General features: G+C 48.4%; 3 protein-coding genes and 1 long non-coding RNA gene across 6 annotated transcripts; 3 read left to right on the forward strand and 1 right to left on the reverse strand.

The window, feature by feature from the left end:
* Window positions 1-4,903: 4,903 nt before the first annotated feature.
* On the reverse strand, window positions 4,904-48,045 carry ITGAL (integrin subunit alpha L). 3 transcript variants are annotated; one of them, XM_043560053.1, is made up of 31 exons: window positions 47,796-48,045; window positions 46,637-46,739; window positions 45,863-45,957; window positions 45,684-45,751; window positions 44,176-44,293; window positions 43,920-44,050; window positions 42,651-42,796; window positions 36,347-36,482; window positions 36,042-36,192; window positions 31,921-31,994; window positions 31,708-31,840; window positions 27,896-28,050; window positions 27,436-27,573; window positions 26,779-26,976; window positions 26,502-26,632; window positions 24,811-24,971; window positions 24,554-24,705; window positions 23,137-23,226; window positions 19,824-19,880; window positions 19,657-19,730; window positions 19,176-19,317; window positions 16,516-16,626; window positions 16,115-16,194; window positions 15,911-15,997; window positions 14,305-14,380; window positions 9,732-9,872; window positions 9,442-9,498; window positions 9,247-9,345; window positions 8,737-8,832; window positions 7,900-8,010; window positions 4,904-6,283 (listed from the first exon to the last, which is right to left on the reverse strand). In XM_043560053.1, exons 1-31 carry the CDS (start codon window positions 48,043-48,045, stop codon window positions 6,110-6,112), a joined length of 3,735 nt encoding a protein of 1,244 aa, XP_043415988.1. In that variant the 3' UTR covers window positions 4,904-6,109. The 3 variants fall into 3 exon arrangements, with proteins under 3 accessions (XP_043415988.1, XP_043415989.1, XP_043415990.1); XM_043560054.1 differs by having other exon boundaries at window positions 19,824-19,877; window positions 47,796-47,966; XM_043560055.1 differs by lacking the exon at window positions 4,904-6,283 and having other exon boundaries at window positions 8,737-8,782; window positions 47,796-47,967.
* LOC122471449 (40S ribosomal protein S27-like) lies at window positions 27,064-34,322 on the forward strand. The gene is made up of 2 exons (XM_043560057.1): window positions 27,064-27,075; window positions 33,927-34,322. Exon 2 carries the CDS (start codon window positions 33,948-33,950, stop codon window positions 34,200-34,202), a length of 255 nt encoding a protein of 84 aa, XP_043415992.1. The 5' UTR covers window positions 27,064-27,075; window positions 33,927-33,947; the 3' UTR covers window positions 34,203-34,322.
* LOC122471450 lies at window positions 46,771-53,236 on the forward strand. The gene is made up of 3 exons (XR_006294190.1): window positions 46,771-47,070; window positions 47,407-47,467; window positions 52,908-53,236. It is a non-coding gene; the product is annotated as an uncharacterized LOC122471450 (long non-coding RNA).
* A 12,125-nt stretch (window positions 53,237-65,361) lies between these two features.
* On the forward strand, window positions 65,362-67,625 carry SEPHS2 (selenophosphate synthetase 2). The gene has a single exon (XM_043560058.1). It carries the CDS (start codon window positions 65,528-65,530, stop codon window positions 66,872-66,874), a length of 1,347 nt encoding a protein of 448 aa, XP_043415993.1. The 5' UTR covers window positions 65,362-65,527; the 3' UTR covers window positions 66,875-67,625.
* Window positions 67,626-69,890: the final 2,265 nt, after the last annotated feature.

Below are 69,890 nucleotides of genomic sequence, written 5' to 3' on the forward strand. Positions count from 1 at the left end.
TGGGTTCCATCTCCATCGCTCTCTCCTCTCCCCAGCGGGAACCTCTAACCATCACTTTGGGCGGACCCTGAGTCACCAGAACTGCAGGGAGTGTGTGCAGTTCCGACCCCACCTGTAGGGGGCACGTGTGGGACCAAGCGTGAGGATTGGACAAGTCTAGCCTTTAAAACCCACCCACCTGGGGCACCTGGCTGGCTCAGTCAGTTAAGTGTGGGACTCTGGATTTGGCTCAGTTCGTGATCTCTCGGTTTGTGAGATAGAGTGTCGGGCTCTGAGCTGACAGTGTGGAGCCTGCTTGCGATTCTCTCCCTCTTTCTCACTCTGCCACTCCCCTGCCCTCTCTCTCTCAAAATAAATAAACTGAAAAAAAAAAAAAAAAGACCCACTCCCCAAGCTGTGCCTGATTTGCTACAGCTCTGCCTGTTTTGGGGAACCCCTAGACCTATGGGGGTCACCTTGCTCCCACCCCACCTTTAGCCTACTTTTCTTTCCTAAGCCTCAGCCCTCCTAACACTTGGCTCTTAGGAAAGGATGAGGAGTTGGTGCTGTGGGTGAGCCTGGGAGCTCCTGGGGCGTAGCCTGCCTTTACCTTAGTTGAGTAGGACAGGCTCTTTCATTCTTTTTTCACACATGAGGAAAATGAGTTTGCAGAGCTGCTCAAAGTCACTGCATGGATAAGAGGCAGTGAGACATTCGGACCACGTCTGCCTGGCTCCATCGGCCCCCGGTGGCTCGGCCACGTAGGCAGGTGAGGAATCCTCGCTCTATGAGGGCTCTCGGGCCTCAGAATCCTCACCTCACCCCCAGCCCCACGCCCGTCTATAGGGCCTTATAACTTGTCAGAAGCAAATACCTTCTCTAAGCACATTTCAGTTCAGCGTCTTATATTCTCCAAGGTTTAGAAGGAGACTTAGAGATTATGTGGTTCAATGCAGTTTGGTTGTGTTTAGTGTTTTTTTTTTAAGTTTTAGTTTTGGAAGTGGGACATTATTTTTCAAGTAACATCTCTTGGTCTTTTAAAGACCTTTGTAAACTTTATGCCCATTTTTGTACAGACATCCTACCACACAGAACTTCAAATATTAAATGAAATACTCCACCTCCCCCATTTGATAGACTTCATATATGTACCTATATGTGTTAAATAGAACTGCATTTGACCACCTGACGTATTACATTTATAGACATTTGTTTTAACATTTATTCCAGTTATACAATTTAATTTTCATATTTTGGAGTTGATTTTCTTTTTCAACTCCCAAACGTGTTTGTGGGCCACTGAAAGCTGGGAGGTCCCAGGCGCGGTTCATTGATAAAGTAGCCTATATGCTATTTCCAGAACTTTAATATATTAAAGCAGATCAAATGACAGGGGGAGACTCAGCTGCCCCGCCCCTACCCCTCTCTTCCCCATGAGAGCTCCTGAGGTACCTTCAGATCCCAGGTGAGGCAGGCCAAGCCCAGAAAGGGCACGCATCGTTCCCAAGGTCACGGTGGAGAACTAGGACCCCAATACTAGGTCGTTTGACCTGCAGTCCAGTGAGCCGCTTTTACCACATCATCCTGTACAACCAAACTATATTTTAATGTTTATTTATTTTGAGAGAGAGAGCGAGCATGCATGAGCAGGGGAGGAGCATAGAGAGAGGGAGAGAGAGAGAATCCCAAGCAGGCTCAGCACTGTCAGGGCAGAGCCCAAAGCGGGGCTTGATCCAATGAACTGAATGGTGAGATCGTGACCTGGAGCTGAAATCAAGAGTCGGATGCTTAACCGACTGAGCCAGCCAGGCGCCCCTAAACCATGTTTTAAAAAGTAATCTCGGGGCGCCTGGCTGGCTCAGTCGGTTAAGCGGCCGGCTTCGGCTCAGGTCACGATCTTGCGGTCTGTGAGTTCGAGCCCCGCGTCGGGCTCTGGGCTGACGGCTCAGAGCCTGGAGCCTGTTTTGGATTCTGTGTCTCCCTCTCTCTCTGCCCCTCTCCCGTTTATGCTCTGTCTCTCTCTGTCTCAAAAATAAATAAACGTTAAAAAAAATTTTTTTTTTAAAGTAATCTCTACGTCCAGTATGGAGCTTGAACTCACAACTCCAAGATCAAGAGCCGCGTGCCCCACCAACAGAGCCAGCCAGGCGCCCCGCAACGAAACCATTCGTATCTACCACCTTTATCAAGCACTTAGGTGCTAGCAACAGCTTGCCAGTATTATTTCGCATTCACAACAGCTCTGAGGTCTATGCAGCTATGATTCCCATTTTACAGATGAAGAAATGAGTCCCAGAGAGGTTAGGTACTTGCCCTGCGCGGCTTAGTTACAAAGCAGCAGCGCCCGGACTCCAACCTAGGTCTGACTAGGTTTTGACTCTTTTCCCAAGGAGACCAAGATGCTACTTTCTCACTTTGTGCCATGAGTACAGTGTTTTCTAGAGGCGGCATGACACGTGATAACATGTGTCATCATTCTGACAGCTTGTGGGGAACGTGGGCTGGGATGTCCTTATGTTTTTACATTTTTCTCCCTTTTAATTTCTTAAAAAATTTTTTTTTAACATTTATTTTTGGGGCACCTGGGTGGCGCAGTCGGTTAAGCGTCCGACTTCAGCCAGGTCACGATCTCGCGGTCCGTGAGTTCTAGCCCCGCGTCGGGCTCTGGGCTGATGGCTCAGAGCCTGGAGCCTGTTTCCGATTCTGTGTCTCCTTCTCTCTCTGCCCCTCCCCCGTTCATGCTCTGTCTCTCTCTGTCCCAAAAATAAATAAATGTTGAAAAAAAAAATTAAAAAAAAAAAACATTTATTTTTGAGAGAGAGAGAGAGAGAGAGAGAGCATGAGTGGGGGAGGGGCAGAGAGAGAGGGAGACACAGAGCCCGAAGCAGGCTCCAGGCTCTGAGCTGTCAGCACAGAGCCCGACGCGGGGCTCGAACTCACAGACTGTGAGATCATGACCTGAGGTCGGACGCTTAACCGACTAAGCCGCCCAGGCGCCCCTCTCCATTTTAATTTCTAATCGGATAAACACCGATAGATATAACCCATATAAACAAAAGCTCTTTGGGGATCTTTAATTTTTAAGAGTATAAAAGGGTTCTGAGACCAAAACACGTGAGGGCCACTGAATCAAACGCTTACTTGTGGCAGCCTTGGTGAGGGGTCAGTGTTGGTCACACATGTGAGTGAAGACTGAATCCTGCCTTTTAGAGCCTCCTAGTCTCGAGCGAGGAGCCCACACAATCAGCGTTATGTGTTCCAATGAGGTATGTAAAGCGGAGATTAAATGGGTCATCTTGTCCAGGAGCTGAGGGGATGACAAAAGCTGTGAAGTGCTTCAAAGTAGGAAGATTTTATTTGTTTTATTTTTTACTTTTTAAAAACATTTTATCTATTTTATTTTTAATTTTTTAAACATTTATTCATTTTTTTGATAGAGACAGAGCACGAGTGGGGGAGGGGAAGAGAGAGAGGGAGACACAGAGTCCGAAGCGGGCTCCAGGCTCCGAACGGACAGCACAGAGCCCAACGCGGGGCTCGAACCCACGGACCATGAGATCACGACGCGAGCTAAAGTCGGACGCTCAACTGACTGAGCCACCCAGGCGCTCCTAAAAATATTTTACTTTTAAGTAATCTCTACACCCAACATGGGGCTCGAACTCACAACACCAAAATCAAGAGTTGCATGCTGTACCGACTGAGCCAGTCAGGCTCAGTAGGATTTTAAAGAATAGAGAAGAGGTGGGACTGGGCAAGGGGAACAGCATGTGCAAAGGCACAGAGGCAGGGAAGGACACATAGGTATTTGAGGACAGGAGCTGTTAAGCAAGTTGGGATATAGATTCCTGGGCATGACAAGGGCAGGTCTGTTCCTGACGTGAACCTCCCAGATTTTCTTGTTTCCAACCTTAGTGAAAATATTTACTTGTCGTTTGTGTGTCAGAGTATCACTGAGGTGAGAGGATCCTCTCCATCACTCTCTAACCTGCTATCCTGCTTTTCTTCACAACACCCTCACCACCTGGAATCACATTTCTACTTTATTTTAATTTTTTACGTTTATTTATTTTTGATAGACACAGAGAGACAGAGCACAAGTGGGGGAGGGGCAGAGAGAGAGAGGGAGACACAGAATCCGAAGCAGGCCCCAGGCTCCAAGCTGTCAGCTGAGAGCCCGACACGGGGCTTGAACCCACAAACCGTGAGATCATGACCTGAGGTCGGATGGCCAACCGACTGAGCCACCCAGGCGCCCCACATTTCTACCTTATAACTGTTTTCCCAGTGGGGCGACGCTTCCTGAGGGCAGGGACTTCTCCCTGGTTTTCATCACCAGGCCCTCAGGGCACAGAACAGGGCCTGACACAAAGCTCTCAAGAATCAGTAGAAGCAGGTAGGCTTCTCGAGACCTAGAGATAATCTCATGTCTTTTTAGCAGTTTTGCCTTCCCTGGGACACGGGCCTCACTTCTTCCTTTCTCAGGTCTTCCCTATGAGGAACCATGGGGCTGGACCAGAAGGGTGCTGACGAAGCTGAAGAGGCAGGCAGGCTTTGAAAGACTGCTCTGGGCCTTGTGGGCTCAAGAATGTTCGCTTACTCTCCTGCAGGCAGAAGGGAGCCATCAAAGGTCACTGCTTGGAAGGCCAAATGTTGCTTCTCAGCTCCCATTGTTGGACCCAGAGCTGGCTTCAGAATTACTCCGTATGCCGCCCCACCCCACCCCCGCGCCCCCATCCTACTGACCACAAGAGGGCAGCAGTGATGAGCCCCCATCCCTCCAAATGCTGCGGGCCTCAGGGTCAGGCTCTACCAATTGTTGCTTAAAAAAAAACAAAACAAAACCAGGGAGGGCCTATTCTCACACCTAAATGAATTGTCAGGGCCAGAATGTGCACCGGCATGAAAACATCGCACAATTGGACAGATTTTCACATTTATTGGGTACACATATGCAGGCACCGTGAGCCAGGTGGACAGCCGTGGCCTGCTCCCTTGAGCTCACAGCCTCCCAGTGGGGGCCGCAGCGGGGTGGGATGGAGTCCTGGTGGGGGCTGGGAGCAAGGAGGCAGGAGCCTGGGGCAGACCTTGAAGGGTGGAGACGCCAGGGGCCCATCCGAAACGCTTTCTCGATCTTTTCACAGGCGCTAGGTTCAGTGAAATTGTGCAAGCGCCTACTGGGTCTGGCTCTGTGATGTCACCAAGGGATCCCAAGGTGAACATGACAGGTATGGTCCCTACCCTCTCGGAGTTCGATGTTTAATTTGAGAGACAAATATTAAGTAACAGTGTGATCTGTACTGTGAGGGGCAAATGTAACACGGGAACCCACCTGGGTAGGGGTTGGGGGCGGCCCTGAGGCAGTTGTACTCGAGCTGAGATCTGAAGGCTGAGAGAGTCAGCCAGGAAAAGGGCTGCGGAGGAATGTTCCAGGCAGAGGGAGCAGTCTGGGTGAAGGCGGTGAGACAGGAAGGAGCCTGGCTAGCGAGAAAGACTGGTGTAATCGGAGCTTAGAAAGGGAGGCGGGGAGTGTCTGGAGGAGGCCAGGAAGGCAACAGGGGCCCAATTCTGCACGGGCATGTTAAGGCTATTTCGCAGATTGTGGAAGGCGTATTAAGGAACTTGGTCTGTAGCCAAACAGGGGGTTTGCGGCGGCCATGTAGTGACACAGATCGGATTTACTCTCTGGCTTTGCTCTCTGGTGGCAGACTGGAAAGCTGACCGGACTCCAGACAGGGGAGAGTGAAGGACGAGGTTCTGGGAGTCTGGGGCCTCTGGGGACGTCCAAGGGCAGGTGGGTGTGAGGGCCGGGAGGGTCACTAGGTCCTGAGATGACAGTTTTTCCAAATTTAGATCAGTCTCTTCCAGCGGAGGATACTAAGAAGGGCTGGGGGAAGCCAGGACCAGCCGAGAATTACAAGGCCTCGCCTCCGCAGCCTTCCTGGCCCATCCCTCACCATGAACCTGCAAAGCAGGCCGGCAGGAGTGAGCTCCACGTGCAAGACAGCGAAACTGGGGCCTGGGTGGGGGCAGTGGCTTGCCCGAAGACACGCAGTGAAACACAGGTAGAGGCAGAGTGGTACCAGGCCTCCCGAGTCCAGTCCTGGGCCCTCTGCATCGGGCCTGGGCCTCAGTCTTTGTCATTTCCATCCTGGGTCTCCTCCTCCTGGAGGGGCTCCAGGCAGCCCGGATCCCCACCCTCTTCCTTGGGCTCTGGTTGTCCAGAGTCTTCTCTAGGGATTCCATTCAAAGCTTCTACGGTAGCCTCCATCTTCTCCTTCAGATTCCGTTTGAAGAAGCCGAGCTGTAGGAAGACAAAAATTGAGTGAGCCACAGTCCATGGAACACTCTGGACGAGTCAGCCTCGGCAAAACATGAAAGCACCCTTAATGTTAATGAGTCACACATGCCACGGACGCGTGGTATCTGCCCCAGGGACAGGACAGGGGTCTCTGCCACACCCAGCTCCTGGCAATATGTTAAAAAGCTGTACGTTTAATAGTGCGTTCTTTAGGCTCATCAAAATGTCATGGAGCAATATTTTAGGTGGGCGATTTGACCATATCCAGTGATACTATTAGCGAGAGCCTGCTCTCTGTTGAAAGGTCAAAACATATATGTTCTTTGGCTCAGCCATTCCAGCTCCAGGAATTAATTTTTTTTTTTAATGTTTGTTTATTTTGAGACAGAGAGAGAGAGAAAGCATGGGTGGGGTGGGGGAGGAGCAGAGAGAGGGGAGAGAGAGAGAATCCCAAGCAGGCTCTGTGCGATCAGTGCAAAGCCCGATGAGGGGCTCCATCATATGAATTATGAGATCATGACCTGAGCCAAAATCAAGAGTCAGACATTTGGGGCGCCCGGGTGGCTCAGTCGGTTAAGCGGCTGACTTCGGCTCAGGTCATGATCTCACGGCTTGTGAGTTCGAGCCCCGCGTCGGGCTCCGTGCTGACAGCTCGGAGTCTGGAGCCTGCTTCGGATTCTGTGTGTGTGTGTGTGTGTCTCTCTCTCTCTCTCTGCCCCTCCCCCGCTCATGCTCTGTCTCTCTCACTCTCAAAAATAAATAAACGTTTAAAAAAATTAAAAAAATAATAATAAACATTAAAAAAAAAAAAAAGGTGGGGCATCCAGACAGCAAACCAGCCAAGTGAAAAAGCAAGAGGCAGATCTGATTGTGCAACACACACAGAGACATCAGGATATAATATCCAGTGGGAAATATAAGCTCCCAAGCAGTATATATGGTATTATTCCATTTGTGTTTTCTACACATATACATAGACACTGACTTCTCTCTTTTTCTCTTTCATGCTCATACATATACGTATGTTTAAACAACAAAATTAGACCCTGGAAGAATAGAAACAAAATGGTTGCTAATGACACCCCTCTGCGGGGTGCAACAGGGAGAAATTGATTTTCTGTGTTGTTTTCTGGACTATTTGAGGTTTTCATGTGGAACAGCTGCCCTCCGGCACTATTCACCTGCCTGCTCCTTCTTCAAATCCCAACTCAAATGCCTCCTCTCCTGGGAGGGCTTCCCGGACTCCCCCAGCCTAAGTGAGGCTCCAGCACCCAGGCCCCTGAGTGGGGCCCTTAGCAGGTGTGTTCCTGTCTGCCTCCCCCGTTAGACTGTGAGCTCCCCGAAGGCAATGTCTGTGGTACGTGCCCCTGTGTCTCACTGCCTGGCCCATGGTACGTGGGAAAACCCTCCTTCCCTAGGTACCCAGTCCTGGCTCTGCCAGTGCCTAGTGGAGGCTGGGGGAAAGTCTCACTTGCTCTTTGGGCCTCAGGAGTCCTAACTACAGAAGAGGGAGTAGGCTGAGGACGCTTTTAGCTTTAACGCTCCCTGATCTTGGTATTTTCTGCCCTTTCCCTAGCCTGGCTGTCTCAGTCATGCCCATTACTCCTAGAAGCTCCCACCTTGTAGAGTACCCCGAGAATCACCAGGAACAACAATAGTCCCCCAGTGCTGCTCAGCACGTAGACGTAGAGCATGTCCTTCTCATATACGATGTCCACCTTCATGATGACCTGGAGGAGGGGGGGAAAGGGGACCGTAGGAAGAAGGCTTTTCCACCTTTAATATTCTTGTGAAGGGCTAGGCCTTAGCAACTTCTGGTCAGGGTTGCTTCCTGACACTACTAGGCTCTGGCCCAGACACTTCCCTCCAGCGTGCACCCCTGTGCGGCCACCGGAGTGAACTGGTGAACTTGCACATGACCCACCTTCAGTGCTTAAATGGCTTCCCTTCGTCCCAGGATAAAATGCCAGAATCTCAGCTCAGCGTGCAAAGCCTCCAGAATCTGGCTTACGCTCACCTTGTTAGCCGCAGCGTCCCTTCTGCTGCTCTGAGCTTCCTGCTCTTCAACCTGCCTCGCCCACCCGCTCAACTGGGTGGCCTGGGCCCCACGCTCGCGACCCACGCTGCTCGGAGCGCTTTCCCGTCATGCGCAGAGTGGGTATGGGGTGGGTACCCTGGCTGAGCTGCCCGCAAGTTGACCTCCACCCGACACATCTCAGACAGGTGACCTCGGGGGCTGCTTGGCCACCAGTGGTGGTGGGGAGCCCCGGGCATCCACCAAGGCCCACGCCAAGGCTGACGGCTCTGATGGCCGGGAAGCTCTTCCCTGTGCCGAGCCCGGACCTCCCACGTGGCTGTCCCCCTTCTGGCTCTAGCTCTTCTAGCTCGACCCTGGGGCTCCTCAGATGCCCCTGCTGACCTCTGCTGCCGGGGCTTCTGAGGAGGCAGAGACATACCTGGGCCAGGGAGGCACTGTCGTCATACAGGTGGAAGTGCTTGCTGCTGTTGAAGGAGATGGAGAGAGAGCTACAGAGGCTGAGCATGGAGGAGGCCTGTGGGAGGGTGGGGGAGGGGTCAGGCCAGGGAGAACAAGGGCCGGGACCCACCGACGTCCACACCCCACCTCGACTCAGCGTGGAGAAGCTGAGGAGCATGGGACCCAGTGGGGTGCGCCACGGCCGCCGTGCTCTCTACCGTAGCGTCCTCACGGACCGCTCCCCGTGGCTGGAAGGAAAGTTTTCCTACGGAGAACCCAGAAGAACCATCCGCAGGCCCGTGAACACAGCCCGGCGAGTTTCAAACAAATCATGGTTCTCTTTCATCCGCCACTATGTAAATATCAGGGCTTTTCATCAAGGTAGTAAAGAAAAAGGCAGGAAGACCAGGTGGTGAGGAAGCCCACCCTTGAGCCGTCGAGGTCCCCCCACACCCCCTGGACCATGGTGTCTGCGGCCAGCAGGTGCTACCTTGATCTCCTCCACCAGCTCCATTGTCCCGATCACTTGGACGAGGATCTCCTGCTTGAACGTAAGTGGGCAGCGGAACTTGGCTTTGGGCAAACAAGGCTGCCAGGAATAGAGAGAGCAGCGGTCAGAGAGGCCCGTCTTCCCACCTACACTCTGCCAGCCCCGGCCCCAACCTCTGAGCCCGTGCCCCTGTACCTCAGCCACAGTGGGCAGCGTCTCCAGATCCTCACGGTGGCAGGTCACAGAAGGATCCTAGGAATGGTCTTCAGTTAGTCCAGAGCAGAGAGAGGACGCCGGCCCCTTAAGAACCTGGCTTCCTCCCCGCCCCCCTGCCCCTGCCCTCCCCCAGCCTCCTGGGGTGTGGCATCTCCCACAGTTCAGTCCCACTGGCTCTTGGCGGATTCAGAACTCACTGAGCCCAACGGGATTCGTCCACCCTCACACCCTACACATCCGTCCCCCTTTAGGAGCTCCCCGCCACAGACCTGGGTGTGTTGCCCTCCTCTGGGCAGGATCTGCACAGTCCACTCGTGTTTGATGGGCCCCTTGCTGTGTGACTCTGGTACCCCGACCAAGGCCTCCAGGGGGGGCACGTTGTGGTCATAGGGAGAAGGCTGAATCCTCACCTAGGACAGAGGACGAGGGGCTGCAGAGCCCTAAATGCCAGCCGCCCCCCAACTGCCACTCCAGATGCCATTCTCACGGGCTGAGCCCTGAGAAGCCATGCTCTGTCGGGCTTCACCCGGCCCCTGTCCTCAAAGCCTTACAGCGTGGGCTACGGGTGCCTCCGTGCTTTCTCCCGCGGGGCAGGCCCTTGCACATCCAGCAACGTACTGCTCCAATATCATTTTTGAAGGTCTGGCTGATCCCCTCAGCGGCAGGGCGGCTCCCCCCCGTGTGTATCTCCACTAGACTGCGTGCTTCCTGAGGGCAGCAGCTGTGGCTTATTTCGCTTGCAATTCCCTGCTGCTTGACACCCTACCTAGCATAGCAGGCCTCCAAAAAAGTCATTTTTTGAATGAATGACATTTAACAAGGATAGATGCAAAAATTATTTGCACGATGCAGATTGGGAAAGCCTCCTTTTGGCAAGGGCCTTGGTTTAAGAAACATTTCTTGAGTACCTTTTATATGAAAGAGCCGGGGTGCCTGGGTGGCTCAGGCGGTTAAGCGTCTGACTCTTGGTTTTGGCTCAGGTCGTGATTCTGTGGCTCATGGGATTGAGCCCCACGTCAGGCTCCACTGCACAGTACAGAGTCTGCTTGGGATTCTCTCCCCTCTCTCTCTGCCCCTCCCCAACTCATGCGCTCTCTCTCTCTCTCTCAAAATCAATAGACAAACTTAAAAAAAAAAAGAAAGAGCTATCTGTGCTAAGGCTGGAAGACCCAGATATGGACAAGAAAGTGACACAGAAATAGCACCAGTGAACGTCCCAGGGAGGTCAAGCAGGGAATCAGATGTCCAGTTTGAGAGGTTCTATCATTTATTCACTCAACAAACATTTGTGGACACTTGAAAAATATCAGTCAAATTAAATTGAAAAGGCCTAATGTCAGAGGCAGCGTTTGAATTTAACTGTGAAAGGTAGAGAGGAGTCAACCGGATGAAGACAGAGAAGGGCATCCAAAGAGAGAAAATGTAGCAGTTAGGGCAGCACCAGGGGAGTATGATGCGGCTGGAGGTGCGGTGCCTGGGGACAGAGATAGGAGGTACGTCTGGAAAGGAGACTCGGGATGAGACAGTGTGCCCGGAAAGGCTAAGGGCGAGAGATCAGGGGACCCTCGGCTAGGCAATGGGGAGTCATGGCAGGCAGGGAGACTCACTCACTGCAGGCTCAGAATGGAAAGGAGTAGGAAAGGCAGGTTGAGGTCCACACTGGGAGCCTGTGCCAACAGTCCAGTTGCAAGAAGACGAGGATCTGAGCCCGAGCAGTAGCGGGGGCAAAATAGAGAAGAGAATACAGAACGGAAGCTGAAGAGGCAGGGGCCCCAGGCACAGAGGAGGGAGAAATTCCCCCAGGCTTGGAAGTTTTGCTTGAGGGAAAGGGTGCCTTCGAGGGATTCTCAGCAAACCGGAGGTGACGCTGGCTTAGGAGAAAATGATACATTTGGTTTAGAACATGTTAAGACAAAGCATCAAGAGGAACCACTGCTCTCCTAGGTGTATATCCAAGAGTTTATGAAACACGTCTGCATCAAAACTTGTACAGGAACGTTCAAGCAGCGTTGTCTGTAATAGCCAAAAAGTGGAAGCCACCCAGATATCCACCGGTTGATGCGTGGATAAATCAAACGCGGCCTACCTTGCCCTGGAATATTATCTGGCAATAAAAATGAATGAAATACTGACACACGCTCCAATGTGGATGAACCTCGAAAACACTCTGCTAACTGAAAGAAGCCAGTCACCAAAGACCACATAATGGGGGCGCCTGGGTGGCTCAGTCGGTTAAGCAACTGACTTCAGCTCAGGTCATGATCTCACGGTTCGTGGGTTCGAGCCCCGTGTCGGGCTCTGTGCTGACAGCTCAGAGCCTGGAGCGGGCTTCAGATTCTGTGTCTCCCTCTCTCTCTGTCCCTCCCCTGCTCGTGCTCTGTCTCTCAAAAATAAACAAACGTTAAGAAAAATTAAAAAAAAAAAAAGACCACATACTGTATGATTCCTCCTCCACATAATACCCAGAACAGGCCAATCTATGGACAGAGACTAAAGTTGTGGTTGCCGGGAGCTGGGGGAGCGTGGGGCGAAGAGTGACTGCAAAAGGGGACAGGGCATCTTTCTGGAAAAAGGAAAATCTTCTAAAATTATACAGTGGTGTTAATAGTAGAGCTGGCATTTTAGCCTAGGCTGGGACTCCAGAGGCTGGAACTGGCGCGCTCTATCGCCTTCCTTGGATGACGGTGATGACGACAATGCCGACAGCAACCACGGTTGACTGGTCCCTCGTGGGTCAAGGGCTACGCAGGACACTTAACAAGCCTTTTCTTATTTGCTCCTTATAACGACCCCATACAGTAGATGCTATTAGCGTCCCCATTTTACAGATTGAAAACCTGACACTCAGAGAGGTTAAGTAAACTGCCCAAGGCCACACAGCTTTACATGGCAGAGCTTCAGAAAGACTTCAGGTCTGGCTGAGGCCTATGCTCCTAACCAGCCAGGGGAGAGGGAGACCATGAGGAAGAAGACCCCGTGGCCCAGCTGTCAAGCTCTCACTGGATTGCCATACCTGTCCAGTTTACTATAAACCTGAGCTGACCTCCTGGTGGCAAAGAGGGCCTAATGGGACAGTTTCAGGCAAGAGAGAATGATCCCCGGGGTGCCTGGGTGGTTCAGACGATTAAGCCTCTGACTTTGGCTCAGGTCACGATCTCATAGTTTGTGAGTTTGAGCCCACATCGGGCTCTCTGCTGTCAGTGCAGTCTGCCTGGGATTCTCTCTCTCTCCGCCCCTCTCCCACACTCTCTCCTTCTCTCTCAAAAATAAACAAACAGTAAGAAAAAAAGAGGGAGTGATCACCAACGTCCCGTGTCATGTTGGGTTGTAGTTAAAACAGAGACCGTTAGGGGCTTTGGCAAGAGTGCCAAGAGGGGCTGCGTGGTGGGTCAGGCGTCAGGGAGCCAAATGCAGAGTTTAAGATGCTGAGGGTGGTGAGGTGGACAGAGGCATCTAGCCCCGACAGAGAGATAAATGGGGTGTGTGTATGTGTGAGGGGAGCTCAAAGGGTTTGAGATGGCTCCCTGTGGAATGGCACAAGAATGGAAGCAGGCTTCCACAGTAGCTTGGGAATGTCAAGGCCACAGCCCAACACCTGCCTCAGCTATTAACGACCTCCACTTCCTGGGCATCACGCCAAGCACTCCATGAGGAGTAAGCAACCCACTTAAACCTCACGACACCTGGAAGTTCTCGTTCCAAACGCCATTTGTCACAGCGGGGAACAGAGGCATGGATAGTCAAGCCCTTGGCCCAAGGTCACACAGAGCTCGAGTGGTAGAGTTGGGGTTTGGATCCAAGCCTGTCCAAGTCTTTCCCACTATTCTGGTGGTAAAAGGACTCGTCTGCCCACCTCCGTAGGGAACCCAGAGCCATCCTGCTGAGCAGCACTAGAAACCAACTCAACTGGCCATTCTCAATGCAAACGGGCATCTGACCTCCCTGAGGGCCACGCTCCTCCGTTGTCATATCCAGGTGACATGACTGCAGCCTCTGTTCTAAGGGGGCTACCTGCCTGGGGTCCCTTTCCTGCTGGGTTCCTGCTCCAGCCTGCCCTGATACCAGTGCGGCCTTGGGTGAGACAGTTTCTCTTTGGGGCCTCAGTTTCCTCCCCAGAAAAACAAGAATGTTCTTGGCTTGGTCAATGCCTACTCCTCCTTAGAGTCCTTGAGCTTTAGACTCAGCGGCTGGCCTCCCTCTTCTTTGTTACCACAACAAAGATGTTATCACGGCACCAAGCATATGGCGTGAGAAGCGACACATCGTTAACTTAGAGGTTAAACACATGGATTTGGGCATTCAAACATGTGCTCGAATCTGACCTTTCCTCCTTATGAGCTGTGTAACCTGGCAAGTTACTTGACCTCTCTGTGCTGTAGGATTTCTCATCCGTAAAATGCGAGTGGCAACGCCTCTTCCTCAAGGGTTGGTGGAAGATCACAGGGGGGTCGCATATATAAAGCACCAGGCCCAGAACTTGGGTTGGGTGAGCGGTCAGGGGCTCCGATTTACTTATGGCTGCCCCAGCACCTAGCAAAGTATCTAAACTAGAACAGTGGCTCATTAAACGGGGGAATGAAAAACTAGGTTCTCTCTCAGAGCGCTTCTCCCAAGTGCTGCGATCCCACAGACCATCCGTCCGGGTGGCGGTGGAAAGGAGCTGCTGAGTGTGTCGCTACTGGAAGCGTGTGAGGCTCTACCGGAAGGATCACGGGATGAGGTGGAGGGCGCTGGGTTTGCTGAGGATCGGGCCATGTCCCGCTGGTCTCTGCAGCCTCGGTCCCCAGGGTGGGGCTGACAAATGTGTGGCCCAGAAGGGCCTTTTCACACGGGGGCTCCTACCTCGTAGATGTGTTTGGCATGGCGGATCTTGGGACCCTTGGGGGTGAAGTTGACATACAGTGTGGAGTTTTCCTGGCTGTGGAGAGAGAAGAGCAGAAGTAGAAAGTGGAGATGTCGACAGCCCCGTTTCCAGAAAAGCAGGGGCCCCGGGCCAGGGGAAGCCTCTGCGCTACCAGGCCTTGGGCTAGCGCTCTCATAGGCATGACCCCCCGTGACCCTTCCAGCATTCTGCTGTTTCCCTTGGGAAAGTAAGGCTGGTGGGAGGGGTCAGTCTGTTGCCCCGCATCCTGAGGCAGCGGGACGGGGCCGGAACCCAGGTGGATGTGCCTTTGGAGCTGCATTCTCCCTGCTCCATGGGGTTCCCCGCCCCCCTTGAGGGTCTCCACTGTCCTCTGGGTTCTTCATCTCCTGCATAACAGCACAGCCTCTGGCTTCCTCTCCACCCGATCCTTCCAGGGACCTTCTAACGTCACTGTCTGATCCTGCCACCCACCTACTCAGAATCTGCCACTGGCTCCCTGCTGCCCACGAGGGTCGGGTCCAAAGCCTCCCATGTCCAGGCCTGCCCACTTCCCAGCCTGCCTGCTCACCAGGCCCCACGCATACCTGCCGTCCCCTGAGCCTGCACACTCCCTACTCCTCAAATCCACCCCACTGCTTGCTGCTTCCTTTGCCTGGGCTCTTCTTCCTGCTGGACCATCGTTCCTCCTCCTTGGCCCTTATCTGATCCCCTCATTCTCCAGACTCCAGTTCAAGCCCCTACCTCCTCCATGAACCCTTCCATCTCTCCTCAACCCACATCATCTTTCCTGGCTCTAATTTCACACGACACTTCAGACAGTATCATTGTGTTTGGCATTTATGTTCAAAGCACCAGAGACGTTGGCTCGGTCACTGTCCCTGTCCTTCTCACTGAGCCAACCTGAGAAAGTTCCTCTGCTTTTCTGGCTTCGTCCTCTTTTCTGTAAATGAGAAAATCCAACTAGTGATCCCCATGGGTCACTCCTGTTATATATAACCTCCTGAGACTCACTGACTCTGTGTGCATACGAGCTTGGCCTCTCCTACCGGACTAGGAGTTCTCTGTGGGCAAGAGCCACTGTGAACACCTTGTCCTAATCTCTTCCAGCATGTCTGACCCCCCAGGATGGGAGGGCATCCAGCACAGGGTTTTGGAGTTGGACAGACCCAAGTTCAGAGGGTTCATCAGTGCTTCCTAGCTGTACGCCTCTGGATGAGCTCCTCCCTTCTCTGATGATCCTGTTTGTTCATCAGTAAAGTGGAGAGAGGCGTGGCTGCCTCATGACACGTTGAAAGTGTTGAAAGCTTGGTGGGGGGGAGCCCCAGCTGCACAGCGCAGCCGGCACAGCATCTGACATAAGGTCAGCACTCGCTGTGCCTTTTCTCCCATCAGTAAACCGCTGATCTGACTCAGAACTCTTAAAGGGCCTCCACTCTTGTGGGTGTTGAAAACCGTCAGGGTTGTGGCTGGAATCAGTTCTAATTACTCCTGGCGGGGGGGCCCTAGAGAAGGAGGGGGCTTTGAGGGAGGGCCCTGGGAGGCTGAGGCGGGGAGGACAGTGCTGGCCGGCTGCTCAGGACTTACTCCTTGGTGAGGATGTTGATGGGGTACAGGACTGGGATGCTGGTGGTGGCAGAGTTGTCCTCCAAGAGGTCTGACTCCTCATTGTCACTGTGTTGGGGCGAGGCAGAGGGCAGTGTTAGGAAAAGGGCTTGGCCAGGGCCAGGCGGCAGTCTGAGAGCGAGCGGGGCAGGTACGCTGGCGGGGGTCCGGCGGGGGCCTGCTCACCAGTTCACACTGGCGTGCAGCTCGACAAAGTCCCCCCAGGAGCTGTTCAGCAGCTTGTGGAACATCACCTGGATGGCAACCTGGCAGGGGAGGAGAGGGGAATGAAGCACCTCACGGCCCCCACGCCCAACTGCTGTAATAATAGAGACCACTGTTACCCCTGAAAATGGTGCTTTATCCCCATTGCACAGATGAGGATACAAAGTTCCAAATGGTTAAGTCACGTGTGTAAGGTCATTCGTAACCCAACCCCAGGTTTGTCTGATTCCAAAGTCCAGGCTGTTATTCCATTGGGGTCGGACCTGGGGTGAGTCCGTCTTTACCATTACCTGCACCCTTCCCTCCCCACATGAGCTCACAGCCCCTTGGTGGCTTGGTTCTTGGGGGCCTGAAGCACTCACCAAGGTGCCCGCTTTAAAGATCGGAGAGCTCACGTTGCAAGAGAGGGTCCTGGTCAGAAGCTTGGATTCCTGAGGAAGCTCCTCGCAGCTCACAGGTATCTGGCTGTGGGGCTGCATGTGAGAAAAGAAAGAACAAACTGAGTGGGCCAGGCCACCAACCCTCTGGGCCCACGGTCCCCAGCGGTGTCCCTACCAGGGCACATTCTCAGAGAGGTGGGGCCAAAGTTTAGTTCAAAGATGTTCACTGCACCAGTATTTGTAATCATGAAAAACTAGAAGTGATCAAATAGTTCAAAGAGATAGGAATGGTTCCGCGTGTTGCACAATCACAGGAGAGGATACAGTGAGATTGTTAAAACGCTACTACATCCACACTGTCAGCAACCATTTTTATTTATTTATTTTTTAAATGTTTATTTATTTTGAGAGAGAGAGAGAGAGAGAGAGAGAGAGAGAGAGAGAGGAAGGGGCAGAGAGAGAGGCAGAGAGAATCTCCGCACCGGCAGCACAGAGTCCGACACGGGGCTCCAACTCACGAACCGTGGGATCACGACCCAAGCGGAAATCGAGAGTCAGACACTTAACCAGCTGAGCCCCCCAGGTGCCCCGTCGGCAACCTTTTTAAAAATGAGCTTGCTCCTGGGCTAAGCAGCGTAAAACCAGTCATCTTCATCATCTGTGAGGACAGATTTCAGCCTCAGATTGGGAATGGAATTAGACAGGGAAATAGAGACTTGGGGAAGTTCAGTGACTTCCCCAAGTCCCACCACAGGGCAGAAATCTAGAAGAAATCTGAACACAGGTCTGTCTGACTCCAGATCTCAAGTTCTTAATCACTCTACTAGATGACCCTTCCGGAAGCATTTAATGTGTCTGTATAAAGAATAATTCAAATGTCCAACAGATGACCGGATAAACAAAATATGGTCTATCCATACAATGGAATATTGTTCAGTCTTAAAAAGAAAGGAAATTCACCCATGTTTTCACATGGATGAAACTCACAAGCACTATGCTAAGCGAAGAAGACAGACACAAAAGGACAACACCATATGATTCCACTTCCGTGAAAAATGAGAACAGGCAAATTCATAGAGACGGAAAGTAGATTAAAGGTTACCAGGGACAGGGAGTGGGAAGGGGGAATTATTGCTTAACAGGTCTACAGCTTCTGTTTGAGATGATAGAAAAGTTCTGCAAACAGATGATGGTCGCACAACATTGTGAATGTACCTAATGCCACTGACTCGTATGCTTAAAAAGGCTTAAGATGGTACATTTTCTATTACATATATTTTACCACAGTAATTTTTTTTAAACATGGAGGAAAAATAACCATATGGAAAACAAAATGCCAATTAGTTAAAACAAATATAGAGTGAATAAATATACAATGTAATTTGTACCTACGTGTATAGATAGATACATAGAAGAATAAACATCGAAATATTAAAAGTAGTAAGTGCTGAGTTAGAATAGGTGATTGTTTTCTCTAAACTGCTGTGTGGTTTCCAACCTTCTGTGGTGATCATGTATTATTTCTTTTTAAAAATTTTTTTTTTCAACGTTTTTATTTATTTTTGGGACAGAGAGAGACAGAGCATGAACGGGGGAGGGGCAGAGAGAGAGGGAGACACAGAATCGGAAACAGGCTCCAGGCTCCAAGCCATCAGCCCAGAGCCCGACGCGGGGCTCGAACTCACGGACCGCGAGATCGTGACCTGGCTGAAGTCGGACGCCTAACCGACTGCGCCACCCAGGCGCCCCTCATGTATTATTTCTATGATAATAATTAAAAAAATAAAATTGTGCTTAAAACAAGTTAAAAAAATTTTTAAGTTTATTTATTTATTTTGAGAGAGACAGAGACAGTGCGAGTGGGGGAGGGGCAGAGAAAAGGGAGAGAGAGAATCCCAAGCAGGCTCCAAGCTGCCAGCACAGAGTGCGTCATGGGGTTTGAACTCACGAACCTGTGAGGTCATGCCCTGAGCCAAAACCAAGAGTCAGGTGCTTAACCACTGAGCCACCCAGATGCCCCTAAAACAACTTTTAAATACAGGCCAAGAGGTGCCTGGGTGGCTCAGTCGGTTAAGTTCCTGACTCTTGGTTTCAGCTGAGGTCATGACATCATGGTTCATAAGATCAAGCCCCGCGTCAGGCTCTGTGCTGACAGTGTGGAACCTGCTTGGGATTCCCTCTCTCCCTCTCTCTGCCGCTCCCCCGCTGTGTTCTCTCTCTTAAAATAAATAAATAAACATTAAAATAAAATAAAATAAAATAAAATAAAAATAAAACGATCCAGGCCATCCTGCAAAAACACTTTGGTCACCTTTAGGAGGCAAGGATTTTGAGTTTACTGTATCTATGCACACCTTCTTGGTCACCAGATCCATGAGCTTGTGTCACACTCTCCATTCCATGTGACCCCCTCACTAACCCTGCGGGTGTCCCCAGCCTCACTGATGGTGGAATCTGAGGCACACAGAGGGTGAACCTTGTGTCACAGGCACACAGCTGGAGGGTGGTCATCAGGCTGAAAAGTTGGATGTGCCCCTAAACATTCTGCAGGCCAGCTTTGGCCTCTCTTTAGGCTGTTTTGTCTGCCTGCCTGAGGCTCCTTGAGGGGAGCAGAAGCTGCAGGGACCAGTGCGGGTGCTCACCTCGAGTATCTCTACTTTGCGGAAGGAGAGTCCCTGGGGGAAGCTCAGGTTGAGCTGGACCCAGTAGGCATCTTCTCTCAAGTTACTCAGCATCAGCTCTACGGAGAGGCTGGCAGAGGGCGTCAGACGTAGGACTCTGGATCTGGGGGCAAGACCAGAGAAAAGTTACAGGGACCAAGGTGAAGGAAGCAGGGTCATAGGCAGGGGCTTTCAGAACGCAGCGATCTGCTAGGCTAGAAAAAACGAATACACAAAAACCAGCTCTTGTGCACAGGCTTTAAGTGGTGTGACCTTGTCTAATCCTGCCAGGAGTGCACCAGGCACGTGAATTTCTCAGAGAGGGGGCTAAGCCCCAGAGGACAGATCTAGTGAGTACAGATGGGGGTCTTCTGACTCGGAGCCCCCTATCCTTTCTGGCACATGAGCTGCCTCAGGAAAACACCAGGTGGAACAGGAGGGTCCGGGGGGCTGGAAGCCTCACCTTGCAGGGGAGAAGGACAGCTTCAGGTTCGCCTCACACTCCTTGTCCTCCCCGCAGTTCTTCTCAAAAGGGATCTGAAAGGCCAAGAAGAAAGACTAGGACGCTCAGGCCCCAGACCCATTGGGGAGGGACCCTGGCCTCTCCGGCTGCCCCTTGTCCCTGCTTACCTCCTTGGTCTCTGCATGCGGTAAGGGTCTCAGGATGGGCTGAATGTCCTGGCCCTGCTGAGCATGGAGTGGTGGGAAGGCCGGGAGATACGACAGGTTAGTTGAGGCAGCAGAACTCTTGGAGGAGTGCTGGAAGGAGGGCTCAGGGCTTGGGGCTCAGCTGGGTTGGCTTGGCTGGCCCCTCCTAGGAGCCAACGCCTGCCCCAGGGGGACCTCACCCTTCTGACTTGGCCCAAGGCCACCCTGTGCAGCCCTCGGGCAGCAGCTCCTTGAGGAAAGCCGAGGCTCAGGGTGTCCGTTCTCCTGAACAGGAGATCTTGGCCTTGACACAGCAGCTCCAAAGCTCCTCCCAGCCCATCTCCTTCCCTGGGCTCGCCTGCCTATGACTAGCTCTTACTGTGCTTCTCCTCTGCGAACCCCATCTCCCTGCTGAAAAGTTCCATCTCTTCTCAGATCAAGGCCAGTTTTCCCCAACATTTCCAGGGCTTCTGCTCTGGGCCAGGCCCTGTTATGGGTACCGGGTATACACCAGAGGACAAAACAGACACACTGCACTGCTGTGCCCCCAGTCTGGTGGGAGAAATGACGTGGCATCTTCAAGTGTTTGATGGGACAGATACAGGTATATTCAGAGCATGTAGAAGCGAATCCTACCCCCGACATGGGGATCGGGGAAGCTTCCTGAAGAAACAGATCTCAACTGAAATCTAAAGGATGGGCAGGAGAGAGCCAGACGAAGAGAATGGAGAGGGGCAAGAATGGACAGCCCCACACAAAGGCACAAGGCAGGAGGTTGAGCCTGCGCACGTGACAAGAAGATGCTCAGACGAGCCGCTGTGCTGTGTGTCGGGGGCAGGAGATGGAAGCAGGGTCTAGGTTCCCCTGGGCCTTGCAAGCCACGATCGAAAGTTGGGACTTTGTCCTGAGGGTAATGGGGTCATAGAAGTGTTTATGAGTTATAAGCTGAATGCTCTAGAAAGACTCCAGCCTCCACTTGCAGGCCCCCCGCCAAATAACCACCAGACTCCTGAGTCCCGGCAGCTTCTGCTGACTGCTCCCACCCACGCTCAACACAGATTCCTGCTACCCACTAGACTGCAGCCAGTCCCCAAATGGGCATTCTGGGTCTCTGTCTTGCTCAGTTGTCCTTCTACCAGAAGCTAAGCCCACCTCCGCATTTCCCTTGAACGTACCACTGTACCTTTCCTTATGCTGTTCCCTTTGCCTCTCCTCAATCCACCTACCCAAAAGGCTACTCATTCTGAAAGACCCAGAAACAATGACGCTCCCCCCAGGAAGCCTTTCTTGTCAACTCTGGGCTCAGGTCTCTTTTTTCCCCTGAGTTCCTACTCCACACAGCTTGGCTTAAAAAAAAAATTGGGGCGCCTGGGTGGTGCAGTTGGTTAAGCGTCAGGCTCTTGATCTCAGCTCAGGTCATGATCTCATAGTTCATGAGTTCAAGCCCCGCATCAACTCTGGGCTGATGGTGTGAAATCTGCTTGGCATTCTGTCTCTCCTTCTCTCTGCTTGTGCTCGAGTTCTCTCGCTTGCTCTCTCAAAATATATAACTTAAAAAAAAATAGTGTCAACGGCACAGACTGCTGGCTGTCTCCATACATCCTTCCTCACTATCTGCCCTTAAAATAGAGCCTCCACTTTTTATCTGGTCATATGGCCACCTGGACAGGAGACTCTGTTTCTCCGTCTCCCTTGCAGTTAGGTGTGGCCATATGACCAATTTCTGACCAATGAGATGTAAATGAAAGCATCATGTGGATTTCCAGGAACTAGTCTTTTTTTGTTTATTTTTGAGAGAGAGAGAGAGAGAGAGAGAGCGCGCGCGCGAGCATGAGTGGGGGAGGAACAGAGAGAGAGAGGGAGACAAAGAATCTGAAATAGGCTCCAGGCTCCGAGCTGTCAGCACAGAGCCTGATGTGGGGCTCGAACCTACGAACCACGAGGTTATGACCTGAGTTGAAGTCAGACACTTAACCGACTGAGCCACCCAGGTGCCCCTCAGGAACTAGACTTAAAGGGAAGGGGTGTGCTCTTCTACCCTTTCTAGTGAGCCGTGCTCCCAAAACCCACAAGCTCAGGCATCTTTACTGCCTGTGCTCACACTACGCCATCTTGCTGAATGCCCACCCCCCTTCTCTAGCTGGGGACGTTAAGGATCCCGTCTTGTGGGAAGACTTTCCATATCCCCCTAACATGTGGCGTGAGATTGTACCGCCACCCTGTATCTAACTTTACCACAGCCTTATCACAGCATGTTGTAACTGTCTGTTGACTTGTCTGGCCTCCAGAGCAGACTGCGAACCCCTTCCGGGGAGGGACCATGTTTTGTCTACTCCGGTGGAGCTCGTGCCCCGAATAGGGCTTAGCACAGGCAGGTGCTCAAGCAACTTCCCTTAAGTGCATGATGAGCGTCTGGTGGGCGGGGGCTTTAATTTTGGTGAGCACGTCACCGTCCTCATCAGATCTCAGGAGAGTGAGCGTGCGTGGGGGAGCGCTCGGTGCATGCTGCCAAAAGCCACGAGAAAGAGTGCACTTAGCAGCCACCGCGCTCCAGCTCTGAAGAGGCCTCATAAGGTCGGGACCTCTTTTACAGATGGGGACACAGTCCCAGAGAGGGATGGAACCTGCTCATATGTGCTCATGCCAGGAAAAACCAATCCACATCCTCAGGCTGGGGGGCCCAGGCTCTTTCCACCAGACCCTGCTGCCTTCAGACAGAAGCTAAACCACTGAGTGTCAAGGATTTGAGGACATGAGATCTGGCCTTGGCCCCGGGTAGGGAGTATGCGGTCCGGCAGATGAGGGTAGATACTGTTTTCCTCTTCTTTGACACCATGACGACACCCCAATTTGGCTTTGAGGGAACTACCTGCTCTCAACTGGATATGCTCGGGTGGGAAGGCGGATCAGGGCGCCCTGTCTTCCCACGAGTAAGGCCAGGCAGGGTGCCGTGTCCCCCCTCGAGTGTACACTTTGAGCAGCGCTAGGGGCCTGGTGAGGTGTAAAGCTGACGCTTGGCAGGGACCTGGAGCAGATTCACCGAAGGGGCCATGCCCTGAAGAGTCCATCCATTATCCCTTCCCCTCAAGAGCCCCTGGCGCCTCCACCCTGGCTCCCTTTCTTCCCAGTCTTGAATGGCCAAATACAAGCTCCCATACGTTCCCTTCCTGCTGAAGTGAGCTGTATTTGGTTTCTATTACTCAAAACCAAAGACTCCTCTATGATACAGTCTTGCTAAACTGAAATTCTCCTCTCCCCAGTTTCCTATCAATTCCCCTAGGTGATCTCTTCTTACCAGCCATTGGTCCCTTGGTGTCCCTTCTTCTTCCCGGAGAGAGAAATTTAGGGAGACGTTGATGGGAGAGATGAGGTCTTGAATGCACACCTGAGGGTGATGAGAATACCACCTGTGTTGTGAGTTTAACCTTCCAGTTAAATGCTCACCTTGCCCATTCTTTACAAATGATGAGATTCCAGTATCTGGTGTTTATAAAGTCCGGGGTCACTTCTCAGCACAAGTGTCACCCTCAGCCCCAATTCCCATGGCAGACATCACTAATCAACCACCCCACTTTTCCCACTGAGTCCTGACCAAAGCCCCTGAATCTCTGCCAGGCCACTCTAGGCAGTCATTATCGAAGTTTGCACAAGAAAAGAATATTCTAGAATAACTAGAATATCCTAGTTCCTCAAGAACAGGGCTGGGGCTCGGCCTTTTATGTTATTACTGGTCCCTCACAGTGGCACTTTGTAAGCACTCAAATCATCTTCACCTGAATTCCTACCAACCCGAAGATGTAGGCATTATTATTCCCACATTAGAGATGAGGAGAATGAGGTCAAAAGAGATGACCCAAGTTTCCTAAGGACTAGCACTAGGAAGTGAGCCCAAGTCCGTCCAATTCCCAAGCCTAAGGTCTTCCCATCATAACACACTGCTTCTTCTCTGGAAGATTTATGTTGAAAATTTCCAAATCTTTGGGTGGGTGGGTGGGGGGGTGCAAGGAAGGAGAAGAGAACTGAGTGGAGCTATGAACGAGCTGAGAAAGTGAGCTCAGAATTGTTGACACTGGGCGATGGGTATTTGGGGGTTCATTAAGCTATTTTTTTCCTGCTTTTATAGATTTGAAACTTCCCACAACAAAAAATTGAAAACAAATTTCAAAATCTTATACACCAATCCCACACTCAGTCTCTTATGAAATATTTAAAAGACTGGAAGAATTTACCACCATCCCTACTTCACACAGGACTGTTAGAAGCAAACAGAATTTGGGTATTATGGCAGTTGTTCAAATGGTATTAAAAAAAAAAAAACCTTTTTCTGTGATGGATGTTAGCAGTAAATGACCATGTACCTGGGAAATAAGGATGCACACGTGACTGAATATTCTGCAGCTATTAAAATAATTATGAAAAGCCGGGTAGCAGCATTGATATATGATGGGTGGAAAAAGGGGAAAAAATGGGAAGTATTTTACAATGGTAATTATGTTGAAAACACCGATGTACATAGATTAAGGACTAGAGAAAATATGCAACAGTATTATTACCACTATTACACAGTAGAGGAAATGATAGTATAGAGAGATCCAAGAGACCTGTGACCCCACGGGACGTGACCGAGCTGTGCCTTGCACCCAGTGTCTCCTGTCACTGCAGTCAGTTCTGCCGCCCCCTCACTTCGCACAGCAGCTCTATGGCTCCCTTACCGGGAAGTGGAACCAGAACTTGATGCAGGACTCGTCTTGGGTGACCTCTGTGTTCCTGCTGAGTTCACGTCTACCTCCTGGGAACAGTCCCCGGCTTCTGGTCCGATGGCCATCCAGCTGCAGAGTGTAAGTGAGGGTGGCAACCAGGTGCCCTGGGCAGGGTGAAAAGGCAGGAGTTGGATGGTGGCAGATCCTGGGGCCAAAAGCCTGCATCTGGGGTGGGCAGCTGCTCTGGGGAGCAGGAGAATGGCACTGACCTTGAAATTGGGGGGTAATAGGCTTAACCTGGAAACAGACTGTGATGTTAACTCCTTCTTTCTTCTTGTTACTGGCTGAATAGGAGCATTCCACTTCATGCACTGGGATCTCAGCCGGGGAGAAGGACATCAGGGTGAGGACATCTACTACAGGCCGGGAGCTGCAGGGCAGAAAACCACCAGCTCTCTCACTCTCGGCCTCAACTGCAGTCCCCAGTCAGACCTGGGACTCCAACCACCAGAGTCCAGAGGACTCTCCTTCCTGAAAGCAGACCTCAACGTCCCTGTCTCCTTGAAATGGTAATAATAATTATAATTCACTAGGGCTTCCCGGTTTCTTCTAGCAACCTTCTGATCTGCTTTCCATACGGAAGGATGAGCTTTCAGAAAGAGAAAACATAGGCAGCTACTTCCACGCTTATAACCCTTCACTGATGCTACATGATATTCAGAATAAAATCCAAACTTGTTACTATCCATGCCACACTGGCTGCCTCTCCACTCTTATTTCCTCCCACCCTCTCCCTTGGTTGACGTTCCCGCCAAGTCAAATGTTTGCCTGCCTTATGGCCTCAGCACATCCTGAGCTTTCTACCTAGAAAGCTCTCATCCCAGATTTCTGCAAGCCTGGCTCCTTCTCATCTTTCAAGTCCCAGCTCAAATATCACCTCCTCAGAGAAGCCTTTCTTGGCCACCCGATCTAGAATAAGTCTCCCCTAGTCTTCTGTCTCACAGAACGCTGTTCACTTCCCCCATGGCACTTACCACAATTTGCAATCACCTACTTGTGTGTTTAATCTTGTATTATATATTTCCCCACCTACACAGTCTGTACCCAATGGCTGGTTCAGTATTAAGACACAGCAGGTGCTAGGGTGCCTAGGCGGCTCAGTCGGTTGAGTGTCCGACCTCAGCTCAGCTCATGATCTAGTGGCTAGTGGGTTAGGGCCCCACATCGGGCTCGTTGCTGTCAGCCTGTCAGCACAGAGCTCACTTTGGCTCTCTGTCCCCCTCTCTCTGCCCCTCTCCCGCTTGCGCTCTCCCGGCCCTCCACAGCAGGTGCTCAGTAAATGTCTATTCGCTATATGATGTTACATGATGCCTCCAGTAACTCTAAGATATGGTCAAGACAGGAAATGTCTTCACCAGTTCAAAGATGAGGAAACTGAGGTCCTGAGAAGCTAAGTGACTGGGGTGCGATCATCCAAGAAGTAAATGGCAGAGCTTCAGCCTGAATCCAGGTGACCAGGTTCTAAAGCCATCACAGGATCTTTAATGTCAGACAGGCCTGGGTTCAAATCCCAGTCTGTCACTGAATTGTAGCTGTTTAAACTGGAGTAAGACAGGGGCGCCTGGGTGGCTCGGTGGGCTAAGCGTCTTGACTTCGGCTCAGGTCGTGCGTGATCTCACGGTTTGTGAGTTTGAGCCCCACGTCGGGCTCTGTGCCGACAGCTCGGAGCTTGGGTCCTGCTTCAGATTCTGTGTCTCCCTCTCTCTCTGCCCCTCCTAGCTTGTGCTCTGTGTCTCTCTCTCTCAAAAATAAATAAACATTAAAAAAAAATAAATAAATAAACTGGAGTAAGACATGAAGCCTGTATAGGAAGGGTACCTATGTGACAGGGTTGGGGGAAGACCAAAAGAGTCCTGCTACATAGTAACTGCTCCAAGGATGATTAGCAGTCCTGTCTTACCTGAGTATGATCACCTGCCCTTCCGCTCCCACAGCCACATCTGTCAGGCCATCTCCTCCAAGGTCTTTCACCCCATGAATGGAGCGTCCAAACCACCGAATTCCTGAGAACACCTGGGCCCCTTCTATCCGCTGAGACCAAGAGAAAAATTCATGCTAAGCTAGGGAGAGGACAGGCCGGAGTGGGAGGAAGAGTCGGGCTGGGGAGTGGGGTCTGGGCTTGGAGGCTTCTGGGTGCCTGGGAAGAGGTTTTGGTTGGCAGGCAGGGCGCCTCTCACCTGGCTTGGCTGGGGGCTCAGCCCACCATGCTGCCCGTTGAAGATGTACACAGCCCCCTGCCCCTCCAGAGGGGCCCCCACAGCCACGTCCGCCAGCTCATCCCCATTGATGTCGGTCAGGGCCGTGATCGCTGCTCCAAATCGCCCGAGAGGGTAGCCAGGATCCCCCTGCAGTTCTGAGACCACTTCGAACCCCAGCTGGGAAGGAGCAAAGTGACAGGTCACTCAGTCACTCTGCAAGCATTCGCAGGGTGGGGCACCGCGAACAGGAAGAATGCTGAAGAAAGGTCAGACGTGGTCCCTCAAAGAATGGGTATGGTGCTGGCAGACTCACCCGGGCTCAGGGCCCATCTCCACCCCTTGCTGTCTGTGTGACCCTGGGGCTTTGGAAAGTGACCCAGCAGGGCTCCCGTTTATGAAAGAAAGCTCAGAGCTACTCAAAAGGTGACTTGGAGGACCAAATGAGGTCTCGTATAAATAGAAGGTTTGACACTTGCACACAGCCCACCCACCCAAGGATCAGCGATTATCTGTCGGTTGTTCTAAAGATCTGATTCACCAGGATCAGACAGAGAAAGCCTTTCAGAGTAGCTGGGACCTGGATTGGCAGGGGGATCTGTTTCTCCCACCCCTTCAGGTCAGGGTCCTGGTCCCCACCTGTTTTCTCTGGTAGACAAACACCCTGCCTCCCCTCTGCTCCCCATAGAACAGGGGGGCTCCAATCAGCAGCAACTCTGTCTCCCCGTCTTGGTCCATGTCAACGCCACACAGCTCGCCACCGAAATAAGAGCCAATCTGCAGGGAGAGGAAGACGTTTGAGGAAGCACCTGCGAGCTGGACACCTGCCTCCCCTCAGCTGGACCATGTCCGTCTTACTCCAATCCCTCAAATGAAGGTTGAGGTCCTGGACTCCCCCCACCTAGCACCTGTATGAATTAGGACAAGGTGGGTTCTCTGAGGTTCAGTTTCTTCAACTGGGAAGTAGAGGTGACAAAGCTTACCTCAGAGGGCTTTGTGAGAACCGAACCTAACAGTGCTTGGCACAGGGCCTGCTAGCAGACGGCAGGGAGCATGACCAGTGCCCCATGTGTCCCTGATCCCCTAGGGCCACGCTCACCTGGATCCCATCTATTTTCTGGACCTGGCTCCAGTGTCCTCTGCCCTTCAGCTCCTGGAACAGCAGCACCCGCCCCACATGCTGGTATCGGGGGGCTCCAACCGCCAGCAGCGATGTGAGCGTTTTGTCGGAGGGCAGCCAGGTCACAGTGTAACCTGTGGGGTGGGGGGAGAGAATGAGAGAATGGGAGGGGGCTGGTGCTTGGAATTAGGAACACAATGGCTGCTGCAAAAAGGTAAAACCCAGGGGCAAACAGGGCAGAGACTGGAAAACTGGGTTAGTAGCAAAGCTACATTGAAACAGCCAGAGAACCTTCTCCTGAGAAGAGCAGCGACATGCTTCTCGTGGCACAAATCCCGCCATCCTGGTCGAAGGTTGCATTTGTCAAACTGTGGACAACATGCAAGGAAAGAGCAGCCATGCAGAACAGGGTAACCATGGCGCATCTTCCCGAGGCTCAGCTGACCTGAAGGCTGGTAAGGGAGACTACACATTTGACTTGTTGTTGTTTTTACTTTATTGTTTTGAGAGAGAGAGAGATCGGGAGCAGAGGAGGGGCAGAGGGAGAGAGAGAGAGAGAAAGAGAGAGAATCCCAACCAGCGCAGAGCCCGACACAGGGCTCCATCTCATGAACTGTGAGATCATGACCTGCGCTGAGATCAAGAGTCAGAAGCTTAACCAACTGAGCCACCCAGGCGCCCCTACACTTCTTAAAAATCAAAAAATACAATGAGATATATTAGCAAGAAGAGTGCAAAATCTGCGCGGACATTAAAAATAGAGCAGGAGACCTGAAAAAAATTTGTTTGAAGTTATCACTCCAGGCTATCTTCCTACTTCATTGCTAGTGCGGCAAGGTTTTTTCGTTGCTGGAATGTCTGAGGAAATGCTGCAGGAAACCGGACCAGGGATTGGGCTTGAGCCAAGATCCACCTAGTAGGAATACTCTGATTCAAGAGATGACTGACTCAATTTCATCTTCTCTGCTTAGAGGAGTTGCAAGTGAGTGAGAAAACAGAGACAACCGAGATGATATGGCACAGACAGGAAGGGCGAAGAGGCTGAACCACTTTCCCATTCATTCGTGAACATTCCTGAAGCACAGGGGTTAGGAACTTGTCCTTTGAAATCAGAGACGAGGTTATTATTCCTTGTGCTGATACTTCCTAGCTGTGTGATCTTGAATCGATTATGCCTCGCCACTGAGGCTCAGTCTTCTCGTCTCCCATCCAAGTACTAACCAGGCCCGACCCTGCTTAGCTTCCGAGATCAGACGAGATCGGGCGCGTTCAGGGTGGTATAGCCGTAGACTCAGTTTTCTCATCTAAATAATGGGATAATAGGAACCTCATAAGGTGGTTTTGAGGATTAAAGAAGATCACGGATATAAAATGCTGTGCTATGCTAGTGATATCTAAACTAAGATCTGAAGGATAGTGGCATCACAGGCACCCAAGATTATATTTATTTTTTATTTTTATTTTTTTAGCAGGAGTTGAAAGTTTTCTTTTTTTCTTTTTGAAGTATAGTTGGCACAAAGTTATATATATGCAATCATATACCTATATATACATATAAAATACACATACATATATATACATATATATATGTATATATACATCTATAATCACATCTCTCTGTCCCTCCCGCCCTCTCTCTCCATATATATATATGTATATATGCAGTGTGTGTGTGTGTGTGTGTGTGTGTGTGTATATATGTGTGTGTGTCTAGTGTGACAAGTGCTTAACTAGAGATTAAACTTTGGGTTATTTCTTCTTCAGTGAGTGAAACCGCCAGCTAGCTTGCAGTATACTGGGGGACACAAAAGCACCCTGAAGGCACTAGAAGCTATAGGGTGAGTGTGGTGGTTACCAGCACAGACTTTGGAGCTACACTACCTGGGTTCTACCTACTAGTTTTGTGACCCTGGGCAAGTTATTTAAACTCTCCTGGGCTCAGCTCCTTCATCTATAAAATAAAGGTAATAAAAATACTCGCAGGGTTGTTATAAGAATAAAATGAGATAAACTAAGATAAAATATGTCAATACATCCCATGCACTTAGAACAGTGCCTGGCAGGGGCACCCATGTGATGCCTGATGCCCCTGATGCAGATGGCTCAGTTGGTTGAGTGTCCGACTTAAAAACAAATTTTTTTTTATGGTTTATTTATTTTTGAGAGAGAGAGACCAACAGAGTGTGAGCAGGGGAGGGACTGAAAGAGAGGGAGACATAGAATCCAAAGCAGGCTCCAGGCTCTGAGCTGTTAGCACAGGGTCTGACGTGGGGCTCGAACTCATGAACGATGAGATCATGACCTGAGCAGAAGTTGGATGCTTAACCGAGTGAGCCACCCAGGTGCCCCAAGCACCCAACTCTTGATTTTGGCTCAGATCACGATTCCAGGGTCGGGGGATCGAGCCCTGCATCAGGTGCCGCACTGAGCATGGAACCTGCTTAAGATTCTCTTTCTCTCCCTCTGCCCCTCTCCCCGACTCACATGCTCACTCGCTCTCTCTCTCTCTAAAATAAAAGGAAAAAACAAGAAAACAGTGCCTGACACATAATACTCAGTAAAGAATATCGAAAGAAAAAAGAAAAAATTGTGGAGAGCAGTCTCCCTCAGAAGGGTATATGAAAGGGGCACCTGGGTGGCTCAGTCGGTTAAGCGTCTGACTCCAGCTCAGGCCATGATATCATGGTTTGTGGGTTCAAGCCGCGCATCGGACTCTGTGCTGACAACTCAGAGCCTGGAGCCTGCTTCGGATTCTGTGTCTCCCTCTCTCTCTGTCCCTCCAATGCTCATGCTCTGTCTGTCTCTATCTCTCAATAAGAAGTAAATGTTAAAAAAAAAAAATGTACCCAGGATTTAATTTATGGGTAAGACGCAAAGATGACACAGAGAGGTTCGCTGCCATTGAAAGAAGTTTATTATGCACAGCTCTCCATAGCAGGAGGCATGGGCACGACAGGCCATGCAGGGCCACGTGGCAGAAGCACCAGGGTCAGTGAGGAAGCAGAAGGAGAGAGGAGAAAATGGCCCAGAGCCCTTATTGTGCTTTTGGTAGGAAGGAATGTGAGGTAGCATAGGCCAGCTTGAGCAAGCTTAGGATGGGATGGTTTGAACAATGTTGGCCGGCTCTGGTCTATAGAGCTGGTCCTTGGCTGACTAGAGATTTAGGTCAGGGAGAATATGGGCTTGGTGTGTGAAAGTTATGGTAAAGGAGGTGGTTGGGAATACAGGCTCAGGGCTGGCTGGTTGGCATGTGGAAGGCCTGCTCACAGGTCATTTATTTACTCTCTGTGGGAACTAGCTAGCCCTGGCAGGGGCAGTCTCTCCAGGATTCATAAGGCCTCAAGATGTCCAAGCATCAGGGTCACCTGGGTAGCTCAGTCAGTTAAGCGTCTGACTTTGGCTCAGGTCATGATCTCACGGTTTCTGAGCTCGAGCCCTATGTCTGGCTCTGTGATGACAGCTCAGAGCCTGGAGCCTGCTTTGGATTCTGTGTCTCTCTCTCCCCCTCCCCCTTTTGCACATTCTCACTCTCTCTTGCAAAAATAAATAAACATTAAAAAAATTTTTTAAAAACCCGCTGTCTAACCATCATAAAATACAGAGAATAAAAACATGATTACTACACAGCAGAGGGGCTACTAGGGGAAAAATTAAGAATGTTATGGCTATATTTAAACTCTGAGTTTGTTCATGCTGGTTGATTAATTGCTTTCATTATTATTTTGAAAGTTGGTCTCAGTGACTCTGGCCCCTAAGATCAAAAGAACTCAGCAGAAAAGAAAAGTACTTACCTAAATATCCTGCTCTTGCTTCTGGTGTCAGCGGTTCATTCCCAACAAATCTATCATCCTGCAGTTTGGCATCCATGTCTAGAAAGCCCCCAGCCCAATCCTTGGCTCCGACTGCCCCCACGACACCATGACCCTGCCCAGGGAAGGAGACGAGCAGGCTCAGCCACATTCCCATAATGTCCGCCAGCCCCCTGCTTCAGGCCCGCCACTCACCTGGCTGAGGTCAGCACTGATCCCACTGGAGGACAGCTCCATGTTGAAGGATGTCAGGTCCTGTTTGCTCGTGCCTGGGGGACAAGGTAAAGAGCATGGGTGGACCCCCAGGGAGCAGCAGGGACAGTGATACTGGAGAAAAGATTGAGAAAGAAGCATGGGACCGACCTTTGGACACAGAAGGAAGAGCCCACATCACAGTCAGACTGGGCAGTGACTTAGGCACAAGTGCACAAGCCCCAGACTCGGCACGGCCAAGATGGAGCCCTGGAGTTCTGTTCCCGCTCAGGCTTCCCCGCTGCAAGGGCTGGAGCCCCCACCCCTCCTGGCGAACCAGACTGATTCTCCCCTTCCTGTTCTTCCTCCAACACATCACCAAGTCAAGATGGTTCTACCTTCAATGCGTCTGCCCCCTTTTCTGAAGGGTCACTATTGCCGCCACAAAGGTCCAAGCCACTCTGCTCCCTTGCCTAGTTACTGCAGCAGCTTACTTACTTGGTCTCTGACTTCTTTCTTCTTGTCATGTCTATTTTCCACAGAGCAAGCTGGAGTAATCTTTCTTTTTTTTAATTTTTTTTTTATTTTTAACGTTTATTTATTTAGTTATTTTGAGAGACAGAGAGAGAGAGAGAGAGAGAGAGAGAGAACAAGCGGGGGAGGGCCAGGGAGAGAGGGAGAGAGAATCCCAAGCGGGCTCTGCGCTGACAGCAAGGAGCCCGATGTGGGGCTTGAACTCACGAACTGTGAGATCATGACCCGAGTGGAAACCAAGAGTTAGACGCTTAACCCACCAAGCCACCCAGGTGCCCCTGGAGTAATCTTTTTTAAAAATGTATATCAGACCACACATTTCCCTTTCTTAAAAAGCTCTTCATTACTTGCTATTGCTCTTTGTTGTTTATTTAAAAAACATATTTTTAAATGTTTATTTATTTTTGAGAGGGGTGGGGAGGGGCAGAGAGACAGAAGGAGAAAGAATTTCAAGCAGGCTCTGCACTCTCAGCATGGAGCCCAACTCAGGGCTCAAACCCACAAACCATGAGATCATGACCTGAGCTGAAATCAAGAGTTGGATGCTTAACCGACTGAGCCACCCAGGCACCCTTGCCATCACTCTTTAGATTAAAACCCAAGCTACTGATGAGGAAATGGAAGGCCCTTGCCTCTCTCTCCAACCTTCTCTCATTTACTCACCACACTGCTATCACCGTGACCTTTTTCTGTTCCTCCAGCTTGCCTGCCCATCCCCCACCTCCGGGCCCCTGAGCTGATGATAAGGCTTTTTGCCCACATTCCTCACATGGCTGTTTGATTCTCATCTTTCGTGTCTTGGTTCAAATATCATCTCAGAGTGAATTTCACCTCCATTAAAGAAAACAAAAAGGCATCTAGAAAGACCTTCCTTGAAAAGCCTATCTATAGTGGCTTCCCCCACTCCCCCATAAACCTTTCTATCCAACTTATTCATTTCCTTTATAGCACTTATCATAATCTCTAATTATCCTGTTTGGTTTTTTTTTTCTTTATCCAACCCGAATACGAGCTCCATGTTGACACTACCCCTGAGTGCCTTGTTCACGGCCCCCGGTACCTGGTTGGTGCAAGCATGAATTAATACAATGAAAATCATCCCACCGGCCTTGCAAGGCTCCTGAGAGCAATGAATTAAATGATACAGATAAACTGTCTATTACCTGTAAGCTTTCAAGAAACGCACTGATTACTGTGAAGATTTGTTCATTCACTCTTAATAAATGTTTAGAACAACTAAATATTTGGTGCCACGGATACAACGGTCAAAAGGCAGACACAATGCTTGCCATGACAGACCTCACAGTGTGGCGTGGGAGGCAGACACGGAGCGGATGATTCAATACAACGGAAGTCTCGGGGGCCAGGATAGGGAACACACAGCCGTTACCACGACACCCAACCTAGACTCGAGTTCAGTGAGAGCTTGTCAGAGGCAGGGACATCTGAAATACGATCTGGAGACTTTCTGGCAGTGCTGACCTGCCCAAGAGAACATGCCTCTCGCGAAGGACCTCCTGCCCCCGTCCCCGGAAGAGGAGGAGAGGAAGCCCAAGAAGAAGTGCCTGGTGCAGAGCCCCAACTCCTACTTCACGGGCGTGAAGTGCCCAGGATGCTACAAAATCACGACCATGTTCAGCCACGTGCAGACCGTGGTGCTGTCTGGGGGCTGCTCCACCGTCCTGTGCCAGCCGACAGAAGGACAAGCAAGGCTCACGGAAGGATGCTCCTTCAGATGGAAGCAGCACTAAAAGCCCCGAGTCAACATGAGTGGGGAACTATCCCAACAAACAGATTTAGGATTAAAAAAAAATAATAATAAAATAAGATAGAATAGAATAGAATAGAATAGAATAGAATAAAATAAAATATGATCTGGAGGATGAGGAAAGGCAGGCCAGGATAGGGGATCAGAGCTCGATTTGTACACAGCCTATGAGGTACCAAGCACTTTGCTAAGCAGTGGTTAGGGCCTGAACTGTGTTCTGTAAAAAAAAGACATTTTCACGTTCTAATCCCTAGTACTTCAGAATGTGGCCTTGTCTGGAAATAGGGTCTTTGCAGTGTAATTAAACTAAAATGAAGTCATCGGGGTAGGCCTTGATCCAATATGACTGGTGTCCTTATAAAAAAGGGAAATTTGGACACAGAGAGACACACACAGAGAGAAGATGGCCAGGTGGCAGGAGGGATGTAGCTACAAGCCAAGGGATGCTAGGGACTGTGTGCGAACACTGGAAGTTAGGAGAGGCAAGGAAGCACTCTCTTCTAGAACCATCAGAAAGAGCACACCCCTGCTGAACACTTCATTTCTGACTTCTGGCCTCCAGAACTGCAAGATGGTAAATTTCTGTTGCTTTAAGCCACTCAGTTTTTGGTGCTCTGTTACAGCAGCCCTAGGAAACTAAAACAACAGTTAAACCTTCCAGTGCTGTGACATTGGTATTATCCCCATTCAGCAGAGAAAGAGCCTCAGGGAGAGAAACTGACCTGGCTGAGGTCACACAGCACAGGCAGAACGGATTCTTTTTTTTTTTTTTTAAAGTTTATTTATTTATTTTGAGAGAGAGAGAGAGAAAGAGTAGGGAGGGGCAGAGAGAGAGAGAGAGAGAGAGAGAGGAAGAGAGAGAATCCGAAGCAGGCTCCACACTGTTAGCCTGGAGTCTGATGAGGGGCTCAAACTCATGATCGTGACCTGAGTCAAAATCCAGAGTCAGACACTTAACTAACTGAGCCACCCAGGCCCCCCGACAGAGTGGATTCTTGAGTGGTCTACCCAATCCTGTTATATATACATAGCTTCGGGGAGCCTGGGTGGCTCAGTCGGTTGAGCGTCCGACTTCGGCTCAGGTCATGATCTCACGGTTCGTCGGTTCAAGCCTTGCGTCAGGCTCTGGGCTGATGCCTTACTCAGAGCCTGGAGGCTGCTTCAGATTCTGTGTCTCCTTCTCTCTCTGCCCCTCCCCTGCTCGTGCTCTGTCTCACTCTGTCTCTCAAAAATTAATAAATATTTTAAAAATCATATATACATTGCTTCTTCAACTGAACTGAACACCAAGCCTGTGTCCTAGCAAAAGGGCCTTCCCAGAAAGAATCATGTACCTTTCAGCAGACTAGGATTCCTGGGGAATTACCCTTCCAAGGCAAGTGTTCTATCCAGAGGCTACAGTCATAACCTTTTATTCTGGGCCAAGAGGGCCCATGGGCTCCCTGCACTCAGCCGCTGTCCACTTGCCCGTCTTAAGTAATTTGAAGATAAGTAAAAATGAGGGACCTGGCAGAGAAGGGGGCGAAATTATAGTCTTTCTAGAGCCCTCGGTTGACACCAGCAAAATAGGGGTCAATTCTGGCTCCACCCCAGACCAAGCTGAGCTTTCCAAAGAAGATGGAATTTCAGAGGGAAACAGAGGCTGGTCCTTAAAGCATCCTCGCCTAAATTTCCTCCTGAGGTCCTATTCCAGGAGAGCTCTTGACACAGCGTTAGATACTCCATAAGCGCGCGTTATTATTACTGTGTCTCTAGTCTGATGTCCCAGAAGTGTTTCTGTAAACAACTTCCCAGACTCTCTCTCCCCGGGTCAGCCACTCACCCTCAATGGCATAGATCTTCTTTTGCAGCTCAGTGAACAGATCTTTAAGCTTCTCGAATGTGGCCAGAATCTTTACAAACTCCTTTGCAGGTTTTGAGGCAAACTTGTGGAGTGTTTCCTGACTTTCCTTGGTTTCAAAATGCTTTCCGATCTGTGAGGGAGTAAAGAGTGGAGAGCTGGCATTCCCAGAATCACAGACCAATTTTCTAATATTTTCACAAAGCCCTGGCCCCAAGGAGAAAGGGGAGTGGGGGTTCAGGAACAGGAGAGGAAAGAGGGGACAAGCCAGGGGCCAGGGCCCGTACCCCAATGATGTAGCGGATGATGTCTTTGGCTGAGTCAATGTTCTGATCTGAGTCAGTGGCTTCCCCATCAGTGATGATGATAAGCACTTTGGTGGCATCTGGCCGGGCCCCCCGGTCTTGCCGGAACACCTTTTCCCTGTGTCCAGGAAGGCGGGCGATGTGAAAGACTCCTCCAGATCATGGTCTCCCTGACTCATCCAGCTCATTAAGTCACTGTCCTGCTGATTATGCAAAAGCCCTTCTCCCATCCCCCAGGCAGGTATTCCCAGCCTTCAAAGTTCTCTTCTGAACCGCCTACCTAACCCTACCTCGCCGACCCTGCTCTTCCACAGAATTCTGGGCGGCCAGGGGGCTGTCCCCAGAGCCCACGGGCAGCGACAGGGAGGCTTTCTGAGGAGCTATCTGGGCTTCCTACGCTCCAGTTCAACCACACGCAACTACTCTTTCACCAGTTAGACATGCTGGGGATCCAGGTGAGATTTCAGTGCGGAAAACGGTCTCCACGGCTGGAGAAAACTGGGAAGTTACTTTTCCAGAGCAAGCTAATCTAGCACCCCCTATCCACCCTGCCTCCCCCACCATCGCCAGGCCGCCTGTAGACTCTGCTACAGCAAGTCTCCCAGGGGACTGAAGGGACTTGTTTCCATGTCAGTTTTCCCCAAACCGTGAGTTCCTCAGGGAAGGACCACGTCTGATTTGCTGCTGTATCCCTGGCTCCTGACAGAGTAGGCACTCAGTGCATGTGACATAAAAGGAGGACGGGAGTACTGAGTGTCGGACAGGCCAAGGCTCCAAAGTCCCACCTGTCCACAGCCTCCTTCTGAAGCAAGAGAGGGTGCCCACGGCTTCTGTTGGGACAGCAGCTCTATGTGTACCATCTGATCCTCCCCACCCCACAGCCAACAGAGATGGACAATTAACCCAAGAGTAGCAGGTCTACAACCCTGACTTAGGACATGACCTGCTTTGGGAGCAGAAGCTCAAAGTCACACAGAGGGGCTGCGGCGGCAGGTGGAGGAGAGACGCAGAGAGAAGGGCAGGAAAGCCCCCTGGAAGCTTTAGAATGGAGGAGCTCTGACAGGCAGGGCTGAGACCCCTGTTCTATCTTGGATGCAAACTGTTTCCCCAAACTCTGTCCACACGGACATGGCCTCTCATGGCTGTTCATGGATTTCCACCCAGGTTCCAAATTTTTTAAAATGTTTATTTATTTTTGAGAGAGAGAGAGAGAGCAAGCAAGCACACGTGTGAGTAAGTGAGCAGGGGAGGGAAAGAGAGAGAGGGAGACACAGAATCCAAAGCAGGCTCCAGGCTCTAAGCTGTCAGCACAGAGCCCGACGTGGGGCTCAAACTCACGAACCATGAGATCACGACCTAAGCCGAGGTCAGACACTTAACCAACTGGGCCACCCAGGTGCCCTGATTTCCACCCTGGTTTAAACCACCATCACCTCTCATCTGGATTTTTCGGTAGCCTCCTACCTGGCCTCCCTGCTCCCATCCTTGCCCCCTCCACAGGCTAATAGCAGCCAGAGGGATCCTTTTAAAAACATAAATCAGATGATCACCCCTCTGCTCAAAACCTCCAATGGACTTGTCTTCTCACTTTGAGGGAAAGCCAAAGTCCTCACTATGGCCTCCAAGTCCCTAAGTACTTGGATTCCCAGGTTCTCTCTGACCTCACCTCCTACTACTTCCACCCCTATTTACTTCTCTCCAGCCACACTGGTGTCCTGGTTGTTCTTGGAGCCTCCCAAGCACATTCTCATCTCATGGCCTTTGCTATTCCCTCTGCCTGGGACAGTTTCCTCACCTTCAACGAGTCTTTGCTCACAGGTAACCTTCCCTCATCTTCCTACTGAATATTGCTTGCTTTTTCTTTTTTCTTTTTTAATCTTTATTTATTTTTGACAGAAAGAGAGAGAGAGAGAGACAGAGTGAGAGCAGGGGAGGGAACAGACAGAGAGGGAGACGCAGAATCCAAAGCAGGCTCCAGGCTCCGAGCTGTTAGCACAGAGCCTGACGCGGGGCTCAAACCCACGAACCGCGAGATCATGACCTGAGCCAAAGTCAGACGCTTAACCGACTGAGCCACCCAGGCACCCCTGCTTTATTTTTCTTTATAAAACTGACATCTTCTACTATATTATCAAATTGACTTCTTTATCCTATCTGTTGCATTTCTCTCCCCTAATACAATGTTGAACCTCGAGAGGGTAGAGATTTTTGTTTCAATTACTGCTCTATTCCCAGAACCTAGAACTTGGCATACATGGCCAAAACCAGCCCACAGCTTGTTTCTGTATGGTCCATGTGTAAAAAATGGCTTTTATCTATTTTTAAAAAGAATTACAAAAAAAACCAAAGAAGAATATGCAAGAGATACTAGATGTGGCCAGAAAGCCTAAAATATACTACCCAACTCTTTTCAGAAAAAATTAGCCAAGTCCTGGCCTTGAATACTGCCTGGCACACAGTCAGGTAGTCAAGAAATATTTATAAAATATATTTCTATGGCTGCTCCTTTTTGCTTCTGCAGTTGACACCTTTTGGGGTACCTTTCCATCCTATCATGACCTCTTTCTCTAAGAAACTGCCCCCTTCCTACAGAGGTGGGACCCCAGAATCCACATCTGTGCTATGTGACTTTATGCCACAGAGCAGAGCTGGATGGACCCGTGGACACCTAACCCAGGCTCGGCCAATCAGATTTTCTCTCCTGGAAGCTGGAATTCGGGTTGCTAATCCGAACTGAGGAACTGAGGCTGCTATTTTTTCCATGGACATGGCTTGCCACGGACCCACCAAAGCTGTCCATAGACAGAGAAGAATGAAGCAGACAGGACAGGTCAAGTGAGCCCCAGAAGAAAAGAGGTGGAAACACATCTGTAGAGTCTTAAGGACCTGTATCACTTGCATGTGTAACTAATGCAAATTCAACTATATCTGCCCAGCAAAGGAATGAAAATGTGAAAAACAAGCATCACAGCACAGGAGGCCCATGCGGCTCTTTCAATGGATTTGAGTGTGTGCCCAGGGGAGCATGAGATGGAAGACATAATTCTCTTATTCCCCAAATTGCTTCCATGTTTCCACGTTTCCAGTTTTCATAGCCACTTTAATGTTGAAAGATGGGCATTTCTGGCTCAGTCGGTTAAGCGTCGGACGCTTGGTTTTGGCTCAGGTCGTGATCTCATGGTTTCGTGGGTTTGAGCCCTGTGTCGGGCTCTGTGCTGGCAGTGTGGAACATGTTTGGGATTCTATCTCTTCCTCTCTCTGCCCCTCCCCCATTCTTGCCGTCTCTTTCTCTCAAAATAAATAACTATAGGTCTTAAAAAATTTTTTAGGGGTGCCTGGGTGGCTCAGTAGGTTAAGCGGCCGACTGCAGCTCAGGTCATGATCTCGCGGTCCGTGAGTTTGAGCCCTGCATCAGGCTCTGTGCTGACCGCTCAGAGCCTGGAGCCTGTTTCGGATTCTGTGTCTCCCTCTCTCTCTGACCCTCCCCTGTTCATGCTCTCTCTCTCTCTGTCTCAAAAATAAATAAACGTTAAAAAAAAATTAAAAAAATTTTTTTTAATGTTTCTTCATTTTAAAAAAAAAAATTTTTTTCAACGTTTATTTATTTATTTTTAGGACAGAGAAAGACAGAGCATGAACGGGGGAGGGGCAGAGAGAGAGGGAGACACAGAATCGGAAACAGGCTCCAGGCTCTGAGCCATCAGCCCAGAGCCTGACACGGGGCTCGAACTCACGGACCGCGAGATCGTGACCTGGCTGAAGTCAGACGCTTAACCGACTGCGCCACCCAGGCGCCCCTGTTTCTTCATTTTTGAGAGAGAGACAGAACGTGAGAGTGGGTAGGGGGAGAGAGAGGGGGACACAAAATCCGAAGCAGGTTCCAGGCTCTGAGCTGTCAGCACAGAGCCGGATGCGGGGCATGAACTCACAATCTGCAAGATCATGACCTGAGCCAAAGTGGGACGTTTAACTGACTGAGCCACCCAGGTGCCCCAGGAAAGGTTTTTTTTTTTTTTTTTTTTAATGTTTATTATTTCTGAGAGAGAGAGAGAGACAGAGCATGAGCAGGGGAGGGGCAGAAAGAGAGGAAGACACAGAATGCGAAGCAGGCTCCAGGCTCTGAGTGTCAGCACAGAAGCCCGATACAGGACTCAAACCCACGAACCATGAGCTCATGACCTGAGCCGAAGTCAGACGCTTAACTGGCTGAGCCACCCAGGCACCCCCAAGGTAAGTATTTTTTTAAGTATACAATATGGGGGAGCGTGGCTGGCTCAGTTAGTAGAGCATGCAGCTCTCAACTGAATTCTCAGGGTTGCTAGTTCAAGCCCCACGATTGGTATGGAGCCTACTTAAAAAAAAAATAAATGAAATGAATGAACGAACGAACGAATGAATGAATGAATACATAAAATAAACAAACGGGCTCCTGGGAGTTGTAGTTTGGTCCGCTTGTGCTGGCACTGCTATTGGCTCGTGCTAGCCTCTGTCCGTCTGTGGGCAAGGGCCACGGTGGTGTTCAAGAACAGCCCGTGGAAGGATCATTTGAAGAGGTGGTGATGAAGGTCATACAACAGGCGTGGACATGTTTGGATTTCCAACAGCTACCCTGCTGGATTGCCGTGGCAGATATGCCCCAAATGTAGCATTTTTCAGTGCACGTGAGGACAGAAGCCCAACACAAACATGTTCACTCCGAGGCCGCAGGATTCTGAAAGGGATTTCCAGAACCCTTTCAGAAGAGAGAAGCTGGAACAAAAATCCCCAGAGTCAAAGACACTACAGGAAGATTCACCTGGAGTGAGGCAGAGGGTCTGTGAGTGTCAGGGCTGTGGAAAATCCTTCAGGCAAAAAGGCAGTCTAACCTTGCGTGAGAGAATCCACACTGGTCAAAAGCCCTTTGAGTGGACCCACTGTGGATAAAGCTTCAGGGGCAAAGGCAATCTTGTCACATATCAGCAAAAACACACAGGAGAGAAGCCCTATCAGTGCAAGGAGTGTGGGACAAACTTTAGTCAACGAGGTAGTCTGGCCGTTCATGAAAAACTCCACACTGGACCGAAACCCTATGAGTGTGCTGTTTGTCAGAGAAACTTCAGGAATCAAAGTAACCTTGCTGTTCAAAGAAGAGTTCACAGCAATGAAAACCCCTATAGATGTGATCAGTGTAGAAAAGCCTTCAGTCAGAAAGGAAGCTGAATTGTTCACATCAGAGTCCACACGGGCCTGAAACCCTATGCTGCATACAATGCAGGAAGCATTTCTACACCAGGAGGAATCGTATCTTGCAAGGCAAAACACACACAGGAGAGATACCCTATCTGTGTGGCCAGTGTGGGAAAAGCTTCACTCAGAGAGGGAGCCTGGCTGTGCACCAGCAAAGCCATCCACAAAGACTCACCCTTTGATCACTCTCGTCACAGGAAGTTCTCTTCATGAATTAAAAGTACAAAAACCTTCAGATCAAGCAACTTATCCAATTCTATGGGATGAACGGTGACTCCTTCAGAAAGAGCATCATGGGGTAGGGCATACTGATTTTTCTCCTTTCCCCCAAATGAGTATGAAAAGTAAATGTCTTGTTTATTGCCCTTAACAATAACAACAAAATAAATAAAATACATAATATGGCCCTTCAACACACTCCAGCTACATTCATCTAGGCCTCACTTTAAACACAGCCATCTGGCATCTCTTTCTGTCCGTGCGTCCTGTCCCTGTGCTTTAATAAAACCACCTTTTTTTGCACCAAAAACAACAACAACAACAACAATAACAATAAAGCCATCTGGTCCAACTCTGGGGGAAAAAAACTTCTATAGTAGATTTAGGAAATCAGGATATGCTAGTTTCCAACGTGGACTTGAATATGTCAAATTTTAGAACAGTTCAAGGAATTCTTCAAGGACAATTTTGACTATCAGAGATTTTTGTTCACACACTGACTCCAGAAGCCGATCACCATCTATGATGGGACTCTACCATGGCTTCCATGTTCACAATCACTTTCCAAGTCTTAATTCTAGTCCCTCACGAGGTCTGGCCATACTCCCTGCCCCAAAGGTTTATGAGCTATCCCTGCATCCTCCCAAGAACTGCCCTGGGGGATTTAGTTCGTATAAAGTAGGTTTCTGTTACTTACAGTTAGAAGAAACTGTACTAAAATAGCTCCACTTGAATTCTTCCAATAACCCGCCCCTTGCTGAGCCCACCTGTTGAGTTCCTACACCCTGAAACCCGAAGAAGCCAACAAAGAGTGGGCTCTCTCCTGCACAAGGGGACTCACATGACATAGTTGATGGCATGAAAGGTATTGGTCAACAGCCGCATATGTTTTACTTTGCCCAGCAGAGCATCAGGGTTCTTCACCCTAACATAATCCAAGAAATCAAATTCTGTTTTGCATTCCGTGGAAAACTGAACAGCAGCAAACTAGAAAAAGAAGAAATGAAACGGCATTACATATCCCTTCCCACTTGTCTGTTCCGATCTATTTCTTTTATTTAATTAATTAACTAATTAACTAATTTTAATTTACATCCAAGTTAGTTAGCATCTAGTGCAACAATGATTTCAGGAGTAGATTCCTTAGTGCCCCTTACCCGTTCAGCCCATCCCCCCCTCCCACAACCCCTCCAGCAACCCTTAGTTTGTTCTCCATATTTAAGAGTCTCTTAAGTTTTGTCCCCCTCCCTGTTTTTATATTATTTTTGCTTCCCTTCCTTTATGCTCATCTGTTTTGTATCTTAAATTCCTCATGTGAGTGAAGTCATATGATATTGGTCTTTCTCTAATTTTGCTTAGCATAATACCCTCTAGTTCCATCCACGTTGTTGCAAATGGCAAGATTTCATTCTTTTTGATTGCCAAGGAATACTCCAATCTATTTCTTATCCGAGACCTGGGGAACCCAACTCCACATCCCTGCCTCAAAGCATTCTTTTGAAAATGAGGTAATATATACACAAACACAGAAATAAAATTAAATAAGCCTCTGATCCCTTACGTCGTGCTGTCTGCTGAACTCCTATCCTCTGGGTCAGCCTGCCTCACCAGTGGGGATGGCTTCTAGTAACCATATTTGTGCTGAATGACCCTGCTAAACTGACTACAGCTGGTTGGGCCACAGAGAGAGAGCCACTTGACTGAGGCTAGGCCAGTCAGAATCTATTCTCTGGGAATTTGGAATTTGCAGAGGGAGGGGTTGGTTGAGAGGCCAAAACAAAAAAAACAAAAAAAAACAAAAAACAACCCATCCTCCTGAAACCTTCACATGTGAACTTGGGAGCTTTCCACAGTCTCATGTGATCCAAAGAAGCTGAGGGAGCTAGTCTGCAAGAGAGAAGAAGGAAGCAAAAGCCAAAAAGAAACAGAAATGAGAACTAAGGAAAATCCTACAAGCTTTTTACTTCCTGGTTCTTGACTCTTCCAGAGGTCCAGTTACACCGTGGCTTTAGATTCTGGAGATACCTCATGCTAAATTTTTTTTATGCCTTAAGCTAGCTCAAGTAGGCATGTATTGCCTACAAACAGAAAAGCTAATTAATATATTTACCTGGTAGGAAGAGTTGCTGAGTTTCCTCATCACATCCTTCATGAAGTCCAGAATTTTCTGAAATTCATCTTGCTGCAGGCTCATTGAACCATCAAACAGAAATACCAAGTCTACGTTGCCCTTTATACATTCTACAGAGACCAGACACAAAGGGACTTAATGAAGTGTCTCCATGGGTTGGCCTGCCCATGCTGGTTCCCTCTTATGAGCAACCACTTGGGAGAGATTTTTACCCATTAGATCCCCAGCTCCTTACCCTGATAACCAGGATGACTTTGCAGCACAGGACCCTTCAGATTCTGGTCGAAAAGGTAACACAGGCCACTCAGATAAACATTCTGGTCACATGTCCGAGACAGTCCAGGGTCACAGGCCTGAAGGAAGCAAAGGTTAAAAAAAGAAGGGTTAGGGCTTCCTTTTCCTGTGTGTCTTTTGGGCATCATCAGTCAAGAACAAGAACCTTCAGAGTCATCATCCCCTATCCTCACTCCCCACATCCAACTGGTTATGCCTAGAGGACAGAGTCTAAACTCTTGAGTTTGGCATTCATATCGTTTACAGTTGAGCACTACCCCACATTTCCAGGCCCTTCTTCTTCCATTCCCAATCACACATTCTGTGTTTAAGCCAAATCACTCACGATTCCCGGAATATACAGTGTTGTTTCTTTCATTTATGACTATCTCTCCTGCCAAGCTGCAATTTTTCTTGAAAGTCAGAGCTCATGTCATCTTTGTATCTCACTCCTCTGACCCCATCAGAACCCAGCACATCAGCTGGCATGTTAATAACATCTAAGTAAACAAGCTCAAATTAAATACTGGGTAAATATTTCACTCAGCTAGCCTTCTATCTCTCACATACCTGTGTCAGAAGATGCTTCTGGGATGAACTGTAAAGACCAATGGGCTTACAATCAAATGGGAATTTGACTCCAATCCTGGCTCTACCTCTTTAAAACCATGTGACCTTGGGGCACCTGGGTGGCTCAGTTGGTTGAGCATCTGACTCTTGATTTCAGCTCAGGTCATGATCTCGTGGTTTGTGAGTTCGAGCCCCACGTCTGGCTCTGTGTTGACAGTGTGGAGTCTGCTTGGGATTCTCCCTCTCTCCCTGCCTCTCTCTCTCTCTCTCTCTCAATAAATAAACTTGATAAAAAATAAAATAAAATAAAACCATGTGACCTTGGCCAAGTCTCTTAACCTCTTTGGTTTTGCTTCCTCATGTGTAAAATGTGTATACTGATCCCTATCTACCCGAGTGTCTCAAGGGTTAAAAAAGATAAAGCAGTGATTCCCAAACGTCAGGCATTTGTGTACCATGGGACAATTTCTGCCATGTGGGTGTCTCAGGCATATTATTATTTATTTGATATTTTATTTACTTTAAATTTACTTTCTTAAAACTTTAGCCTCATCCCAAGCAATTCAATCCAAGAAATCATGAATTTGATGTGTTGTATATTTTTCCTAAAAAAAAAACATTAAATAAAAATGTAACTATAAAACATTAAACGCTTGCATACCACCAAAAATCATCTCTGTACATCAGAGGTCACAGATATTTCATATTTGGAAAAAACTGATATTGGGTCTCAAAAATAACTGGCTCATATTCAATTCTTAATAAACACTGATTGAATCAGAGTCTCTCTGATGCTTTTAATCTTCTACAGGATCTTTATTCCATTTTCCTTTCTTCTTCTCAATCTCCCTTAGCATCAAGCTTCACTGGCTCTCATATCACACTGTACAAAATTCTTACCAAAAGGCTTCCCTTTGTGGCATCTGTCGCCAGAGTCATTCCCAAGTACTTGGAGGTATAGTTGGAACCTGTAGACACCAGGAGATTGGGCTGGAGGAATTTAGGCAACCCAGGTGTGGTGGGTCAGCCTCAATTTCCCTGGGACACCATTCCTCCCAGTTTTCTCACCAGTTACTCACCATGCAGGCTGACTGGGATGCAGTGGCCAGTGCCTGCCTGGCACTGATAGAGGTTTCCTGTGCTGTTCCCCTCACCTGGAGCTCCTACGACAACCCTGATGAGAAATCTCGCCTGTGAGATTGAGTTGTCCCGTTTTTTACCCACCCACTCCCACCCACTGAGGGTTCAGATCCACAAGAATCTCAAAGCAATGCAGCCACTCCCTTTCAGGGAGGCTCCTCAGCTCCTACCCCTTCCCTGTGGAATCCCAGATAAGATAAGCCAATACGTCAAAATTCTGGAAAGTTAAGGATCTTTTTCCATTTATTGTCTAGAAAAACTGAGGTCCAGAGAATGATGTGGGACAATGTCACATTATGAGTTCGTTCAAATTCAGTTCAGTTCATCAGTAGCATTAATTCAGTAGCATATCTACGACGTGCTAGGCTGGGGTATACGCTAGGGATGAGGTGGGAGAAAGAGAAGCGAAATCCCTGCCGTCAGGGAGCTCACTGCCTAGTCGGAGGGCCAGTGGGAAATCTAGGAAGCGTTGCAAAGCCTTTTAGGGGCTGTGATATTTACTCTTCCGTCAGACACTTATGTGGAGCTTTAAAGATGGGCTGTCCTCGTCTTATCTGACGGGCTCGCTTCTGTTTCCGAGAAATCCCACCCCGACTCCGTGAGACGGCAAGACCCTGGGGACCCGCTGGTTCCCCATCTGGCCCACCCGGGGCTGGGATCCTGGCCGCCTGTCCTGACTCCGCAGGGCAGGGAGGCCCTGGGAGGCAGCTCACCAGTCTCCAACCTGCAGAACGCGGTACCCAAAATGCCTCCCGGCGTGTGGGAACGAGAAGTTTTGCACGTGGCGGACTTCCAGGTTGTAGCTGGAGACCTGGGCTGAGGGAGACGGTGGGGGGGCGGGGGCGGGGGGGGGGGAGGTGCGGTCAGCCACTTCCGCTGGCCAGCGACCCCGCACGCGCCCCCAGAGCCACGGGCGCCGATTGGCCGGCGCCCACGTGCCCTAAGTGGGTGGGTCCACCCACAAAACCCTGGTGCTGTCCTCCTCCGCCCCCGCAGCCAGCTGCCTACGCCCCAGAAGGAGCCGGACCTTTCCCCTTGGGCTTCCCCTTTGACTGCCTTGACCCCGGGGAAATTTGGAAGGAGCGACTCCCTACTACCCAGAGCCCATTTGGCCTCCCTGCAAAGAAGGAAGGATGAGAAGGCGGAGGTCCGTGAGATAGTGGCAGATGGAAGGCGTCCCCCAGGCCGTGCGGTTGCCCCATAGCAGAGTGCATCTCCCTACACACCCACTTCTCCCTTGGGCCGCCGGCCCAAGATAATTAGCCTCCGGCCTCCTTCCACAGACTCAGAGTTTCAGGATCCCCTGATTTCTGTGAAGCTGCCTCTCATCTCATGCTCCCTTACTGCCCACGCCACCATGCACCAGTCTCTTCCTTAGCTCTCAGATTCCCCCATGCCACCCCCCCCACCCCCCACCCCCCAAGCAGCCTGGGCATCCTCTGCAAGCCCCTAACTGTCCATTCTGGCCCTGCTTTCCTTCCAGGCACCAGGCTTATTTCCACAGCATCCTGGGATGGCAGAGATGCTGCTCGCCATTTGTTCAGGTGAATGGACTCACCCCCAGAGAGGGCAGGCCCAGACCCCAGCCCAGCTCCAGGTACCCATTAGCCATCTGCCTTTTTCTAAGACCTCACTCCACGTCTCTACTGCCGCCTGTATCTCCCTTCTCTGTCTTTTCCTCCATACCTTGCCTCTACTTCGGACTCTCTTTCCTTTCCCCCTTTTCCCTTCAAGACTCCTGATCCTCACATCAGCTAAGGCCATTCCCACCCTTAAAGCCACTGCTCAGTAGTCCAGTTCCACAAAACCCTGCCCTTCCCCTGGCCACAGACACATGTCCCCTCCCCGACCCTCCCCTGTTCCCTTGCCTACCAAAGAAAAGAGGCCCAGACAGCAGCAGCCTCACTACGATGGTGCAGGAATTCATCCTTCCAGCGGCCGCAGGGACCTGACCAAGGAAGGCTCCAGGTTCAGAGAGCCCTGGGGATTCGCTGACAACCCAGACAGGGTCAAAGAGGAAAATGACAATGCCCCAGGGCCTCTTGCAGTGGGACTTTCTCACAGAGGCGCCAGCCTGGTGACACTGGGTGGGGGTGAGCCTGTAGGGGTTGTGAAACCGCATGAGTTGAGAGGAAGTGTAACCAGGTTAGAGACATTTCCTGTGCCTGCTTGCATTTTCACATCATCCAGGAGCAGACGACACGGTAGGCAGATGACCACCTCTTCTGCCCAAGGCCTGCTGATCCATTGTCTTTCACCAACACAAATGGAAGACTCAGTAAAGGACTGGTCAAATAAACTGTGGTACAAACATAATGGGATGCCACAAAAAAAAAAAAAAAAAAAAAGAGTAAGGAAAGAAATAGGTAGGAAAAAGAAAAAGAATGAGATAGCTTTCTCTTCACATTGAAAAATGCCCCTAATACACTGTTGAAGAAAAAGAGCAAGTTACAGACAGTATAGTTAGTGACTTATTTTTCTTCTAAAAAACAAAAAAGAAAAAAAAATCCGCAGAAAGGGAGAAAATATTTGCAAATCTCATATCTAACACAGGACTTGTATCCAGAATATACAAAGAACTCTTGTAACTCAACAGTAAAAAGACAAATAACCCAGCTTTTCAAATGGGCAGAGAGTTTAAATAAACATTTCTCTGAAGATGACATGTAAATAGCCACTAACATAGAAAAGATGCTCAGTATCATCGGTCGTTAGGGAAATGCAAATCAAAACCAAAATAAGGGGCACCTGGGTGGCTTCGTTGGTAAGCGGCCAGCTTTGGCTCAGGTGATGATCTCACGATTCCTGAGTTCGAGTTCCGCATCAGGTTGACAGCTGACAGCTCAGATCCTGGAGCCTGCTTCAGATTCTGTGTCTCCCTCTCTCTCTGCCCCTCCCTGCTCACCCTCTGTCTCTCTCTCTCTCTCTCACTCAAAAATAAATAAACATTAAGAAAATAAATAAATAAATAAATAAATAAATAAATAAATAAAATGGTGAGGTTCACAGTATGTGAATTCCATCTTTAAAAAATGAAAAATATGGGAATGCAAGCTGGTGCAGCCACTCTGGGAAACAACACGGAGGTTCCTCAAAAAACTAAAAATAGAACAACCCTAGACCCAGCAATGGTACTACTAGGCATCTATCCAAGGGATACAGGTGTGCTCTTTCGAAGGGACACATGCACCCCTATGTTTATAGCAGCACTATCGACAATAGCCAAAGTATGGAAAGAACCCAAATGTCCATCGATGGATGAATGGATAAAGAAGATGTGGTAGATATATACAATGGAGTATTACTTGGCAGTCAAAAAGAATGAAATCTTGCCATTTGCAACTACGTGGATGGCACTGGAGGGCATTATGCTAAGTGAAATTAGTCAGAGAAAGACAAAAATCATATGACTTCACTCATATGAGGACTTAAAGAGACAAAACAGATGAACATAAGGGAAGGGAAACAATATAAAAACAGGGAGGGGGACAAAACAGAAGAGACTCATAAATATGGAGAACAAACTGAGGGTTACTGGAGAGGTTGTGGGAGGGTAGATGGGCTAAATGGGTAAGGGGCAGTAAGGAATCTATTCCTGAAATCATTGTTTCACTATATGCTAATTTGGATATAAATTTAAAAAATTAAAAATTAAATTAAAAAAAAAGGAAAGCTGAATTCAATCTATAATATTTGGCAATTTATAGAGAGCACCCATAAAAGTGAATCACTGTGTCATGAAAGAAATCAGATGGAAAAATAAAAAAATAGAAGTTGAAATTGCGCGTGTGTGTATAAAAAATCTGAAAAGACACACAACCAAACTCCCAAACAGTGGTTATCTCTGAAGAATAACGTTGACACATTTCTGTATTGTCAGATCTTTTTTTACAATGAGGATGTATAAGTTATGTAACTAAAAAAAAATACAAATAGTTAAAAGCACAACAGAATTGAGGAACTTGTCTTCACTTATGGGAAAGTGGGAAGGACCTTCAGATTCTCCCTCTGTTGTGAAGAAATCCTGTTCAGCTTGCAAAGCCACTTTCAGTAGCTGTCCCTGGGGAAGGCTTTTGCAGACAGATTATCTATAATCTGCTGCTAGGCAGCTACAATGTGACAAGTTGCCTCCTAGTACTTAGATAATATCAGGTAGTCTTTTTCAAATTCAGTTAAAATCAGATTATTCAGACTGATTCCTTTGGTCCTCTGTGCAGTGGTTATGATTTACATCTGACCAAATTCTTTTCTATTGTTCTGAGATGACAAAAAAGAACACACACTTAAAAATTCAAACATTACAGGGGCGCCTGGGTGGCTCAGTCGGTGAAGCATCCCACTTCAGCTCAGGTCATGATCTCACGGTTTGTGAGTTGGAGCCCCACGTTGGGCTCTGTGCTGACAGCTGAGAACCTGGAGTCTACTTCAGATTCTGTGTCTCCCTCTCTCTCTGCTCCTCCCCCCCACTCTCTCAAAAATAAACATTTTTTAAAAGTATAAAATTAAAAAAAATTCAAACATTACAGAAGCATGTAAAGTAAAAGGAAGAAAACTCTCTTTTAACATCCACCCCAACTCCTAAATCTCAAAAATAACCACTGGTAATAATTTAGAGCCATAGATTCTTTGTGACAAAAAAAAAATGTCAGTTCTAATAATTAACCATACAGGTTGGACGTGTTTGGAAAAACTAATTATCTTCCCACAGAGCATCTAACCCAGAATTAATTGTCAAATCAGCCCTCTCCAGAGTAAAGGTTTTCTTCTAGGCCATCTTCAAAATTTAGATTCTTGAATCAGGGCTTATGTTTATAGAAACTTCAAGTGTATCTGTAACAACCCCTGGGATGGAAGGAATTCAGGAAATGATCTCAAAGTCTCTACTGCTTGGATTATAGTCTATGTGTATGCTTCAGCAGGTAAGTATACTGATTTACATATTTATCAGATTTTGTTTTTCAGTTTGTTAATTCATTTAATTTATTTACTAAGAGACAGCAAGAATGAGTGGGGGGAGAGGGGCAGGAAGAGAGAGGGAGAGAGAGAGAGAGAGAGAGAGACAGAGACAGAGACAGAGAGAGAGAATCTTAGCATGGAGCCTGATGCAGGAGTCGATTCCACAACCCTGGGATCATGATTGGAGCCAAAATCAAGAATCGGATACTCAACTAACTGAGACACCCAGGTGCCCCTGGTTTTCAGTTTAAAAGAGCAAAAGAACATTTTTCCCCCTTCTGTTTGAGGTCTATAAATCTGAGGAAGCCTCAAAAGTACAAGGAAGCCCCAAGGATTCTAGGGAATCAGAGGTTCCATGTTGGAGAGAGCAGATGACTCCCTGAAGAGTTGGGTTGCAGACATCTGAGGCTGGGACCACGTGGGGAAGTCCTGAGACAGGATGTTCCTTGCACACTTGTGGGCGCACGCGCGCACACACACACACACACACACACACACACACACACACACAGTTCTTCCTTAGTCACAGGCCTTTATCATATCTCAAATAGTCTGTTCTCTGAGGGCTCAGTTGGGTCTCTCAGTTCCATTCCATTTGCCCAAACGCCCATCAATTCTCACGGGAACAATTTACTGCCACTGTAGCTCTTCCTTTCTTCACTCTCCTGCCTCTAGAGAAGGTTCCACCTCCTGGGGAAGGTCCATATTAACCTAGAGAAACCTGAGCTTGTCTCTCTTAGGCTTTAAAACCTCTGATGATTCTCCTTTTGCATACACACGATCATCTCCAAGCTTGTTGGCATGGCTTGCAAGGGCCTTGTTGCCTCTCTAGACTCTGTGCTCCGATTTAGTAAATGACTCATCAGTGTTCAAACAGATGAAGCATCTAGAGAGGACTTTATGAAACTCAAAGCATTGGCCTTACTGTCACCCACTTCTGAGGAAAGCAGCTGCAGTAGGAGCCTTCTGCTTGATGTTATCTTGGCTGCATCAAATGAGCAGTATGAAACTGACAGGCCAGGGGCGCCTGGCTGGCTCAGTCAGGGGAGCACGTGACTCTTGATCTCAGGGTTGTGAGCTTGAGCCCCATGTTGGCTGTAGAGATTACTTAAAAATAAAATCTTAAAAAAGAATAGGAAAGAGGGACGCCTGGGTGGCTCAGTCGGTTAAGCATCTGACTTCGGCTCAGGTCACGATCTCAGGGTTCGGGAGCTTGAGCCCCGCATCAGGCACGCATCAGATGAGCTGCTTCTGTAAATATGAGCCCTGCTTTGGGTGAGCCCCATTTCTTTCTGTCTCTGTCTCTGTCTCTCTGTCTCTCTCAATCTGCTCCTCGCTCACTTGTGCCTTCTCTCTCTAAGGAAGAAGGAGGAGGGGCACCTGGGTGGCTCAGTTGGTTAGGTGAGTGACTTCGGCTCAAGTCACGATCTCACAGTTTGTGGGTTCGAGCCCCAAGTCGGGCTCTGTGCTGACAGCTCAGAGCCTGGAGCCTGTTTCGGATTCTGTGTCTTCCCCTCTCTCTGCCCCTCCCCTACTCACTCTCTGTGTCTCTTTGTCTCTCAATAATAAACAAACATTAAAAAAAATTTTAAAAAAAGGAGGAAGAGGAAGAGGAGAAGAAAGAAAGAGAAAGAAAAAGAGAAAAGAGAAGAGAAAAGAAAAGAAGAAAAGAGAAGAAAAGAAAAGAAAAGAAAAGAAAAGAAAAGAAAAGAAAAGAAAAAAGAAAAGGAAACTGATCGTGCTGGCAGGGAGACAGCTAACCAAGGGCAAGGTAGCCTCAGATAGACTGAACCCAAAAGATGCCAGCTTTCTTCAGGATGGCTTAGTTGCTCCACTTACCAACTGTTCCATGAAAATGGACTCAGGCATATCATGTCACAGAGGAGTGACAAATGTGATCCTACGCTGGGAAGTTCTGGGGTACCCAGGATCTGTGCATCTAAGATGAAGCCAACGGCCTGGATGCCTCAGCTCTTCTGTGTCCGTGGTAAGGTAAAATGATTTCAAATATGTCTTATTTTTCTATAGGTCCATCTGTAAACGATGAGAGAGAATTTTCTCTTGCTCCGTGCAGGAGAGTGAACAAGATTTTGTGTGCAGCAATTTCTCATCTTCATCACTGCTCATTCCCTGGCCCAAGCCACCATCACCTAGTGCCAGGATTTTGTGGCGGTCCCTTAACTGGTCCCCTGCTTCCAGTCTTGCCCCTGCTGTAGTCTGTTCTCCATACAGCAGCCAGGAGGATCCTTTAAAGATACAAGTCATGGGGCTGAGCCTGGATGGCTCCGTCGGTCAAGCGTCTGACTCCTGGTTTCATCTCAGGCCATGATCTCATGGTTCATGGGATGGAGCCCCATGTGGGGCTCTGTGCTGACAGCAAGGAGCCTGCTTGGGATTCTCTCCTCTCTCTGCCCCTCCCCTGCTCTTTCTTTCTCTCTCTCAAGATAAATAAATAAACATTAAAAAAATAAAATAAAAATATATGTCAGATCATGCTGCTTTCTTGCTCAAAACCCTTCGGTGGTTCTCCATTTCACTCAAAATACAAGCCAAAGTTCTCATTGTGGCCTAGAGGGACTTAAGTTGTCAGATACATCTCACTATCTTTCTGAAATCTAGTCCCCATCTTGCTCACTCCTTTTCAACTACACTGCTGTCCTGGCTCTTTGTTCAGTCCAACACACCTTTGCCCCAGGGCCTTTGCACCTGCTCTTCTCTTCCTTGGGTTTCCCAAGAAAGCCTCATGGCTCATTCCTGGATCATCTCCTCTGAACTTTTCTCCTTAGCAGTTATAGGGCTTCAGCTTATAGTATTTAATTTACTTATCCATCTGGTTTACTGTCCACCTGTTAGAATATGAACTCCACCAGGGCAGAAATACTGTTTCTTGTTGCCATTCACTGCTGTATCCCCAGTACCTAAAACAGTGCCTGGAGCATAGCAGGTAAATATTTAGTCAGCAAGTATTCACCGAGGAGTGAATGCTTGGGGCTTCCCTTGCCCCTAAGGATAATTAAGCTTTCCAGGGTCTAGACTCTTAGGACCAAAAAGCTGTATTGTCCGAAAAGAAGAGGTTGAAGGAGTTGAAAGAAGAGGCCTGAATTCCCAGAGTCAGGAATTTATTTAATATAGGGGCGCCTGGGTGGCTCAGTCGGTTGGGCATCTGACTTCAGATCAGGTCATGATCTCAGAGTCTGTGAGTTCGAGCCCCACATCAGGCTCTGTGCTGACAGCTCAGAGCCTGGAGCCTGCTTCGGATTCTGTGCCTCCCTCTCTCTCTGCGCCCAACCCACTCGCATTCTGTCTCTGTCTCTCTCAAAAATAAATAAACATTAAAAAAATTTAATATATAAAATTAAATAATACACTGGTGGCAGGTTAGAAAGAAGTTGGGTCCCTCCAGAACAGAAACTTGGAGGACACAGAGGGGATAGTCATAAGTGAGGGGAGAACAGGGCAGAAATGCAGAGAAATAGATGTCATGAGAGAGAATTCATGAGGTCTACAAACAGGGAACGGTGACAACTGAAAGGCTACCTCCATTCCCGATGGCCTCTCTCGTTCCAGTCACAGTAGGGCCACACTGAACCCTTTCTCCTGTGCTTAAATGAATAACATGTTGAATAAGCAAGGGTGTGGCAGCAGGGAGCCTCGGGGCATGCCTGGCTGATGTAGAGGGCAGCTGGAAAAGCAGGCTGGTGCCTCCCTCTCCCCTTTACCCCCCAATCCACCAGGCCTGACTGCCTACAAACCCAGGATGAATCGGGGCAAAGTTCTCTTTTCTGATTCACACAGAAGATTTGCTGGTGCAAATGGTGTGCTTGCCCAGCTGCTACCTCCCAGCCCAGGCTCGCCACCCACCACTTCCTCCTGGGTACAGTGACATGGGCCCCTTTGGTCAGGATGGTTCTGACAGAAATATCTGGGTCACCACAGGGCCCCTTCTCCTTCTTCCCACCTGCCAGGAGAGGGAGAAACTGCCCTACCCCCGGAAGGGGGCCTCAGGGGAGGGGAGGATATGAAGGCCCAGAGGGGCTCAGAGGCCCCCACCCTATTGCAAGGCCCTTATGATCTCATGGCTAGGCACACCAGAGCATTCTAAAGTTCTAGAAACTCTACCTGGATTTTCTGAGGAAGGGCTGACCTGAACATACCACAGGTAGGGATTTCCTACAGATGGCACTCTTGAGTATTCACGTGCAGTTCACGGGGCCCTGATGTCACTGGGTGACCTCACTCCAGGGCCTCTGTTTCCAGCCCCTCAGCGTATGGTTGATTGTAGCCGAAAGAGCCCATCATTCAGGACCAGAAACCTGGGAACCAGCTCCGAGCAGTACTGTCTTGCCGTGTTGTGCCAATGACCCTCTTCACCTCTCTGGGCCTTTGTTGCTTCCTCCATACCCAGATCCCAGGCTTCTGCAGGACTCACCAGTCTATGAGTCCAAACAAGATCATATTAATGTTACCACCGCCATGTTGTTGCCGTATTACCCCCACCTGCTAGTACAAGGTCTCCGGCTTCCTGCAGAGTCTCTGCTATTTCAGAAAGTCTTTAGAGGTATTTCACCTGTGCTCTACTCCCTGGTATGTGAGCTGCTCAAGGCTTCACATCTTGGCTGTCGTTCTATAACCAAAACTGGAGCTAGAACATTTCTTGGCTATTAGCCCAAGCCATTGAAATACCAAGACTGGGGTAGAGTCGGGAAGAATTTCTCTCCCTGCTTTGAGTTACACCAAGCTCCAACTGTTTGGGCTCCAGGGTGTGCAGGCTAGTAAGGCAGCTCTTTCAAGTTTTACTTATGTCTCTCTCTCTCTCTCTCTCTGTCTCTCTCTGTCTCACTCAAACACGGGATTTATGTTCAGGGGTCTGAGCCAGACTTACACTTGCATAATAGCTACTATGTACAGGAAGGATCACTACTCCCATCTAATGGCTAAACGTTCATTCCTGGGTCAAGTTCATTCTGGTCTGAGCCTCCCCACTCAGGGCACTCCTACGCTCCCTCCTGAATAGGAACCGCATTAGTTCTCCAGACACGGCCCACTTGTTCTTGAACTTCCAAAATGACCAAAACCCACATTTGGCCTACAATGGGGATCTTGGTAACCTCAAGCTGTCTTCTTTGTTACATCAAGGAAAGCAAACTCCCTGCCATCGCTCTACCCCAGTGGGAAACAGGAAAACATTTCCTGTCTTCTGACCAGGTCTCTTGAGTCCATCTAGAAAACAAGTCAAACAGAACCTGGAGGACTTGTCATTGTATGATGTGTTTGCTCTGTACAACAAGGTGGAGGGTTTGGGGGAAGCAGAAGCTCTCTTGATTATCTAAATGATTAGGAAGGCTTCCTCCCTTGTCTCACCACCTTTTTAACCCTTTCCGCCACTTCTCCTCCAGCTGAATGTTCCTGAAGCTCGTTCAGGGGCTATGGATGAGTCCCTATTAATTTAGAGGGTCTGGGCCAGATGTCATACTGTGGCAAGTCACGGGCACCCATGTGGGCTTACTGAATGCAAACACATATATGTTTGTCTCAAGGATATCACAAAACCCTTAGAAGAACCCAAATACGATCAGGTCTTGCAGGCAGCTGGAAGAGGGCATCACATGGTCCCCATCCTTCTCTCTTTCTGTAAGCCACCTTTCCCCACTTCTTCAACGAAGTTTGGAGAAGGCTGCCCTCCAGGGCCAACCGCAGCTCCACTTCACACATCCTCTGAATTCCCACACTCTTAGGAAGGAGAATTTGAAAAGGCCAACCTCTTTGTGTCATCCTTCATGACACCTTCGATTAGAAGTGTAGTAATAAAGTTTCAGATCTGAAAGGACTCTTGAATGTCACCTAATTCAACTTTGGCCTGCTGCGCAAAAGTCCCTTATATAATACCTCCTATTAAATCTTCAATCAAATTCTCCTTACACATCTACAGAGACAGGACGCTCGTGACTTTGTCCCAAGGAGATCGCTGCGTCTCCGGCAGCTCTTCTTGTAGGAAAATTTTTTTTTTTAAGTTTATATATTTATTGAGAGAGAGAGAGCACACAGGGGAGGGGCAGAGAGAGAGAGAGAGAGAGAGAGAGGGAGAGAGGGAATCTCAAGCAGGCTCAGAGCCAGACATGGGGGTCCACGTGGGGCTCGATCCCACCAACTGTGAGATCACGCCCTGAGCTGAGATGAAGAGCTGGACACTTAACCGACTGAGCCACACAGGTGCCCCGGAAAATGCTTTCTTGTATTACGACACGCAAGTTTGCCTCTTTGTGACATCCATAACTTAGACCTGGTTCTGTCCCGCAGAAATGCCTGGGGACAAATCTGTTTGTTCTCTTTCTCATCTGGAAGCCCCTTCAGAAGTACAGACAAGGCTTACATGTCTCTCTTCCAGGCTGAACACCCTCAGTTATACCTAATAGTCCCCATGAGGCAAAGTCTCAAGTCCTCTGACTGCCCCAGGACGAACACCTGTTTCAACTATCCTCCTAAAATTCTGGTGCCCCAAGAAATAAACGCAACAAGGATCTTCAAGGAAATCCTTTAATTTAAAAAAAAAAAAAAAGGGCGTGGGGGAATATCTAACAATAATAGGAAGTTGGTGATACCAATTACATAAATCCGTTTTATGCAATAGTATTCAGTCTTTAACAAAATATGGTAGATTTACAAGTACTAGCATAGAAAGATTGTCATGATGATCTAAGTAGAAGAAAAGCAAATTACAAAATAGCGTGTGTTACACCTTACTTGCCTGCTAGGAAGGAGGTCTGCCTTTCTCATCCTGTCTCTCTCCCACATCTCTACCTCTTAAACACTTCATTGTTTGGTGTAGACATTTAAAAAATTGGGGGGAGGAGGTGCGCCTGCCTGGCTCAGTCGGAAGAGCATGTGACTCTGAATCTCCAGGTTGGGAGTTCAAGGCCCGCGTTGGGTGTAGAGATTACTTAAGTAAATAAACTTTTTAGAAAATTGGGGGGAGGATATTTAATGAACTCTACATAGTTATTCCTAGATTCTAGAGCCTCTAGAATTCTAGAGATGTCCTGAGTTATTTCTAGAGTATAGAGGATGAGGTTTTAGAGATCTTTTATTATTATGTCATGTTTGGCTTTTTAATAAAAGGCACCGATAACTGTTTTAACCAGAAAACAACAATAATAAGGGATTTTAAAAATGCTTTAGTGAGCCCCAAATAGCAGGGTGCTGATCTCTTACCTCATTCACATTCTTTGCATTTATTCATTCAACAAATGCTCTCTCTAAGGGCTTCTCTGTGTCAGAGCTCATGCTGGGCCCTGAGCAGATGGAACCCAGTGAGGTGTGGTCCAAGCTGTAAGGAGCTCACAGAAGTCAGAGAAAATCTAGATGATAACTGTTAGAACAAGGAAGTTCTGGGGTCATGGGATCACAGGGGAGGAACTTCCTGAAGTCTTGAAGGCAGTAGTGGTCCTCTGCTGCATCCTTCCCCTGCAGTGTGTTCTTTCGCTCCCCATAGAGTGATCTTTCAAAATCACAAATGCAGCCATGTCATCTCCCTGCTTAAAACCAATCCCGTGACTTCCTTTTTCTCTGAGGACAAAAAGTCCAAAATTCTTTCACATGGCCCATCAGATCTTGTATCTAATCCATCAGGAAGTCTGTTGGCTCCACCTTCAAAAAATATCCAGACTGCGACCACCTGTCACCATCTCCAGTGTAACCAACTCACCATCGTCTCTCCCCTGGGTTTTTGCCAGAGCCTTCGCACTGTCTCTCCGCATCCACTTTCCCAACCCTGTCTACCCTCACTTCAGCCAGAGTGGCCATGTCACTCCTCTGGTCTAAACTGCCCCATGGCCCCCATCTTACCCAGAGCCAAATCCAAAGGCCGTGCCAAAGCCCAAAGCCCATGAGCCCCGCACGTCTGGCCCTTCCTTGCCTCTCTGGCATCACTTCCTCCTGCTCCCTCCCTCACCCACTTGTCACCAGCCACAATGGCTGCCTTACTGTGCCTCCAACACATGGAGCTTGCTCGTTTCGGGCCCTTTGCCACGAGTGTTTTTCTGCCGGAATGCTGTTCCCCCAAGTTATCCTGTGACTCCCTCCCTCAGCACCTCCTAAGCCACCTTCTCACTCTTTATCTCCGTCTCCTGACCCTCCATTCTGAGTTCTGCCCTCACTCTGAGTCTCTCTTTCTGTGCTGTGTCTCTCTTTCTCCTTCTTATGGCAAGCGATGACTCATTAGGGCTTCTCACATTTACCTCAGATACAAAGATGAAACTTCCCGCCATACAGGCTGTTGTTAGGTGGTTAAGAGTGTGAGGGGCTACGGGCATAGGTCTCGTTTCTAGAGCCTATTGCTGGAAGCCCCAGGGGGCAAACCCGGGAGAGGTTGTGTCTTGCCTGGGTCAGGCTCAGGTTCAGGGACCAGCAATGGGGATGCTGACCTGGATGTCGGGGCCAGAGTGGAGGGGCTCAGACCAATGGGGAATGTTTTGGACCTGTGGGGTTTGAATGCAGATTCAAAGCTATAGCAAAGTCAGATTACATCAGTCCTGTGATGCCCTAAGTCCTGTGTCGTCTTCACCAACACTGTGACGCATCTGTCTGACCTCATTTCTTATGGGTCTTTCCACTCACTACGTACCAGTCATCGTGGCTGTCTTTTGCTCCTGGAACACCCCAGGTACATTCCTGCCACAGAGCCTTTGCACTTGGGCCGTTCCCTCCCTGAAACACTCTTTTCCAGATATCTGCACACTATTCTTCTCTTTATTCAGGCTTTTACTTCAAAGTCACCTTTTCAGCGAGGCCTTCCCTGGCGACAGTTACGTAAAACACGTATCAGACTTCCTATCCCCCCTCTCTCTAGACTTCATTCCTCCCTCCTCAACATCTATCCCTAATTAACAAATAATTGATCTTACCTATCGCTATCTCTTCCCATTAGTACGTCAGCTCCACGAGGACAGGGATTTTTGTCTGGCATTCATTGCCATAGCTTTAGTATCCAGTGCACAAAAGTTTTCAACAAATATTGATGAAGGAACCCAGCAGGAGTGCTGAGCGCCTATCACATGCTAGATTATTTCCATCCATTATGTTATTTCTTACTAGAAACACTCGGAATGATCCCTTTTTTGTTTTAAAAAATTAAAAATATATGCAAATACACAGAACACACAGCACACTGGTCCATGTGGCCTGGAGGAAGTGACAGGGCGCCGCCTGGAGTTCAGTGTGAGGTGATGGCCCTCCTTACGCGTAGAGCAAATTGTCTAAAATTCACTCTGTGAAGCTATGACTAGCACTTCTCTCTGGGAAGAGGGATTTCAAGTTCTTTTAACTTTCTTCCTTTTCACTAAGCTGCATTTTGTGATTTTCCTCCAGGGACAACAGAATAATTTTGTAATGAGTTTACTGGCTCAGTCAGTAGAGCATGCAACTCTTGACCTGGGGGTTGTGAGCTCAAGCCCCACATTGGGTGTAGAGATTACTTAAAAATAAAATCTTTATTTATTTTTAATGTTTATTTATTTTTGAGAGAGAGAGAGAGAGAGAGAGAGAGAGAGAGAGAGGAGACAGAGCATGAGCAGGGGCAGAGAGAGAGACACACAGAATCTGAAGTAGGCTTCAGGCTCCAAGCTGTCAGCACAAAGCCCGATGTGGGGCTCGAACTCACGAACCGCGAGTTCATGACCTGAGCCAAGGTTGGATGCTTAACCGACTGAGCCACCCAGGTGCCCCAAAATAAAATCTTAAAAAAAAAAAAAAAAACAACAAACGTATTAAGGGCACCTGGGTGGCTCAGTCGGTTAACCTTCCGACTTTGCTCAGGTCATGATCTTGCAGTTCGTGAGTTCGAGCCCCGCGTCAGGCTCTGTGCTGACAGCTGGGAGCCTGGAGCCTGCTTCCGATTCTGTGTGCCTTTTTCTCTCTGCTTCTCCCCTGCTCGTGCTCTGTCTCTCTCAAAAAGAAACCCCAAAAAACTTTTTTTTAAAGGGTGCTAAACTTACTGAAGTATTCTCAGTATACTAGAAATAGACTGAGTGTATATTTACCACAATTAAAAAGACTTCTTTAAAATGTGCTGAACCTGGGGCCCCTGGCTGGCTCTGTCGGTAGAACTGCAACTCTTGATCTCGGGGCTATGGGGGTGAGCTCCACGTTGGGTGTGGAGATCACTTAAAATCCAATCTTAAAACAATTTTTTTAATTAAAAAATCAAGTGTCCTAAACCTTTAAGTGTAGTGTTATAACTCTACATTATCATAATGTGAAAAACTAGGACCAGCCTCAGTGTTTTTGTTGTATGTGAAAAGCAAATGAGGGGCTGGTATTCAGGCCTTCTTCTTCTTCTTCTTTTTTATGTTTACTTATTTTTGAGAATGAGAGAGAGAGAGGGAGAGAGAGAATGAGCAGGGGAAGGGCAGAGAGAGACACACACACACACAAAGAATCCGAAGCAGGCTCCAGGCTCTGAGCTGTCAGCACAGAGCCCGATGTGAGGCCTGAAGTCACCAACGGAGAAACCATCATCTGAGCTGAAGTCGGACACTCAACCCACTGAGCCACCCAGGCGCCCCCAGGTTTGGTCTTGATCTCAGAGTCATGAGTTCAAACCCCATGGTAGGTTTTGAAGCCTACTTAAAACACAAACATGGGGCTCCTGGGTGGCTCAGTCAGTTGGGCGGCCGACAACAGCTCAGGTCATGATCGCGAGGTCTGTAACAACAGCTCAGGTCATGATCTCGAGGTCTGTGACAACAGTTCAGGTCATGATCTCGAGGTCTGTGACAACAGTTCAGGTCATGATCGCGAGGTCTGTGACAACAGCTCAGGTCATGATCTCGAGGTCTGTGACAACAGCTCAGGTCATGATTTTGAGCTCTGTGACAACACTCAGGTCATGATCTCGAGGTCTGTGACAATAGCTCAGGTCATGATTTCGCAGTCTGTGAGTTTGAGCCCCATGTCTGGCTTTGTCCTGACAGCTCAGAGCCTGGAGCCTGCTTCCAATTCTGTGTCTCCCTCTCTCTCTGCCCCTTCTGCTCTCTCTCTCTCTCAAAAATAAACATTAAAAAAAATTAAAAAAAATACAAATAAACAAAAACCACCTCTTCTTCTTTGCCTGCTTTTCCAACCCCACCTCCAGGTTTTCACTCTTGCAATCTTTGACCCATATGCTTTCACCCAAGTGGTAAATGTGATTCAATGGATCTTTCAGCGAGAAACAAGAAAAAGATAAAAAGGATGCTTTCAAATGCTCATGATACAGTCATAAGGATCACCCTTGTGACTCATGTGGATCACCTGCACAAAGGCACATGAACTTGTTCTAAGCCTAGTGGGTTGGTCACTGACCAAGGCAAATTCATGACTTTTTTGACCTGAGCGAACATTTTGTCCAAATAGAAGCAACAGGGAACTATAGGGATGAAACCTTCCCTTCAGAGTCCTACTTTTTCCAGGGGCATGTTGGGGGTTGTTAGTATTCTCAAGGGGAAGCCCCAAGATGAGGGATAGAACACCAGCCTTCAGGTCAAAACAGACCTAAGTTTGTATTCTCCCTAGGTTGATTCCAGCTGGTGACCCTGTGCACCACTCCTGACTTATCGGGGACCTCAGTTTCCTCATCCCTATAATGGATAATACTGCTGATTTCCTGGGGCTGCTATGAGGATTAAAAGAGGAGATGGGGGCACCTGGGTGGCTCAGTTGGTTAAGCATCCAACTCTTGTTTTCTGCTCAGGTCATGATCTCTTGGTCCATGAGTTCAAGCCCCGAGTCGGGCTCTGCACTGTCACACTGGCAGCGCAGAGCCTGCTTGGGATTGTCTATCTCCCCCCACCCCTCTGTCCCTCCCCTGTTCTCTCTATCTCCCTCTCAAAATAAATAAATAAACTTTTTTTTTTAAATAAAAGAGATGAATGAATACAAGATGCTCAGCACCAGTCATCACATGAACCCAGCAAACTGTATTTTGTATTTTGTATTTTGTATTTTCATCAAATGTCATTGCCATGTAAGGTGCTACGGAAGTCGGGGTGGATGAAACAGGGCAGCCCCTGACTGTGGAGCTTACAGCCTAGTGGGGCAGATAGTCATGGCATAATCACATGATTATCAAATGAATAAAGAATTACAAATTGTTCTAAATGCCTAGAGGAAAAAGTCCAAAGAACCAAGAGAGCGTATAACCAGGGGCACCTGATCTAGTCACTTTTTAACCCAGATGAGGTGACTACAGATATACTGGGATGTTTTCATTTTTCCCTTAGTGATAGGAAGATCCTTCACATGTACAATGTACTGAATACTTTGCAAAGAAATCTTCATAGTTGAGATTTTCATATGATCCTTACGCCAGATCCTAAGCAGAGATTATAACCTTCATTTTACAAAAGTGGAAACTAAGGCATAGACAGTTTATATCAGTTCTTCAAGGCTAGACAGCTCATTGACAAGTCCAAAGGTGAGACAAAATCCAGATGTCTGTTGCTTCCACATCTATTGCTTTTTGACTATTTTGTTTTTCTTTTTGTATTTTTAATTCTGAAATATAGCACACTTTCTCTCTTTTTTTTAATGTTGAGCTATACAAAGAGTGTGGGAGCTACAAAGAGTGTGGGAGAATAGATGTGTGCGGTTTCAAGAACATTATGTAACTATAACCCAGCCCAAGAAACAGAAGGAAACGGAGCCCAGGGGTCCCTTATGCACCCTACCCCAGGAGTAATCCCTATGCTAAATTTTGTTAATCATCCACTCTCTTACCTTTTAAAAAAGTGTTTACCATTTTGCATATCTTATCAATATATTATTGCATTGCCTGGTGCTGAATTTTATTATATGAACGGCATCTTAGTTTAGGTACACTTCTGCAACTTGCTTTTTACTCCCAACATTTTGTTTTTGAGATTATCCATATTGATGATACCTATACCTATCATTCATTTTCACAGGTAAATAATATTCCACGTGTGATTATACCAAAATTTGTTTATGCATTCCCTGTTAACAGATGCATGGGTTGTTTCCAGTTTTTTTGTTGAAGAATCTCCCATCCCCAACCACCTCATTCTCTCCCCAGAGGCAATCAATTTACCAGTTTCTGGTGATTATACTCCCAGAAATATGCTATTGCATAGATTTCCCCCTTTTACAACAAATAGTAGTATTGTATAAATACTGCTCTGAAGCTTGCTTGTTTCTCTTAACAAACATCATCCGCAGTATAGCCTGGTAGTCTTTGGAACAGATTGCTTGGATTCATATCCAGCTCCATTCTAAACTGGCTATGACCTTGAATAGGGCATTTAATCTCTCTGTGCGTTATATTCCTTTTCTGTAAAATGTGGAAAGAATCGTAACTCAAAGAGTTTTATAAGGACTAAGTTAATATACATAAAGCCTTTAGGACTGTGCCTATTAGAACTGTAACCATTATCAATAGAATTACATCAATGTTCTCTCGTTCTGTTTTACAGTTGGTTGGATGGATAGTCTATTATATAAACGTACCACAATTTATTTTAATCATAATTGATAAACATTTGGGTTGTTTCCAGTATGTTGATATTACAAACAGCACAGAAAACAAAACATCCCTACCATTTCCCACTCACAGCTCACGAGTACATCTGTAGAATAAAGTCCTAGAATTGGAACTGCTGGGCCAAAGGTATTACATGCATTTATAACCTTGCTCTTCAGGGTTACATCACAGATTCTCATATATACTAACTTAAAGACATACAGAAACCTAAGGACAAAAGAAGGTAAGCTACTTTGTTGTCCAGATAGATACATCACTGATGCAAGAGAGGGAAAGTGACTCATACCGGCAGTTAGTGGTGGAAACAGCACCAGAACCCAAGCAGGTGTCTGCCCTTAAAAGCCTTAAAAGATTTTTATTTTATTTTTATTGTTTATTTTTTTAATGTAATCTTTACTCCCAATGTGGGGCTTGAACTCATGACGGGGAGAGCAAAAGTCGCATGCTCTTCCGTCTGAGCCCGCCAGGCGCCCCTGAATCTTACAATTTTTTGGAGCTCATTTTAACATTTCATTATTTTGATGCTACAGTTTGCTTGCTTAATGGTAGTAACTTAGTATCTAATTTTTCATTATTCGTTCCGAATTTTTCCCTGGGCTATTTTCCTAACCTGGATTGGTCACGTGCGCTGTCATGTGACCCTTGGACCTTTCTGACCTGTAATAGATCTACCAAGTGACCCCCAAATTCCTCATCTCCGAAAATGCAGCACTTGGTCAACTGCCTCTAGGGAGCAAAGTCGCGCCAGCCTCTCCCAAGAGATCGTTTAAATTACAACTAGCGGAGCGAACCAAATAGCAAACGGGTAACCTAGTCCACACCAGTTTCGCAAACTGCTGGTTGATTTGTAATTCATCTCTTAGATGAAAGGAAGCCCGCCCTCGGTTGCGAAATCGTCATTGGATGGCACGGCTGTCAACCACCAGGGCTATAAGTACGGGAGGCCGGCGGCTCCTCCCCCAGGAAGGCCAGGAGCGCGCGGTGTGGCGTGAGTCGGACTGCGCGAGTCGTGCGGAGGAGACTCTCTGCGGTAATATCTGTTAATCCATATTAACTGGAGTAGAAAATAAAAGCGAGCGCTTCTCTCCTCTTTTCCCCTCCCTGCCGGGCAGGCGCGATGGCGGAAGCGGCGGCGACGGGCGCCGGCGGAGAGGTGGCGGTGGCGGCGGCGGAAGGCTCGGGGTCCGCCGGCTTGTCTCTGGGCCGCGGCTTCTCGAGCTACCGGCCCTTCGAGCCCCAGGCGCTGGGCCTCAGCCCGAGCTGGCGGCTGACGGGCTTCTCCGGCATGAAGGGCTGAGGCTGCAAAGTCCCCCAGGAGACGCTGCTCAAACTCCTGGCGGGACTGACGCGGCCAGACGTTCGGCCCCCGTCGGGTCTGGGCCTGGTCGGAAGCCATGAAGAGGCGGCCCAGGAAGGCGGCCTCCCGGCCGGGGCGGAACCCAACCCAACCTTTCCAGCCCTGGGCATTGGGATGGACTCCTGCGTCATACCCCTGAGGCACGGGGGCCTGTCACTGGTGCAGACCACGGACTTCTTTTACCCCCTAGTGGAAGATCCCTACATGATGGGGCGCATAGCGTGTGCCAACGTGCTGAGTGACCTCTACGCCATGGGTATTACTGAATGTGACAACATGTTGATGTTACTCAGCGTCAGCCAGAGTATGACTGAGGAGGAACGAGAAAAGATAACACCGCTCATGATCAAAGGCTTTCGCGACGCTGCTGAGGAAGGAGGGACTGCAGTGACTGGTGGACAGACAGTAGTAAACCCTTGGATTATCGTCGGAGGGGTTGCCACTGTGGTATGTCAGCCAAATGAATTCATCATGCCGGACAGTGCAGTTGTTGGGGATGTGCTCGTGTTAACCAAACCCTTAGGAACCCAAGTTGCTGTCAATGCCCACCAATGGCTGGATAATCCTGAAAGATGGAATAAAATAAATATGGTGGTCTCCAGAGAAGAGGTAGAGCTAGCTTATCAGGAAGCCATGTTCAATATGGCTACCCTAAACAGAACTGCTGCTGGACTAATGCACACGTTTAATGCACACGCAGCCACAGATATCACAGGCTTTGGCATTCTAGGACACTCTCAGAACCTTGCAAAACAACAAAGAAATGAGGTGTCATTTGTCATTCATAATCTGCCAATCATTGCCAAGATGGCTGCCATCAGCAAGGCCAGTGGGCGCTTTGGGCTCCTTCAAGGAACCTCAGCAGAAACTTCTGGGGGATTACTGATTTGTCTGCCGAGAGAACAGGCAGCTCGCTTTTGTTCTGAAATCAAATCTTCCAAGTATGGAGAGGGTCACCAAGCATGGATCGTCGGTATTGTGGAAAAGGGAAACCGGACAGCTCGGATCATTGACAAGCCTCGAGTTATTGAGGTCCTACCTCGCGGGGCCACTGCTACTGCTCTCGTTCCTGACAATTCCAATGCTGCCTCTGAACCTAGCTCCTGAGACGGAATAGCAGAAGTTGTGTGGACCTTAGAGTCTTTGTACACAATCATGGACGATTCTCAAAACTTTATTTTAAGAAGAAATTTCCAAAGAAGGCTACCTGCATAGTTGTTCCGGCTGCCCTTTCTCGGTGATTTGAATCGGCTCATCACAAGCTGCACATTCCAAGGCCAGAAGTAACATTTTGGACTTCAAGGTGGGGTTTGTTCATCTGTTACATGGAAGAGAAGCAGGAAAACCTCTGTTACTTCTTTCCAAGAACAAGATGAGGCTCTTCTGGTTTGAGGGATTTTTCTTAGCATTGGGTTGATTCATGTCTGCACAGGGGGTGAGGTTATTGAAATTACATACATACCAAAAAAGGTAAATTGCAAAATGATTTAGATCAGAAGCAAATAAGTTTGGACCAATACTGTTGATAGAACTAAATTGTTAAGAGAGATCTTACATTGCAATGTCAAATTCTTTATTAGATTTGTTTTCAGAAACACTGGCTCTTTCCTGCTCTGGGCAAGAATTGAGCAGCTTGTCCAATGACTGGGAAAGGAGGACCTGCGACCATCTGATTTGGTCTCTGTTAATGACGTCTCTCCCTCTAAACCCCTTTAAGGACTGGGGGAGGCAGAGCAAGCCCCAGAGCCCAAGCCTTGATGGTCATTGAGATGTTAAATCTTGCACTGAAAATTTCTGGTGATTTAATCAATAAAGTAATTTCTAGTGAAATAAATAAAAGGGACTTTGTTGAAAAATTCTTCTGACTACTATTTGGGTTCTTGGGAGTTCTGAATCTTTTACAGTCTTATAAAATGAGCCAATTGATACATTTGGACTCTGGCAAGTTGGGAGTGAAAATGTTTTCCCTGATCCTGGACCAGAGCATTTAACACCTAGATTTAGTTTTGCGCCCTCCCCCTCAGTTGATAGCAAAGGACTCAAAAGGCAGAAAGCCCAAGGACTAGAGGGTGGGAAAGGAAATCGCAAAAGAAAGGTATCAACAATTTTTTAAACATTGGAAGTAGGTGGGAGAAGGGTAACAACTGACTTAGCAGAATAGGGGAAGCCAAAGTAAATGCTTTCAGAGTTGGGGAATACAAATAGGAAGCAAGGAGCTAGGCTCTGAGGGCACTAAGGGGTTAAGGGGAGGGATAAAGACAGATACTTTTTGAAAGTTTATATACAGCATAATTACAATGAGATCTTTGAAGTTCTCAAACCTTTCCCCCATGTCACATAGCCAGATGACTGCCTCTCACCTCTGTAGGTAAAGGGAGGTTTACTTTCTGAGGAATGAGTTTTAAAAATACTGCATAGTCAGAGACACTGCAGTAGAGAACAGAGGCCTTACCAAAAACAAGAATAAAGACAAAAATGAGACTGTCCCAGCCCCCTCCCCTAGGCACTAAAAAAACACCGTCCAGGAAGCTTATACCACTTTTTGCTCCTCTGGAGAAAAAGAATGTGCCCAGAAAAAAACCCTGTAAGTATTTAGGGAGCCCCCGGTGAAAATCCCTATATCAGGAAGACTCTCATATGGAAAGTTTCACCCAAGCACGTTCTTTTCGATGCCTCATTCTTAAATATAGGCAGTTAAGGATCACCAGACATTTGAGGCAAGCCTCTAACGTGAAAGAAGTCAAAGCAAAAAGAAAAAAAATAAAGAGACAATACAGGGAGCAGAAGAAAAAAAAAAAAGGTAAAAATATAAAGTGTCCATAAAAAGATATGAGAACAAAGCACTTAGAATATAAAATATTACTAAAATTAAAAAAATCAGTAGAAGACTCTCGATAAAGTTGGGGAAGTTTAGTGGCTCAGTCGGTTGAGCATCTGACTTCGGCTTAGGTCATGATCTCGCCATTCATGGGTTCGAGCCCTGCATCTGGCTCTGTGTTGACAGCTTAGAGCCTCAAGCCTGCTTTGGATTCTGTGTCTCCCTCTCTCTGCCACTCCCTCGCTCGCATTCTGTCTCTCTCAAAATAAACATTAAAAAACAATATTAACTTAAAATTGAGTAAGTTTATCAGAAAGTAGAATAACAACAAAAAGATGTACAATGGAAGAAAAACATGTGATGGAGATTAGAGGTAAGTCAGGAGGTTCAACATCTAGAAGGAATTCCAAAAAGAGGTAATAAAGCCAATGGAAGAAAAAATTATATAAAATAATACAAGAAAGTTTTCTAAAATTTAAAAGGTTGTAAATATCACACATCTTTTGACTTTCCAGCATAGTGAGTGAAAAATGATGTACACTAATTGTATGAAACTTTAAAATGCCAGTGGTAAAGAGAACTGTTTCATATATATTAATTCATTTGAACTGCGAACAATCCCATTTTGCAAACAAGGAAGCTGAGATGCAGAGACATTAAGAAATTTGTCCAAGGTTGCACAAGCCATCTGCTAGGCAGTGTGACTCCAGAGCCCATTCTTCTGGGGAGGGGAAGAACACATAGAAAGGTCTGGGGATGGGTGTCTGGGTGGCTCAGTCAGTTGAGCGTCTGACTCTTGATTTTGACTCAGGTCATGATCTCACGGTTCAAGGGTTTGAGCCCCACATCAGACTGGCAGTGTGGAGCGTGCTTGGGACTCTCTCTCCCTCTCCCCTGCTTGCTCACTCTCTCTCTTTCTCTCTCAAAAATGAATAAATACAACTTAAAAAAAAAAGTTCTGGGGATAAGAATGGTATCAGACTTCTCAACAGGGAATTGGAAGCTAAAAGACAATGAAGTAATGCCTTCAAAATTCTGAGGGTAAATGATTTTCACTGTATAATTCTATACCTAGCCACATTTTTCAAACAAGTAGAATAAAGATATTTTTAGACATGCAAGGTGTCAAAGTGGTTTCATCCCAGGGACTCTCTCAAGAAACCACTGGAAGATGTGCTCCAGGAAAACATGGGGGCAAACCAGGAAAGAGAAAAACCCAAGCCAGCACAGAGAAGGTGAAGGGAGGTCTCAAGGTAATGGCTCTACAGCAGGCCTAGAGACCCAACCAGTCTGGAACAGACACAG

Source organism: Prionailurus bengalensis, chromosome E3 (assembly GCF_016509475.1).
Source record: "Prionailurus bengalensis isolate Pbe53 chromosome E3, Fcat_Pben_1.1_paternal_pri, whole genome shotgun sequence".
NCBI lineage: Eukaryota > Metazoa > Chordata > Mammalia > Carnivora > Felidae > Prionailurus > Prionailurus bengalensis.

What these genes read in the sequence shown, in the direction of transcription:
- LOC122471449 (XM_043560057.1), top strand. Translation starts at nt 33,948, where the DNA reads ATGCCTCTCGCGAAGGACCTCCTGCCCCCGTCCCCGGAAGAGGAGGAG.
- ITGAL (XM_043560053.1), bottom strand. Translation starts at nt 48,045, where the DNA reads ATGCGGTTTCACAACCCCTACAGGCTCACCCCCACCCAGTGTCACCAG. An exon ending in TGAGCCCCCAGCCAAGCCAG is followed by an intron (nt 26,633 to 26,778) that starts GTGAGAGGCGCC and finishes TCTTGGTCTCAG; the next exon opens with CGGATAGAAGGGGCCCAGGT. An exon ending in ACAGTGCCTCCCTGGCCCAG is followed by an intron (nt 8,011 to 8,736) that starts GTATGTCTCTGC and finishes CCCCTCCTCCAG; the next exon opens with GTCATCATGAAGGTGGACAT.